Source organism: Oculina patagonica, chromosome 3 (assembly GCF_052425735.1).
Source record: "Oculina patagonica isolate OP01 chromosome 3, crgOcupat, whole genome shotgun sequence".
NCBI classification, from domain to species: Eukaryota; Metazoa; Cnidaria; class Anthozoa; order Scleractinia; family Oculinidae; genus Oculina; species Oculina patagonica.
This window is the reverse complement of record NC_135760.1, coordinates 5,814,734-5,886,822: the sequence shown is the minus strand read 5'-3', so window position 1 is coordinate 5,886,822 and position 72,089 is coordinate 5,814,734. Positions and strand designations below refer to the sequence as shown.

Here is a 72,089-nt window from a genome sequence, read left to right as displayed (position 1 = left end):
AACATATCCCGATCTCAAGGTGTGAACGTGTTTTGCTCAACACGACCTCGTTTCCAATGCTTTTTTTGTCAAAACTCTGCGATTTCGGGGAAAGTATCGCCATTTACTCATTTTCATGGAGTTTTCGTTTCTCACATTGGTTTGAGATTACATTTTTTTGGAAGTGTGCTGTTTGTGGTTGTAATAACTCACATTTTTCGACTAGGCGTGACAAATTGGTTTGTAAGCGTGAGTTGGCGTGAGATCGAAGTTTTCAACTCGCAGGCGTGAGACTCACGCCTTGGGCGTGAGAGTTGGCAGGTATACATTTGTATGTTTACCAGCCATTGTTGTTGAAAATTGGCTCATTGGCCAATCCGAAAATTTAACTCTGTTTCCTTGCGGATATGTAGTCCATCTCCACTTGCAACCCAGAACTCAACAACAATTACAAATATTATTTACAAGGCTAAAAAGTTATACAATTTATAAAGAAACCAAACGCTTTCGACTTGTTGTATCAGGGTTAATTTTTATTAGACCACAAAGTTATATAAGTTGTATTCGGGAAACTCGAATGACAAACTTATCAGTTTTATATTCAGGAAACTCGATTGCGTACTAAGAAAAACAATCTACAACTAGTCCCTATGATAACGGTCAGAAGAGAGCTCAACAACTTGCGTAATTTTATCTTCTCGCTTATTTTTCAATTGTTTTTAAATATCGATGTTGATATAAAAACAGCCAAAGATCGATGTCCGCGGCCGAAGATTTCTAAGACCCCAAAAGATTTCCAAAAGGTGATCGCGATCGGAACGTTTTTAATGTCTGCAACGTTGCAACGAAGGGTTGACTTGATGAACCATACCCATGTCTTATGACAGTTTTGAAAATTGCTGTAAATTTAGCCGTTGATAATTTTCAAACTCTTTCCTAGCCCATGGAATCCAAAAACGCCACAAAAAGGCGCGCTGAGGGACCATGGCCCATGTACCACTTTTTCTTTCCCTTGTACAACACTTTTCAGAACAGAAAAAGTTTTTGATAATCAGCTGATAGAGTGAGAAAAAGTCATGCAAAAAATGCCTCATTGAGCACGATTGGGTGGATTGGGTTAGAGAAACACGCAAGGAAATTAAACGGATCATAAACGAATAAAAAAATGCGCGGATTTATCAAAAGCCCACATGGTAAAAACGTGTAAGATGCTTGCTTGTTCCGTGACTCTTCAAACCATAGGTTGCAAACAATAATGTGCTTTTTTAAGAGCGCATTAAATGGTGTTTAGCTGTCACTCAGTGCGCCATCACGAAACGTAAATTAAACACAAACACACGAACAAAATTCCAAGAACAGAACACACGAACAACATTTCAAGTTTTTCTTAAATTACTATTTCTTAGTCCGCATTATTTTGCTGTAAAAAGATATAAAAGATGTCGAACAAAAGTATAAGACAAAAGTTTTTTATTCACTATTCACTAGAGGAGTCCAAGCGTCTGACAACAAGCACGTCCGTTATTCGAAATGCCACTTGTTAGCCAAATCACCCATGCAGCTGCCCAGCTATTTATTTATCATTTTTAAGTGTTTAAAGCATTAACAAAATTAAATTTTTGATCAGTTATCAACTACTGATAGGCGTTCTTATCAAACCAAAAAATATTCAATAGACCAAGAGACAATAAGGGAGAGAAATTAAGGGCGTTGGAGAAAAAGAGACATTAGTAAAATAAGTTCAATTTGAATCATCTAACTTCTAAAATAATAACTTTCCTTATTTAAAGTCAGCATTAATCACCATTAATCTTAGATTGCTTTTACTAGTTTGTTGTGTAAACTCTCCCAAAATAAAGTGAGTTTGACACTGTCTAACTGGTATTGACGTTCCTCTGTTTTCGCACCTTGTTTATTGACGCCACACAATCCTTTGTTGACTTTGCTTTTAGCGTTTTGTGATAGCTCACCTTTGATTTCGATAAAAGAAAAATGGTTCTACGATCACGCAACCACATTTATCATATTTGTTTCTATCATTATAGCTTTCATGTGTTTGCTGTGTTAAGTATCCTAGTTTGACACTGTTTGAGATGGTATTGACGTTTCACTTAATTTCTCATTCTGTTTCATGGCGCTGTCAAATCTTTTGTTGTCGATTTTGCCTCCTGTAACGTTTTGTGATAACTCAGCAGTCACGATTTTGATTATTGAAAATGGTTCTACCATCAAGCAATCACTTTACTATATTTGCTTTCATCATTTTAGCTTTTTAGTGTTTGCCGTGTTAACTATCTAACTTTATCTTTGTAATGGAAGCGAAATAAAATAGAAGTTCGATGCCGTTTTTCAAGGGAGGTATCTTGGAACATTTCTTCCAGTTTTCAGTCAATTCGGTTGCAACCCGCCGGTAAACGAACTTAAGGAGGCTCGATGTAGTTTTTTTTAGCCGAAGGGTGGTTGTTTTGAAAATTAAAATTATCTAGGAAGCCAATGTTCGATTTTTGCCAAAATACACCATAATGATCAAATATGACCAAATTTTAATTTTTTACTCGTCACTTTGTCACAAAGGTTACCATAGCAACCATTGACGTTTTCTTTTGTTCTCAAACAAGCTTGGTTTTCTCGAAATCTAGACTCACACTTGGTATTCATTTTTCGATATGTTCAAGTACAGTAGATTTACTACCTGTGCTCAAAATTTTAGGAAAATCTGTAAGAGCGTTTTAGAGTAAATCAAGAATGAAGTTTTTGGTATTTTCTTATAATTTCTTACAATCGGCAGTCGATATATTTTAACAAATTAAAGCAAAAAGTCCTTCGCTTTTAGTTAATGGTCTTTGATGGTGTAAGTATTTATATTTCAGTGAGAGAAACTGTGCTCAAATAATACGAAACAATTTTAAGGCGCCTATTTTATATTAAAACGGTGTTTTTCTGAAAATTTCATTCTTGATTTACTTGAAAACGCTCTTACAGATTTTTCTAAAATTTCGTCAACAGTTAGTCAATCTACTAAACTTTAACATATCAAAAAATAAACACCAAGTGTCAGTAATTTTGCGTGTTTCTGTTACTAAAAATCAACTGGAATTCTTTTTTACATTTTTACGGGTTTAAAGCACACTTTTATTCATTTTGAGTACTATGCAGTGATTTTTGGTGGTTTTCTGGCATTTTGGGAAAATTTGGAAATTCAAGATGGCGGATCCAAGATGGCGGCTGTTTTGACATCATGATGTAATTGTCACATGATGTGACGTCACCATCCCACGTGACGTATACCAAAAGAAATTTCGGACGTACAATACATCCTATAAGTTTCATGCCCCCCCCCCCCCCGGTCTGAGAAGGTCCAAAAAAGCCCGGTCTGAATAGGGTTAACAAGTCTCTAAATATCTGTTTTTCAGTGTACGAAGGATGCCGACTGTGATCCTGGAGAATGCTGCTGTTTAAGATTCGGGGGGTGTGTAGCTTTAAGAGTAGAGGGACAGTTATGCAGTCCAAGATCTGTAAGTAATTCCCAGAAAATATCAACAGCTTTTATTACTAGTTTGGTATCCCGTATTTATTCGATAAAGCGCCCTGGGCTCTTATTAAATTTTTGGGCCTTGAGGGTGAGCGCTTATTCGAGGTGGGCGCTTATTAAATTTTCACCATTTTTAGCAAGTATTAAGTTAATTGTGTAACAAAACAATGACTAATAATAAAACGTGAAGACGTACCAAAGCAAAACTTTAAGTGTTCATTGAAAATTTTGGTAAAATACTAAGAAAACTCGGTCTTCAAGGAAGTAGTACTAAGTCAATTTCAATCGCAATTTCAATAATAATCAATACTCCTCTTGTGCACTTCTGGGTTTTTTGAGGAAGGTGGGGGCGCTTATTCGAGGCTTGGCGCTTATTTACTTTTCCTACCTACAGGGTGGGCGCTTATTCGAGGTGGGCGCTTATTCGAGGTTGGGCGCTTAATCGAATAAATACGGTATTTCTAGAAAGGAGTAACTATCCGAAGGATCCGAGAGTTTTAGTACCTCTTGTATTTCCTGCATGTAGCAACCACCCGCGACGGGTGTGAAAATTTTAGCATCCCCTAGGCTTACATAAGAACCCCCACAGGGAGTGTAGCAACTTCTTCTATGGTAACATTTTATGTAGTAAGTCGGTTACAGGGGCGGATCCAGGATTTTTCTTAGGAGGAGGTGCACCACTAACGAATGGTGTAACTGACTTTTCTTTTGCAGAATACCAGTTGTATTAGAAAGCAGCAGGTCATCTCGGAGGGGGGGGGGGCACCCCTTGCACCCTGCCCCTAGATCCGCCCTTGAGTTAGTCCGTCAGACAAACAGACAGACAGACAGACAGACAGACAGACAGACAGACAGCAAGTCAAAGAGACTGAAATAAAAATCACCATATATAAGAATATGCAATTTAAAGATGGTATAACTGTTCGGCAATAAAATAGCACAAAAAGTGTTAAAATATTCTAATGACCGTGACTTTAAAGATGAATTCCAGTCCGTACTGCGTAATCTCGGCTGCAATGTTTATGTGAACCTCACACGAAGGAATGTTTACAAGCGAAACTAAAAATTTCGTGACAAACTTACCTTTTTCTTCATTATTAATGATAGATATCCTTGCAGAACAAATAATAACGAGTAGAAGAACCTTGACGCTATTTCAGACCGACGTTTCAGCTCATCGGGGATTCTTGCACGAAACGAACTGTAATGGCGGACTAAAAAACTTCATGTATGCTGTCACCGAAGTGCAACGTTTCAACGAATTCAAAACAAAAACGAAAACAAACCCCGAGTCTGCGCAGTACGGACTGGAAATCAGCTTTAAAATGCTCAAGTTCGTAAATCACAAATTACCAATAACGCATTCATTCAGACTAAATAAATAAATAAATAAATAAATACCAAGAAACACAAGGCAAAAGTACAGATCTCTCAGTTTAATGCATGCGTATCATCAATCTAAGCAAAAAGAATATCACACACCATTAATATTGTCCTTATCATGTTTATGTTTCTTTTTGAAACAGCGTTGTCGGCGTCGTTGCAAAGATGGCCTTGAGTGTCGTTTCATGAGCCGCCGAGTTTACAAATGCGTTCTCCCTCCAACAACTCCGGCTAAACAATCACCCGCAACGAAAAATGGTTGATCCTCTGTTGATCCGGACAAGAGATTTGTAGTTGTTATATTAGATGATAATCTGTAAGCTGTTAATTAAGCAGTTGTAAACGATAATAAATACATAAATGCTGCAAACTTCGAGTCAATTACTGTATGGTGAAAGAAGTTTTTGTTAAGAAAAGTGACTGAATATAAAGAGATGCACATTTTGCAAGTATAGGTTTTAAAGTCTGCGTTCGAGCCCAGTGCCCCAACAGGCTGGAGCTTATCCTGGTTTTCATAGCATCGCGCGACTAGAAATGTTTCAGCTCCCCATAGATAAGATTGTAGTCCATCGCAGGGTTACCCCTAGCATTAATGTGATTCCTAAAATTGCATTGCGCATCCGTCGATCCTGCGCGTTACTAGCATGTAATTATACATGTAATTAGGGCGCGCACATTTGAGGAATTTTCTATACGGCTTCGCTCGAGAGGGAGAGAGAGAGAGAGAGAGAGGGGAGAGAGCCAGAAGAAAGGGAACTTTTGTAACGTAAAAAGGGAACTTTTGTAACGAAAAAAGGGAACTTTTGTAACGTAGGGAACTTTTGTAACGTGCTTAGGGAACTTTTGTAACGTGTGTAGGGAACTTTTGTAACGATCATCGGGAACTTTTGTAACGATGGGGAACTTTTGTAACGTGAATTAGGGCACTTTGGTAACGACTACAAAAAACCTTATCTACGATGAAAGATAACTGACTTCACAATTGTAACTACTAACAGGGGTTTATAGGTAGTATTATAGCAGAAACAAACACGTTTGACTTCTGTTTTTCACTAACTATTCTTTGTATACTTTTTCGGATTCCATCGTTTGGGAGGGATGATTCCCACGAAGAAAAAGACGCAATTTTATTTCGTTAACACAACCGAAACGTACAAAACTTTATTAATAATTTACATCTTACTTGATCAAAAAAGAGATATAGTATAAACGTAGTAAACAATAACAGTGGTTTGCACTTTGATAATTGAGTTTTTCATTGAATAATACCAAGCACTTTCAGTTACCTGCTATTTCGAAAGAAAAGTTCAAGTGCCTGTTGTCCATGGAATGGTAACAAATTAAACTGAAACGTTAACAAAATTTAAACGTACTAACGCAATTTTGAGCTAAGCTCTTGTAATAACGCTAACAACTACAAACAGTTGTTTCACCCACTTATAAAACCGCTGCCAAAATTTGGCACACATCCCTTTTATGCTATCTTTCATCTGAAATTTTAACTGATTAAATTTTGATGGTAAGAGTTGAAACCAAGAGTCTGGTAACGACGGTGGACCCCCCCGGGGGGAACCCAAAAAAGTTTTATACGGGGAGGCTCCGCCCCAAGCTCTTACCCCTTACCCTTTTATATACCATTTTGACAGAAATTGCACCCCTTTCGTATACCTTTTACTGAAAAAGGTACCCCTTTCATATACCCAAAAGACGTGACATAGCCCTAGAACAGGACGTTTTCTTGTCATTTTTATGAAGCGCTTAATAAATTAAAATAATACAGCCATAAAGTGGGTCTGTTCGAAATATTTTAATTACAGGCCTTTTAAAAAACCTAAATGACGGATTTTCATACCCTTTCATATACCTAAACTTGTGAAATCCCTACCTTTTTATATACCTGAAGCCTGAAAAAGGTACCCCTTTCGGGCGGAGCCTCCCCGTATAGGCCGTTATATGGAGTATCCCCCCCGGGGTGGACCCGCGTAATTACCATAGCCTTCTGCCTATTTGAACTCTTTAGAGCCTTTCCCCGTTACTAAAAACGGCTCCAGCTGAACAATATTTAGCTGGTAAACTGAAAACATCTGAACGACAGAAAAATATAAACGCGTTAAGTAACGAAAAGGTTAACTTGACCTTATGACAAAAAGGCAACTAAATGCAGCCCCTCACCTTAATTTCTTCCCGTCATTAATTTCTAAAACTTCACAGCAAGTTTAGAATGCTTGCTCATAAGGGCAAAAAATCTCAGCAAAGGTCACTGCTCCGAATTTGATTACGTTTTTCACCGAGTAAAAAAAGACGTGAAAACTACAATAAGGGTTTATCAGCGAACAGAACTTATAGCCTTTTCGCATGATCTTTTTCACATAGTTTGCAACAAAGTTTTGCAATGTTTTGAGCCCTACAATGGGACTAGTGAACCCGCGACCAAGTTAAAATCCACTGCAGTTTTGCCCTACTTCAAAGGTCTTTCCGAACAACTTCGCCGCTGCCTTCAACAACAAGGCGTGCGTGCTGTTTTCAAGTCGGAAACCACACTACGATCACACCTAGTACGGCCGAAAGACGCTGTTGATTCCACTAAACAAGATGGCGTTGTTTACATCGGCGAGACGGGAAGACCTATGCAAGACAGGATCAAAGAGCACGACCGGGACATCCGACTTGCCCGTACCCAGACCTCCGCCGTTGCAGAACACACCAACAACACCGGACACTACCCGCTTTGGAATGAGGTAAAGTTTATTGATCGTGACCCACACTGGTACAAACGCAGGGTCAAAGAGGCAATTCACATAAGACTTCACCCTAATAATATCAACAGGGATAATGGAATTGAAATTCCTGAGGCATGGATGCCCACGATCAAGAAACACAACAACAGGAGAACTGTACGACAGCGGACCGCTGAGGGAACAACAGCACACAGAAACAGCGAGGATTGAAATGCACCAATCACAGCTGTAGAAAACCAACCAATCACAGCGCGGCAGCGTGTATAAGTTCACGCACAACCAGTCGACCTTATCGCCTGATGAAGACTAGCAGTGTGCAGTCGAAACGTCGCGTTCTCCATGCACACGTGACTACGTCGTGAGACAAACGAAAAATACTTAATTATTGTACTCTACCACGATGAATAACCACAAGATTTTTTTACGATATATTATAGGCATACTATCTATGCCTGTTCAAGATAAACTCAGAATGCTACAAAATACTCAATGAAGCATCAAACAAAGACACTGCCATGTACCACTGTAACGGGTCAAGATTTGCAAAATACTACCAAGGGTTTAAAAATCAGTTTTCCTTTTTTAGGCTTAATACTTAATATATACATACTATTCTACTAAAAAGATAACGTATTTATTTCATAATTTTTGTATCTTTTCAATGATGAGTACCTGCAATGCCTTACGTTAGCCACGCACCTAAAACTTTAGGGTCTAGGTAGGGTGTGGGTATCAGAGATAACGCCCTCTTTAAAACAGCTATAGCTATGTATGTATATTTTTTTACCAAGTGCAGATCTCTGCCTCACTCAGCAGGAAATGTCATGCTAAATGAAGGAAACTTATAATAAATCGTCATTATGTATATGGATACAATACATGTAGCACCGAATATTAGATCTTGGTAGCTAGGACATCCCAAGGCTTTGTGCGGTAGATCAGCCAACTTAATTGTTTTCTTTTTCCTTGTTTTGCGCCGGGTTTTTCAACTTTATCAGCGGTATGACTTTCAGTGTTTGAAATAACCTTTCTTCTTTACAGTTCTGTGTTTCTATTTCCCAACACAAGCTCTTCTGGAATAATTATTGTGTAGTTGGTTTGTTAGTCCTCTTATATTCTACAGAGTGCTTTTCAGGGCCTCGGTATGCGCAATTGTTAGGTGCGTAGTTTTTAAAATATATCTACGCTGTGTCATGCGTGTTGCAAGGAGCAAGTTGCTTATGTTATAAATTATGTCAAGATGTATTTGCATCACTGATATTTGCCCATGAAGTAACTCAAACTGTCATTTTTTGCGTCCATAGAGACTTAACCACATTACCGCTCAATTACGCGGGTGTTCAAAAACCCATTTCGTGGCCCTAACTCCCTTTCCTTGAAAGGGAAAAATATGAAATTTGGGTCACTTGTTGCTCTCGTGATGGTGTTTAATTTGATTATAATATTGTGTCCTATCTCTCAAAAAAATATGCCGATAATGACATTCGGAACATCTAGCAAATAGGGAGCTTTCGTAACGTTGCCGCTTTTAAGACATAGGTAACTTCAAATCTTTATAAAAAATAAAGGACTGCGCCGTTTCCTTTGATTTTTCTCTGGTATATTGCCTAAGCATAACTTAATATTGTGCTAAAGTTTGAGCAAATTTGGTTGAATAGCTTTTATGAAATAAAGTTTTCAAAGTCACTAAACACGAAATGAGCTTTTTCCGAACCGTGATTCTGTTCATTGGCATGAAGAGTCAAACGGTTACACGGCAGAATTTTTCTGGGCGTCATAACTCACATTTAAATTAATGTGGTAATCGAGAGAATGGTGTGGGACATAAATGGTAAGCCAATAGCTACATTTCGGCCAAGAAATTAGATTAAAAGCTTTTAACAGGATGCTTACCACGAAAAAGGGCACATTTGTAACCTCTAAGCTATATATTAGTATCTTATTCAGTGATGTTGAAGTGGTATATGCTGACCACTTGTATGCATTAAAATTACATGTTAAAGGTTATTTCAGCCTTTGAATGGCTTCGCTGCGTGCAGAATTGTTCGAGCTATCATAAATAGAGAATGGCGTTACAAAAGTGCCTTACTTTTCTTCTAGAGAGAGGGGGAGAGAGAGAGGGAGAGAGAGAAATCGTCATTTTCTTGTAAACGAGCACGGTAACGTGTATATTTTATTACATAGTTTCTGTCTACAAATAATCCTTTTTTAAGTTAAAAAGTTAAAAATAATATTTGGAACTGACAAATGACTAAAAGTGTACACAAAACCGTTAATCAAGGATGCAAATTATTACCTTGAAAACAACGACTGAGAAGGAATGCCTATCAAGGTTTCTTTCAATTTAAATATCACTTTTAAGGGACTGTGTCAGGGCTGAGCTAAGTTAACTTTTGCAAAATACTCGCTATGAAACTGTATGTTTGCAAAGAAATTACCCCTAAGGATATAACTGACAAAACCATAGCTTCATTGTAACCAAATGTGTCTCCTGGGCGTTATAATTTTAAATTACAAGCAAACAAGATTAACTTTGAAAACTGTTCAGCCCAACAGCCCAATGTGTTATTGAAATGTTCCATCACTGTTTTAAGCGGTTATTTTTATATTTCACCGAATTTGATGGCCATTTCTCATGCTTAATTTGGCTAAAATCCGAAAAATAAAAGTTTCTTTAATAAACTTTGCGTCCAGCTACTGCAAAATCTAACGTAAATCGACGAAATAACGGACGTGATTAGTACCAGTACAGGCATAAAGGGGGCAAGATAAGCCCATCATATCTCTTTTCTGAGCAAGGTGACCTATCTTTTGTATTGAACGCGAACTGAAGAATTTTTACCCTCGTGATGACATGCCGCCACCATGTAGATTAAGCCTTATTTTCTCTCCAGATCAAAAACCACCAGTTTAAAACTTGAAACGTACATTTTAAGCCTTTTTGGGGAAAATGGAATAACATAGATTCAGCCTAATGCTCTCTTTAGGTCCAAACGAATGAAATGTCTTCGCCAGTGTTCTGACCATATTGATGAAATACCGCCAGCTTTAGATTAAGCCTTATTTTCCCTCCAGATCTACGAAAAACGGCCAATTTGAAACTTGAAACGTACATTTTAGGCCATTTGGTGAAAAAGATATCACGTAGATTCAGTCTTATGGTCACTCCAGGTCGAAAGGAATCCGAAATGTCCTCGTCAACATGCCGAACGCGCACTGAAGATTTTTGACCTGATCGTGAAAAAATGCCGCCACCGCGGAGAATAAGACTTATTTTTTTCTCCAGTTCCACCAAAAACGGCCCGTTTGAATCTTGAAACGTACATCTTAGGCCTTTTGGGGAAAATGCCATCACGTAGATTCAGAACTGAAGATTTTTTACCCTCGAGATAAAACTGAATGCCGCGACCACGTAGACTAAGCCTTGTTTTCTCTCCAGATCCACCAAAAACGGCCAGTATGAAACTTGAAACGAAAATTTTAGGGCTTTTAGGGGAACGTAGATTCGCCCACATGCCGAACGCGAACTGAAGAATTTTCACCATATTGATGAAATGCCGCTACTATGTAGATTAAGCATTATTTTCTCTCCAGATTCACCAAAAAAGGCCAGTTTGAAACTTGATCTTTTTGGACCTTTGGAGAAAATAGCTAGCTAGCTATAGCTGTCCCCTGGCGCCAAGTTGGCGCATAGGGCCTCCACATGTGCTCTCCATCGATTCCTGTCTTGCGCTGCAGTGCGCACCTCTCTCCAGGACTGCCACCCTGCATTGGACCTCTCCTTTTCTACTGTGCGCCGCCAGGTTGTTTTTGGCCTGCCTCTCTTTCTCTTTCCCTCTGGGGTCCATGTCAGGGCTGTAACACAGTCATTGTCAGGTTGTTGTCTGAGGATGTGTTTTGGGGAAAATGCCATCACCTAAATTCCGCCTAATGCGCACTCCAGGTCCAAACGAATCAAATGTCACATACCAAACACGATTTTTAAATTTTGGATCCTCGTGATGAAGTGACGCCGCCACATAGATTAAGCCTTAATTTCTCTCCAGATACCTACAACGTACGTTTTAGGCCTTTGGGGGTAAACGACATCACGTAGATTCAGCCTAATGCTCACTCCAGCTGGTCTAAACGAATCAAATGTCTTCGCCCACATCCCGAACATGAAAGAAGATTTGTGACCATCTTTATGAAATGCCCCCGCCACGTAGATAAAGCCTAATTTTCTCTCCAGATCCACCAAAAACGGCCACTTTGAAACTTGACACTTACATTTTCGGCCTTTTGAGGAAAATGCTATATCACATAGATTCAGCCTAATGCTCACTTCAGGTCCTAACGAATTAAAAGTCTTCCTCGACATACCGAACGCGAACTGAAATTTTTGACCCTCACGATGAAATGACCCTACCACGTAGAATGAGCCTTATTCTCTCACCAGATCCACCAAACGACGCCAGTTTAATACTTGAAACGTACATTTTGGGCCTTTTGGGGAAAATGCCATCACGTAGATTCAGCGTAATGCTCAGTCCAGGTCAAAACGAATCAAATGTCTTCGCCCACATGCCAAAAGCGATTTGAAGTTTCTTGACGCTCCTGATGAAAAGCCGCCACAACTTAGGTTTGCCTAATTTTCTCTCCAGATCCAACAAAAACTGCCAGTTTGAAACTTGAAACGTGCATTTTGGGCCTTTTGGGGAAAACGAAATCCTCCCTCGATCACTCAAGTATCCTACCTCAAAAACCCGGCTCGAGATCGACGTCCTCGAAGGATTAAGAAGATATATAAAGAGCCCTTCGTTCCTGTCACGGCAACAAATATCCAAATGTTAATAAAAAGTACCTGAATCATCCTTAGCGACATTCTTAGCCTAAAATCGCCGTCTGAGAAAGTTAGCAGTTATAATTTTACTTTTGTTTGTTTTTGTCGCTGTTGTTGCCTCTTTTTTAATGTTTCACAATTCCGCCTTTTAGAAGATTCCGTCATTCCGCGATTTAGGATATTCCGTCATTCCGCGTTTAGAATATTCCGCCATTCCGCCATTAATATTCCGCCGTGCCGTTCCACCGTTCTTCCGTTCGCCATTCCACCGAATAGGGTCACCCCAATTTGGGATAAATTGTTTTGACGTCAACCAATCAGACGCGAGTATTTACGGGAGCAGTATTATTAGAAACCAAAACAAAACAGGCGACCATGACGGAAACAACATGTTCGCATAACTCCATGATTCATACGTGTCGAGAAAATTTGCTTGCAAAATGAAGAAAACATCGTGCACTAAATCTCTAAGCTAAGATTGTTTTATGCCCTAAAACACATCCAGGAACGTCAAGTTCACCTTTTTCCCCGACTAAACGTTCTTGTTCCACAGACATATATGTCAAACTCTCGAAGTCTTCTATCAAGAGTAAGAAGCCTCCACGCCTACCATGAAAAAACTCGTTCGAGAAAGAGGTAGCACTCTCGTCGCAGTCCTTGACTGATGTATGCCTCCATGTCTTCTCTTATAGTTTTACGTCTGATCGTCTGACAGCATAGCATTTCAAACACTGGAAGCCATTTTGTTCCATCTTCAGACTAAATCACAGTTTTCGCTCCTTTATATATATAAAATCGCAGAGCCTTGTGAGCTATGGCGTACGGCCGTAAACAGGATTTTTGATGTTGGTGCGGGGGTATTCTCCCCTTAGAAATTTTGATAAAGTAAATTATTGAAGTCCACATTTCCTGCATTCGGAGAGTTATTTTAACCTTCACTCCCCTATGAGGTGAACCTTTGTGGCGCATGGGGCGGTGCAACCAATGCACCCCCCCCTGCCTACGGCCCTGCAGCAATAGGCCATGGCGGATTTTAATTGACACGCGTTTTACTTTTTACTTTGCTTTTGTTTTAAAAATTATTTGACAAACGCGTTTAATTTTGTTTTCGTTTTAGGACAGAAGAGAGTTTTTATTTTCATTTGCCTTATAGCAATTTTTTAACACCAATTAAGTGGGCGTCCGTGTAAGAACCGACCACTCGATTTTCGGCCCAAAACAGAATTCCTTCAAATTTTCTGTGCAAGACAATTGATCCATATGATAAACAAAAATAGCAATATTTTGGCTTGTAGTGTTATTTGTCTATATTTTTGGCGATGATTGCTGAGAACGGTCAAAAGCCGAAAAATCATCCTGTTTCGAGTCAAATTTAGGCGTCGCGCTCAACGCGCTAAAAAAATACGCTTTAACTCAAATAAAATAAAACTTGTATATTATTTTATTTTATGTCTTGTCTATTAGTTCATGGTTAAACATTTGAAAAATTTGAAAATTATGATTTTTTTTTAAAACACCCAATAAAGAGCCATCGCAAAAATCACGCAAATATGCTGTTGGTTAAAGAGGTTTTTCTCAAAAGTATAACGCGATCTGGAGCTCTGGACACTATCCACGATTACTACTAGGGTTGGTGTACTAGAAACAAGAAAAAAAATTTGGGCACTAAGCTTATCGAATTTTAGGAGTTTTATCAACAAAGCCTATTTTTAACGGTCGTAACGCGCGTCACGCAATTTCTTACTATTGTGTTTCCTATCTTTCCCACATAAAACAGTTGTCCGAGGGAGCTAATATTTTCGAAACTAGCTTTCTGCTCGGAATAAGGCATGGACAATCCTAAATTTATCAAATATCGTCCCAAAAATAAGAATTAAGAAGGATAAATCATGAGCGGCTCCGGTGTGAGTTGTCTTTAGCTTCGAAAAGCGGTTTCCGTGATTCGGTTATCATAAATAGGGAATGAACTACGAAAGAAACCCTTAATAATTTAACATATTTAACACATTTAACAGCTAGAAATTATTATCATTGTATTATTAAAGTGTACGCCAAGAGAAAATGCAACACGAATGAAAATAGGCCAAAGCGAAAAGCGTTTCTCAGAGAATGTTGGTTTCAGTCGGCTTTGATACAAGCGGGAATATCAATGAAAGTTATTTTTAGTAGGTTAATTTCAACCCGTGTGACAAATGCTTGCTGCTAAAACTATTTCTTGTTTTACTTTATATTATTCGTTTTTCAATTTTGTGAATAGGCTACAAACTTTTCCTTTAATATTTTGCACGGTATAAAAAAATTAGTATGGCTGCCTAATCTTGTTAGCCAATCGTGGTTATTCTGGGCAGCCATGCACTTTACTTTATTTTATTTTTATTGTATTGTTTATTTAATTGAATGTATAGGGTGCAAATAGGCCTTTCTCGATTATGCTAGTAAAACTGGCATTTAATGCTACTAGAAATTCTCCAATAAAGCCAAAAAAATGCTAAAATAACTGATTTCTTTAAAAAATGCCACTTGAATTCCAAAGAATGCTTTGTTTTATTTCAGACAAAACGTACAAACTCTTACATTATATGTTCATATCAACAACAAGTGATACTGTAGTGGACTGTAGTGATCGATCAGGCGCGTAGCTGAAGTGTTTGTAAGGGTGTTCGTATTGACAGGAATATTTATTAAGGGGGGTTATTTAATACGAGCGCCGAAGGCGCGAGCCTCTAGGGGGATCTGGGGGCATGTCCCCCCAGAATATTTTGAATCTAGAGGCCCGGAAATGCTATTTTCAGCATTGTGTACGTCAATATTTCAAACTCGATGGAGTGTAAAATAACAGGTATTTTTAGTCATAACAACAATAATTCCGGCGTTTTGTTAACTTGATACATTCATACATACATACCGGCTTAGTACACTAAACGTTTTACAAAAGCTTGATGTGTGCTGCAAAGGTTAAGCCCCTACCCCGGCTCCACCTTCAATGTACTAAAAGCGGCGTCAAATCGTCAATATTCACTAAATACACCATAGTTAGTACTAACTACGAATGCACGTATCACCTGGGTCCCCCGAAATTGTAATCCCCGCATTTTGTTTATTGATACTCCATTTATCAAATCCCGGACGCCTGTTAAGGAAATACTTTTTCAGCAATGGGATTATTTTGACTACATATAATACTAGGGCACTAAGATCCATTCTCCTTACAATTTAATACTTTCCCGATACTTTTAGCGTTTTCGTGCAGGGTAATTTAAAAGCTGCAACTCTCAAAGTTTGTTTTCCATTCCCCCACTATTTGCTAAAAGCTGAAAATCAACAGTTTGTGTTTTCGGTCCTCCATTATTGATCTCCAAAGGGGATTCGTTCGAACCCCTCGAACCCCCCTCCTACGCGCCTGTCGATGTCTTGCTATAGATGATGGAACTAGTCTATCCTGCAAGTTCGTGACCGACGCCATCTTCGCTTATCTTGGCTGAGCAAGAGAAAGAGTTACCCGCTGACCACCCGTACCTTTTTTTTCCGTTGGTGTACACAAACAAGTAACACAACGCACAAACAGTCGACTCGAAACAGACAGAAAACAATCAAATTAAGTAATCAAAATTGTGAAACTTTAGGATTATTTATGATTTTGAGTTCTGAGTGCTGAAATCTGGATCACAGTCATGAATAATGACAGAAAATGCTAGCAATTCTTTTTTAAGAAAAAAACGAAAAAAAATGCTCGTTTTCCCAAAAAATGCCGAAAAAAATGCTAGCATAATCGAGAAAGGCCTAGGTGCAAATAAAGTTGTTGTTGTTGTTGTTACTGCTGAATTTCAAGTTCGCTAAGTGGAGGTGGAGGGGAAATTAAACTTAGGGCCTGTTCACATGGCGGTGGGGGACCCCGGGTAGGTGAAGTACCTCACCTCGGTGAGGTTACCAATCTTTTTATACAATCTCTCTTTTTTCTTGATAGCGTTCGGCATGCGAGGTGGGGTACCCCACCTTGGCGGGTTACCCGGTTAGCCGGGCCCGGTAACCCGCCTAGCTAGGGTGAGTTTTCTCCATGTGAAAGCTTGAGAGTGAGATAACGCGCCTAGCTTGGGTAATTAAATCGAAATTGCGCAAAGCCCGCCAAATAAAATGGCCGCCAACCACTACCAGCGTGGCGAGTTCTTCTGACGACATAAACTCAAACAACTCAAAAACCCTGAAGTTGACAGTGCCCGCGACAAGACATCAAAGCGACGTCTAAACCGAATTAACAGCTACGAAGCGAAAAGTATCTTCGTCGTCAGATCAGAGCTTGAATCGTCCGACCAAATCTGCCAAGAAGACAAACGACAAAACCCAAAAGTCAGGTCGTGGTTTCCGGAACGAGTGGAACTTTTACTTAGGCGTAGATAGATTATTTTTTAGGCGTCTTTTGTCCGCAATCTTTGTTTATGTGCGTACTTTGTGATCACCCTATAGCATTTTAAACCTCACCCCACCACCCCGGGGTTGCTTGTGACGACAAGTTTTTTTCACCACGGGTAAGTGGGGTACCTCACCTACCCGGGGTCCCCCACCGCCATGTGAAAAGTCCGCCAAAAAAATGGAGCTGAATTTTAAACAAATTCATAAAATACCGAGTGATACTGGTCTTATTTCAAACGAAAAGACACTACTAAAGGTTTCCTTACATTTTCGGAAAACAATTTAGGCTCTTACTTCGTGTAGAAGACACAATTCACCTATAACAATAGAGAACAAAAGGACAAAAGAACGAGGAATATAATAAAAACAAAAGGTTTGCGATGCAGTATTCTATTGTGACGTGTTCTGTGCTTCTACACGAAGAAGGAGCCGCAATTTAGGGCAAACAATGGCTTTATGCAAAGGAGTATTTTACATGAAGTTTTCTTGCTTCTCTCGAGAAAGAACTTTCTCAATATGACCGAAAAAATATGAACCTGAAAAGCACGCAAATTATATATTCTAAGGTATAGCAGGCGGGGGAAAACATGAGACGGCAATTGGGGGAACACGCGTCAACGTAGGCAAGATCGGGAAAGTGTGCAACTGGCCGTAACAAGTACGGAAAATCTCAGAAAACCAAAATCTACTTAAACGGACTTTTGGGTGTTTTTAATTTGAAGGACTAATCTATATATACGCTCCCAGTGTCCTAATGCAACAACGACTAAAACACTTTGAAACTTGTTATTCCATGAAAGCGAGAACAACATTACATAAAAATTTTGTACCTTAAACTTTTGTACCAAGTTTGGGGGGAGTGGCGTGCTGTGGCTTAAGGGTTAGTGCGCTGGACTTCTGATTGAGCGATCTGGTTTTGAGTTCTGACCGGAAAACTGCGTTGTGTTCTTAACTTGGGCAAGACACTTTACTCTCCTAGTCCCTCTCTCCACCCAGGCGTACAAATGCTGGGATGGTTGCTTTTTTAGTTGCTACATGCTGCAGTAAATGTGATAGGCTCATTCCTGATAGGCCACTAGTCACGAATGCAGACTACCTACTTGCCATTAAAATATAGTAAGTAATTGACTCAAAGTTGCAAGTTTTATGTATTTATTATCGTTTACAACTGCATATTTAACGGTTAGCAGAATGCTATATAACATTTAACAGCTACATATCTTTCAGCCCGTTTACAGGATCAACCATTTTTCATCAGATTAGCCGGTGCGAGGAAGGCACCTTTCGGAGCGACACTCGAGGTGATCTTGACAACGCTTTTGACAATCCTGTTTGAAAATAAACATAAACATGATAAGGACAATGGTGGGTGAAAGCACTTCTGTTTTGTTTCATGATACAAGCGATCTAGTTTGGCCTTTGATTGATTCCTTTATTTAAATAAAAATAATTAAAAGTAATTTATCTTTATTTAGACCGGTGAAGATTAAAGCTATAAGCTTGTGGGACCGTGTATTCCTGATCGAATTGGAAATTGGAAGTGTTGGTTTTTGTGGAGGGAGGAAAACCGGAGAACCCGGAGAAAAACCCTCGGAGCGAGGACGAGAACCAACAACAAACTCACCGGGCCGGAATCGAACCCAGGTCACATTGGTGGGAGGCGAGCGCTCTCACTACTTCGCCATCCCTGCTCCCCCAGGGATGGCGCATTACTAACGTAAGTTCTGCATGCCAAAGTGGTGACAGTGATCACCAGCCTGAGGCTACCAAAATTAAACACACGTCGAGTGCTTGCTTCTTGCAGGAAATACAAGAGATATTAGAGCAGTTTTCAATTGAGTGCCGTAAAACCAAAACCAAGATAATTTCTCTGGCCAATCACAAAGAATAGAGACAATCCGGTGAGCCAATCAAAACTCGAAGCAAATACATGCCGCAAGCACGAAGCGCGGGAAAACGTACGCGAGCGAGTCACGATTGGATTTGGTTTTAGTTCTGATTGGCTAAGAAAGTGGCGCGAGATTTTTAAACCAATTACTAAGCGTGGTAATGCACAACCAAAGCAAACGCGAATTACTTTCTACACTCAAATGAAAACCGCTCTAAAACTGCCGGATCCTTCGGATGGTCATTTACCCTCTAAAACTACTAAAGGGGCCCCAGACCCTTAATTAAAGCTGTTGATATCTTTCGGAAATTACTTACAGACTTTGGATCGCAACGCCGAAACAGTCCTCTTTTAGAAATACAGAGCGCCAAAGGCCCGCCGACCTTGAAACAGCATTCTCTTTGACCACAGTCAGCATCGGTCTTACACTGAAAATCAAATATTAAGTGTAATACTCCATAATTTTCGAGCTTTTTTAAAAGTTCGCGGACACCGTACCTCACCGATTTCGCTGAAATTTGGCATGCAGTCTTGTCTTAGGGTCCTAACTACCAAATGGATATTAAAAAGTTTCAATTCTTTTTATTTTGGAAAATATCGAGAAGGCCGATTTGAAGCGTCTGTGACGGCCCGCCAACATGGCGGATCGAAGGTGTTCTTGTTAGTTCGACACTGAACCTGCCGTCACAGTTTCTCGATCATACTTGGCATAGTTATAAAGAACTATCTTTCTTCTTTCTATATATCAAAATAGATTTGGCAAATGTTGAGTTTGGATGATCAACGGCTAAGAAGTTCGAAGGTATGTTAACGATGTTTTGAACAGTCTCAAATTTACTACAAAATGAAAGGCTTATAACTCCATTGTTATCTCGATTTAGAACAAGCCATTTACCATGAACAAAGCCTGTTCATTGGTGAATTGATTCCATTAATAAAAAAATTGGGGAAATGTAACCGTTAAGAATAAAAAATTATGGAACCTCTAGTAAATTGGCCATTTCAGCGCCAATTCAGCGGATCAGCTCATTTAACAGCAAATAATCGGGAGAAACATGAAAGGGTTACAGTCGTTTATAATAAGCAGTTTTCAGGTATTCTTTGCATATCTTAAACAAATACATAATCTTTGCCAAAGATATGGCGATTTTTGAGCGTACGATCGTTTCTCCAAATTTTTATGTCGGCAACTTTATTTTATTTGTTGTCAAGATTATACGCTGTTGTTATTCAATATTCGTTTCACAAGAACTTCTGTTGCTCGCATTTCCCAAATCACTGTTTAAGAAATTGCCCATTCCGTAACAGGGTCATTCTTACTTTTTCTTTAAAAATTACTAGGAAAGCATGAATGTCATAGAACGGTTTTATACTAGTAAAAATACCTGTCAGACAAAAATTCAACTGTTTGTGTTATCTGGCTGTTTTCACAAATATGCAAATTTAGGAGTTCTTAAAGACATTTAAAGTGCCTATCTTTAACTATTTCACGCTTAAAGATTCCTCTAAATCTTTTCGCCTACCTTTAGGACAAACGAAGTTTTGTGTCTCCAAGCAGAATGCTCGTTATCAGCAATGAAAGTCGAAGAGATACAGAAGCTCGAGTAAAATTCTAACTGCTGTGAAATGAACATCGTTTGAGCTTGACGTGTATTTATAGATTGCTCATTTAACAGCAAATAATCGGGAGAAACATGAAAGGGTTACAGTCGTTTATAATAAGCAGTTTTCAGGTATTCTTTGCTTATCTTAAACAGATACGTGATCTTTGCCAAAGATATGGCGAATTTTGAGCGTACGATCGTTTCTCCAAATTTTTATGTCGGCAACTTTATTTTATTTGTTGTCGAGATTATACGCTGTTGTTATTCAAGTATTCGTTTCACAAGAACTTCTGTTGCTCGCATTTCCCAAATCACTGTTTAAGAAATTGCCCATTCCGTAACAGGGTCATTCTTACTTTTTCTTTAAAAATTACTAGGAAAGCAAGAATGCCATAGAACGGTTTTATACTAGTGAAAATACCTGTCAGACATAACTTCAACTGTTTGTGTTATCTGGCTGTTTTCACAAATATGCAAATTTAGGAATTCTTAAAGTGCCTATCTTTAACTGTTTCACGCTTAAAGATTCCTCTAAATCTTTTCGCCTACCTTTTGGCCAAACGAAGTTTTGTGTCTCCAGGCAGAATGCTCGTTATCAGCAATGAAAGTCGAAGAGATACAGAAGCTCGAGTAAATGAGTGTCTATGAGTGTCTCGAGTAAATGAGTGTCTATTAAACATTACATTACAATTCTAACTGCTGTGAAATGAACATCGTTTGAGCTTGACGTGTATTTATCGATTGCGCTCGAGCTCCGTTAATTAAGTTTATTCATTTGGCGATCAGATAAAATCAATGAATGATCAGAGTTATTAAAGTCCATTTCTAAGCACGAGAGACACGGAAGTTTGTTTCAGAAGCATTTATGCATAGAAATACCGGTTTATTTTTGAGAGGTAAATCTGCATTTATAATAGCTGGGAGTTTGGGGTGTTTTTTGGTGTTGTTTTTTTTTTTTTTGAGGGGCTCGGGGGGGAGGGGAGGGGGGTGTGGAAGTGGTGCCTTGGTATCCTCTTTTGTTCTTTTACACAGTGGCCTGAATTTGGAACCGTTCGGGGAATGGATTATCAATTACTCTTCGTTATGCCATGTCACCCCTTAATGTGGGAGCGCCGCGCCTCAATTCACGATAAAAAAATTTATGGCCGCCCGGTCCATTTATGTAGTTCTCCTCCAGGTCTCTCAATAGGCAGGTTACGAGCCTAGTGGCCCATCCGGCCGGAGCTCATACCGGTTTCCGCAACGTGAAGCGACAACGAGTATTTTTTACTCCACCCGGATGGGATGCTATTCCATCGCAGGGTTACCTCCCTTCCCGAAAAGCTAAAGATTGACTGGCAATCATTTTTTAACCTGGGTAAGGAAAGGGACTCTGGGAGTTGAGAGGCTTTCCAAAGAACTTAACGCATTGTCCCCCAAAAGCTCTATCCAGGACTGTTTGGTCCAGAGTCCAGCGCAGTGACCATTGTTAGGCCATCACGCTCCCCAACCGTGAAAGAAAGTGCAAAAATCTGCTTGTATAAGCCCTGGGGTTGTACAGTTTGGTACAAAATGTGGGCTTTTAAATGTGTTTATTCATTTGGCGATCAGATAAAAATCAATGAATGATCAGAGTTATTAAAGTCCATTTCTAAGCACGAGAGACACGGAAGTTTGTTTCAGAAGCATTTATGCATAGAAATACCGGTTTATTATTGACTGACGCGGTTTAAAAAATACTCGGCTTCTAGCGGTAAATCTGCATTTATAATAGCTGGGAGTTTTTTTTTTTTGGTGTTGTTGTAGGAAGGCGGGGGGAGGGGGTGGAAGTGGTGCCTCCGAATCCTCTTTAGATCTCTGACACAGTGGTCTGAATGTTGAACAAAAGAGCTCATCTGTTAATAAGCATAATGCGAGCTGATTTTGAAATGAACATGACTTTACGTTTGTGTCATCAGTAATTATCGTGTTCGAAGAAGGCGTGGCTTACTCGCGGCAAGAACAACATGACAGTGAAGCTAACACGTTTTCCTCATTGATTTGAAATGAATTTCGAATCAATTCTTTTTTGGGGAAAGTTAAAAGATACAAATGTTTTTCGTCCAGATTTTTACAAAAAAAAGCAGGTGAGAACTTGGCTGTTTTTGTTATCTCGGACTTTTTTTTATTAAAGTCGAACCTCTCGAGCTCCATGGCCATAAGGACACCTCTCGTGATGCGTCATGACTTACATCACGTATGTCCTTATCGCCGACCTAGCTAGGTGAAGAAAGGGACTACCGTAATTACTCGAATAAGCGCCGCGGCGCTTATTAAATTTTTCACGCCTCCAGTGCGGCGCTTATTCGAGGGCGGCGCTTATTAAAAAGTTTGACGCCACAAAGAATCTAATCCTTTACATTTATTAAAATAGGGTCCCCTGATTGCCAAAAGTCAAAGTCATCGGTGAAAGCTTGGATTTTAGTTTTAACTGTAACATTAGTTTTAGTCGGCCTTTTCTGTTCTTCTCATTGTTAAATAGTTCGCGCTCAGAGTATCAGGAGATTGTAGAAACAGGTTTATTGCGTGTTTTTCTAATTCAATTCATCAAATGGTGCTCGTTTAGGTATGCTTTTCAAAACGTCTTCTGATGTGAAACGAGTTGTACAAGGGAAATAAATTGAAGTGGTAAAAGCTCGGTGGACCCTCGGCGCGCCTTTTTGCGGGGCTTTGGATTGATTTGGTTAAAAAGCTTGATTAGTTGACTCTTCAGTCTTTGCCTCGCTTCACAGACATTAACCCACTTTGAATTGTTAATTTCTAGAACGAAATACTTCTAAAAGGCTTTGCAACTGTTTGGAAATCACGGCATTCCAATCATGATCACCTTTGGGAGGCTTCAGGAGAGTTGAAGTCTTTAAAGATCACTGGCTTTTTATCACTTTCCAGTTGAACACTTGAAGAATAAGCGAATGTCACGAATAGATGAAATTATGCAAGTTCTTGAGCTCTCATTTTACTGTTCATCTTAGGGACTAACTGTAGGTTGTTTTTTTAATCCGCATTCAAGTTTATTTAATATAAAATGTCGACTATTAATTATTTTTTTTAGTTTAAATTGGGTAACAATGAGTGGAGAGGGACAACATATCGGCTTGGAAAAAAAGAGTTACATCTTTTTGTTGGGTAATGAGACAAAATGCGACAATTATGATAGGTTAACATTAATTTGGAGAAATATTGGGATTTATTTCGAGCTACGTAACGGGCGCTCAGTGCTAACGAATGTTCTCAATATGTTTTGAAAAAGCAAATTAGGAAAATGTTTTACAGCAAAAAAATGAAATTATGCAAAAAAAGCGTTTCCTGCGATATTTCCAAGTTTAGCTTTTTCCTGCTTGAAGCTACTTGCTGTCCGCGCCGCTAGAAAAATATCTAACGTTTGGCAACGTGCGGCAAGATCGGGAACGTGTACAAGCGCAGGAACATGAATTTACATTTGGAAAACCAGAAACGATCATGATTTACCTTCAGGTGTATACACTCCAAGAGAAAAGATCAATTAAAAACCATTTTGCAATGAAATTTCCAAGATTGATGCGTGGCGAGAAAAAATGCTCGCAAAATGCATTTCTACTATGAACGATCTTTTTTCAAGACAAAAAACAAAAACTGTTTTTATGTATTTTTTAATTTACATAACTCAGTGCTTATTAGACGGTTAACATAATGTCAGCCAACATAACAACTACAAATGCCAGTGTTCTTTTACAAGTTAATTACTATTATTTTCATCGCGAAAAGTGTCCAGTAGTCGTCGTCCACATAGATCCAAGCTCGTCGATCTGTCTCTTAGGAGACTAACGATCACCGCAACGGTAACTCCCGTACTTTGTTTTTTTACACACCAAAGGCCATTGACAACGTTGAACGCAGCGCTGTTGAAATTGAAAATATATAAACAAAGTAAGGCAATTGTTTATTCCCGTTTGGTTTGAAGAGTAAAGTAAATTGTCAGATCTTTAATTTTCAGATGGTCGCTGTTTGTGGAATATTAAAGAAGGATTCTATAAAGGTTATTGCAATGTTGGGCTGGTGGTAATAATACAGAAGAACCTCGGTAACTCGAACTTTGGAGGGAAACGAAAAACACAGTTTGAGTTATCAAAGTCGATTGAATACTCAATTTGTCATGCTAAGGTATCACGGAAGGAAAATTGACGTTTTCGTTCCAAGTCAAATTATGTGCAAACAATCAATGGTAACCCCAATAAAGTATATATCTTATGAAAGCTTATTAAATAAAGATTGAAATTTTGAATTTAGTTTTGATCATTTAGACCATAAAAAGCAACGTCAGCATTTTGTTTGCAATTATGATGTTGCACAACTTTCGGTTTATTTGAGAACACATTTACATGGAGCCAAAACTTTTATGTGGAATTTGATCTACATATATTGGTCTAAAAAATGGTTTTTCAGGTTTTTCTTTTCTTGCTCCATTATTTTTTATGAACTGGTCTTAAACTTTAAAATGGCGTTTCTAGGGCTTCTATAGGATTAAAAATTCATAAACATCATAACTGCAAACAAAATGCTGACATTGCTTATTATAGTCTATATGATGTAAACAAAATCCACAATTACAATCTTTATTCAATAAGCTTTCAGAAAATATATACTTTATTGGGATTACCATTGATGGTTCGCACACAATTAAAATCCATTTACACGACAATCTTGAAGAGCTGATAGGATAATCCAATGGGCATCCGTGGCGAGTTGCAAGAACCAGAATTCGAGTTGTCTGGGTAAATTTTGATTAAGGGAATCGAAAATTAGTTCGAGTTAGCGGGAATTCGAGTTATTTCGAGTTCGAGTCAACCGAGTAAAAATGACTAAAAAGTGGGGTCAAATCCACGGGAAATTGGACCAAGTTCTAGTTAGCTTGGGTGTTCGCGTAACCGAGTTAGAGTTACCGGGGTTCTACTGTTGCTTAAGTTTGGAGAAATACTTAGATTACTTACAGAACGTGGATGACAGGTTTGCCCCCATGCTTTTTTAGTCCGGCAAAAGTTGCTCGTGTCACAGCATTGTCGGAACCAACAGTCACCATCCCAAGTACACTGGAACACAAATGATAAGAAGAACCGTTTAAGGCTTCATTATTTTGAAACGTTACTCGAGATATCTCAGACGTTTTTGAAAATCTAAAAAAACATTAACGGGTCTTTTTTTCAATATTTTGCCATATGGCAAAATGTGTATCTTTTACTAAAAGCCAAATATCGTAAGATTACGATAATAAACTCCAACTCCATTGAAATTCCCTCATTCAACACCCCCCCCCCCCCCAAAAAAAAAGCCCCACTAAATCTCAGACACAAGAAAGCCCTGCCTAATACAGGCATATAGGTTGTATTCAGTTATAGCTCTTAAAGGAAGAGAAAACTTTTCCGGTTATAGGCCCTTGTTGTAGAGCTTGTCATGTCAGAATGCTCAGAGCGACTAAAGGACTTGTTTTAGGTTTCATGTCGTTGTGTAAAGAGAGTTTCACTGCGTACGTGATATTCTTACTACGTGCACGAAACATTTTAGCCACAGTATGATCAGTATCCTGTCCAAACAGAATACCAAACAGTTTTGAAACGCAAATTTATATCTGAAAGTAAGTCGCTCTATGTCTAAGCCCCCCACGAAAATAAGCCCACCTGAAAGGTGACCATTTACTGTGATGTTACAAGCTCTTAAAAATTTATAACTGCTGATACACTGTAATGCGAATTTGTGTCCAATTTTTCAGCTAGAACAGCGCACCAGATTAATATATAATCAAAAACTGCTATAAGTTAATGACGTCTGAGAGAGTAAAAATGTGAAACCTAAACTTTGAAATGTGCTATGTGAATGATATTCTCATAAATATTTCGTTTATTGTCGTCTTTACTCGCCGCAGTTCATGCATACTCATTAATAAATACATATATAATGATTTCATGGGTACTGCACGACCTTAAGAGAATTGTTAATGGGGTTCCTTTTGAGAGACATTCGATATAACGTCCGTGGTATATCTTCGGTAGTTTTCCGGAAATCTATGAATTATCTTATCGGTGGTCTTAAAAGAAAGTATATTTATTACCTTTCACTCGAAAATAAAGCTCATTTTCTTAACATTCTAGCCACCAAAAGATAAACTGATCTAGATAATCGTGGCATTTTAGTAAAGTCGTCAACAATCGAAAGTGTATCGTCAGTCAGACAATTAACTGCTCTATAGGTTTTTTTATTAAAAAGCTGGTTTTTAACATTGAAATGTTCGGCTGTACCTTGTTTTAAGTCTTATAACACAACTGTGAGTGTCGCGGTAGTAAATTCAAGTAAAGCCTCGAAAAGCTTGAAGAGATATCACAAAACGGTATGGACATATATAGCCCTATCCTTTCAGCTAATTGCCTTTTTATAGTTGATTGTTTCAAAGAGAAATCTCTTACCCTTTTAGGACGGCGTTTCTCGTTTCCTTGCTCCTCCTCAAAAACTTTCTTTTCCGAAAACGATTCGACCACGAAGGCGAACGCCAGGCAAAGCACCAAAAACAGCGCGAATTTCATGTTGCTCTCTTTACTACACGAATACTGACTGTGGATTACGAGATCGTGGAAGATTTTTTGTTGTATCACAATTAAAGCTGAGCTAACATAAAACGCTAAAACAAAGTCAACAAAAGATTCGGTGGCGCCAGAAAACAAGGTGGAAAACAAAGGAGCGTGGATTCCAACTCAAACAGTGTCAAACTAGCATACTTAGCACAGCAAACTGTAAAGCTATAATGATGAAAACAAATATAATTAAAGTGATTGCGTGATCGTAGAACCATTTTTCTTCAATCAAAATCAAAGGGGAGCTATCACAAAATGCTAAACCAAAATCAACAAAATATCGAGTTGCGCCGATAAACAAGGTGAGACAACAGAGGAACGTCAATACCCAGTTATTAGACAGTGTCAAACTCACTTAATTTTGGGATAGTTAACACAGCAAACTAGTTAAAACTATAATGATGCAAGCAAATATAATTAAAGCAGTCTAAGATTAATGTTGATTAATGTTGACTTTAGATAAAGAGAATCATTATTAAAATAATAAAGAAGCTATCTACTTCAAATCGATTCAGAGCTTATTTTATTAATTTCCTTTTTCTCCAACGCCCTCAATTTCTCTTCCTAATTGTCTCTTGGTCAATCAAATATTTTTTGGTTTGATAAGAACACCTTTCAGTTGTTGATTATCAACCAAACATTTTGTTAATGCATTCAAACACTTTAATATGTAAAATAAATAGCTGGGGCAGCTGGGCGATTTGGCTAACACGCGGTTAAAACGAACGGACGTGCTTGGTGTCAGACGCTTGGACTCCTCTGTACTAAATAGTCAGATTAAAATACTGTTATTGTTTATGTTTTTGTTGAATACCGAAATCTTTAATATCTCTCTACAGCAAAAGGATGCGGCCTAAAAAATAGTAAATATTGGGACAATTTTGTTCGTGTGTTTGTGTTTAAGTAAGTATGGCGATGGCATACTTAGATAAACATCTTAAATTAGAAGCACATTATTGTTTCCAATCTTTGTTTGGTTTATCAAGTCACGAATCAAAGAAGCCACTTGCACGTTTCAAGTCCTAAAGAGAAAATAAATGATTAAAAAAATAACTCCTTGCGACTTTTCGTTCTTTAAGTTCGTTTCTGATAGTAAATGAATGGCTTGCACAAAGAGACCCTTTGTACAACGAAACTCACTCATTAGACCATTTGATTCGTTTCTTATTTAGATTTGTACCTTTGTTTTACTTGGCATTTGTATAAACGCGGAATATGTTTCCTATCCCTGATGAAACCGTGGATCAGCGAAAGCTTGGATTTATGAACTGATACCATATTTATTCGATTAAGCGCCAACCTCAAATAAGCACCCACCCTGTAAGTAGGAAAAGTTAATATTAGGGGCCTTTTATTACTGTACATATATGGAAAATTAAATGATCCTAGTGAAAGGATCATCCTAGTACTAGGATCATCCGAGCGCATATGTTTTCAGCTTTCAGTTTACATGTGAATGATTGCATTTGGCCCCAACGCTAGGATGATCCTAGTGCTAGGATCATCCTATCTGAGATGAGGGATGATCCTAGCACTAGGATCATCCTAGCGTTGGGGCCAAATGCAATCATTCACATGTAAACTGAAAGCTGAAAACACATGGCGCTCGGATGATCCCAGTACTAGGATGATCCTTTCACTAGGATCATTTTATTTTACATGAAAGGAGGATGATCCTAGTGCTAGGATCCTCAGACTTTCAATAAAGTCCTTCGTCTTTATTGTGAGGCGCCGGGTGACAATGAAATTGAAATTGACTAAGTACTACTAAGAGACTTCCCGAAGACCGAGTTTAGTTGTATTTTAAAGAAACTTTCACTGAACAGTTAAAATTCTGCTTTGCTACATCTTCGCGTGGTCCTTCAGCGCGCCTCTTGGAGGCAGTTTCAAAATTATCACAGGCTAAATAAATTAAAGTACCGTAAATGATCGATCAAGTGCCGCGGCTCTTCAGTATTTAACTTGTTAAAGGTTCAGCGCTTATTCGAGAGCGGCGCTTAATCGAGAGTGGCGCTTATTTCAACTAGCTCCGGTAAAACACTGAGGGAAACATAGAGAGAATTAAATAACGCACGCACTAGGTATGCACTATTTAATATAAAACCATTTCGAATGGAATAAAAGAGGTAACATGAACACAGTTTCTCAGTGTCTTTGTGAAAGTATTGCAGTTCAAATACAAGAGGTAATTAACATAAACACAGTTTACAGTCTCTCTGCAAATAAACAAATCAGCGCCGCGACGCTTATTCGAGAGATTTTGTCGACCTGACGCCATTTTGTGTGTGGTTTGATGGGCCGCGCATAACAAGAAAAGCAAAACTCGCACTTTGGAAGCATTTTCTACGCTTCACTGGGGCACTCGGAACTAAATAGACAACGATCTCTTAGTTCCTTGCCCCCTGGTGGGGGATAGGGCCGGAAATGGACAACGATAGGAAAGAGAAATTACCGGAGATTACGGTACTGGAAATTCTGTAGCGATTTGACCAATTTCACGGAAGATATTTCGCTTCGAGTGAGATGCTGTCGAAAATAGTTTCCAGCCTTGGGAATATTTAATAAAGTACACGTGTTCAAAATTTCGCCGAGCAATAACTCGTCCAAATCGCTTCAAATTGGCTCGAGGAGCTGGCAAACAAGAAAGAACACGAAACTGCAACAGTGTAAGTCAATGTTATTCATAAAATGTTCGAATTTTTGTATCGTAAAAGAAAGCTGTTTCATCCCCATACAAATCCTTATAAATTGAGTCTTAGAGTACTGTGGCTCTTATCGTTAGCTTGGGCTGCCTGTGGTAGTATTAAATATAAAAAACCGTTGTCTTGCGTTTTTGTTCAAGGTCGATATTTTTATTTTTCTACAGCAAAAGAAGGAGGACTAAGAAGTAGTAATTTAGATACCTCGAAATGTTAGGGAAAGTTGGGTGCGTGTGTTTGTGTTTGACTAATTAACGTGGTGATGGCATACTTAACTCGACACCTTTGAAAGCACATTATTGACTTTATTGTTCCCCCAGTTTTTGTTTGGCTTTAGTCACGGAACGAAGAAGTATTTTGCCCGTTTTAAACCCTTTTTCATTTGTTGTGTTCGTTATATATTAAATGGTTTTCACATAATCACACGGCCCAGTAAATCAACGTTTTTTTTATTTTTGTACCTTATCGTTTTTATACATTTACAGACATTCCGTATTCAGTCTTACGCTTTTCACACAATTTAAATTTACATTTGTATAAGGGCAACGGGGAATATTTTTACTATCCCTCAGGCTGGTGAAGCCGTGGATCGGCGAAAGCTTGGATTTTAGCTTTAATTTTAACAGGAGTTTAAGGCGATCTTACCTTTACTTCTCATTGTTAAATAGTTCGCGCCTAGAGTTTCAGGAAGGAGGGCGATCATTTAGCGTGAGAGCAACTAGACTTTGGAACACTCTTCCCAATTTCTTAAAGAAAAGTGAGAGTCTACATTGTTTTAAAAATGGCCTAATTGATTTTTACGCATCTAGCCTTAAGGACATTCATCATTTTACAGTTTTTTAATTCTTAATCCCTATTTTTAGAAATTTCTGTATTTTAATTCAAATTTTAAATTGTATATATTATGTAGTTGTAATTTGTAATCCGAGTATATATTATGTAGTTGTAATTTGTAATCCGAGGGCCGCTTGTTTGTCAGTAGTTTTTACTGTTTGCCGTTACCCTCTTTTAATAAAGTTGATTGATTGATTGAGTTACAGGTTTATTGGGTGCTTGTCTAACTCAATTCTCCAATTGTGCTCGTTTAGGAATGCTTTTCAAACCGTCTTCTGTTGTAAAAAGTGATTTACAGGGAAAAGAAAAAGTGGTACAAGGGAAACGGTCCCTTTTAGCGCGCCTTTTTGCCGGGCTTTGAATTCGTTTGGTTAGGACGCTGTTTGAAAAATTCTATCAGGCTAAATTAATTCAAGTATAATTATTTCAAAGCTTAGTTTGCTGTAGTGACTTTTCATTGCCTCGCTCCAGGCATTAACCCACTTTCAATTGTGAATTTTTCGTTCGAAATTGAATTCTTCCAAAAAGCGTTGCAATTGTTTGGAAATAATCCAATCATGATCATCTTTGAGAGGCTTCAGGAAAATATTTTGAAGAAAAAACTGACATTATGCGAAAAAGCGTTTCCCACGACATTTCCAAGTTTGACTTTCTTTTTGCTTGAAGCTACTTGCGTGAATTAAAATCCGCGCCGCCGGAAAAAATTAAACGGAAGACAACATAACAGAAAGAACATCTAACGTCTAGCAACGCGGCACGATCGGGAACGTGTACAAGCGCAGGAATATAAATTTACATTTGGAAAATTAAACCAGAAACGATCATAATTTACGTTCAGGTGTATACACTCCAAAAGATAAGATCAATTAAAGAACATGATTTTGCAAATGAAATTTCCAAGATTGATGCGTGGCGAGAAAAAATCCTTGCAAAATATACTTCTATTTATGCGCGATCGTTTTTCAAGACAAAGAAACTGTTTTTATTTTTTATCATACAGCATTTTATTCGTAGTTCCAAGATTTATGTATTTTTTAATTTACATAACTTCTTATTAAACGGTTTACATAATGTCAGCCAACATAGCAACTACAAACGCCAGTGTTCTTTTACAAGTTACTGTTATTTTTTCATCGCGAGGAGTGTCCAGAAATCGTCGTCCATATAGACCTTAGCTTGTCGATCTGTCTCTTTGAAGATTTACCATCGAGCGCAACGGTAAATCCAGTGCGTTTTTCGACACACCAATCCATGTTGACAACGTTGAACGCAGTGCTGTTTTGAAATTTGAAATATATAAACACGGTAATAGTTGTTTGAAAAAGTATCATGGTCATTCCCGTTTGGTTTTGTGAAACGTACAGGTTTGTGACTAAAGGACTTTATACCTTGTTACGTTTGCTTTGTTTTGTTTTCCTTTTTGAATTTTTGTGAAGAAAATATCACATCACCCGGGAACTGGTTACATTACTTTCGGACTAGTACTGATCAGTTTTTAAATTTGTCAATAAATAGCTGGGTTAAATAATTGCCTTCATGGGCTACTTGGAAAATCCTTTTGATATGCGATCAATCACTTGCCGGTCAAAGTAGCCACATGCAGAATGCTACCCCAGAAGAAGTTTTCATTAATTTTGATATTGCACGCGAGATATTTTTCATACAAAAGGGTAACAAAGACTGTCGAATCTTTCAGATGGTCGCTGTTTGTGGGATATTTTATAAGAGAGTCTCAATGGGGTGGTGGCTTTTACGGTTAACGGTTAAAATGGCTTTTTTACGGCTACGGTTAATTTACTTCCATACGGTAACGAAGTTAAAAGTAATTCATTGTAGTAAATCCATTTTTGAAACATATTTTAGGTCTCGGGGCCTCGGGACGATGAGTGAACTAGTTTGGTTATTTATAAACTGACGATTTTTAACAAACGGCTACGGTAAAATTGTCATTACGCCTAACGGCTAAATTTTGGCCGTTTTACGGCTAACGAGTAACCCCATTGAGACTCTCTTATAAGAATTATAAAGTTATTGCAGTTTTGGGGCTGGTGATGACAACTTTGGCCGAAAAATTACTTAGATTACTTACAGAGTGTGGATGGCAGGTGTGGCCCCATGCTTTTTTTGTGTGACACTTGCCATGCCAGTCGCAGCATTGTCCGAATGCACAGTCGCGATCATACCTACACTGGAACACAAACAATAAGAAGAACCGTTAAGGCTTCTTTTTAAAATGTTACTCGGGATATCTTCAGACGTTTTTTGAAATTTACAATACACTAACGGGTCTATCTTTTCAATTTTTTGCCACATAATAAAATGTGTATCGTTAACTAAAAGCCAAATAAAATAACGTAAGATAACGAAAATAAAACCCTCCCGAATGCCCCCCCCCCCCTTCCCCCACAAAAAAAAAAATAAAAAAAAAATATAATATATATATATATATATATATATATAATAATAATGTCCCTTAAATCTCAGACGCAAAAAAAAAACTATGCCGAATATAGGCCTAAAGGTTATTATACAGTTATAGCTCTTAAAGGAAGAGAAAGCTTTTCCGGTTATAGGCCCCTATTGTAGATGTAGCCTTGTATTAGTATTCTACGTTTGTCGAGATTGATCAGAGCGGCTGTAGGACTTATTTTGGGGTTCATATCATTATGTTTAGAGATTTTAACTACGTGATATTCTTACGTGCACGAAACATTTCAGTCACAGAATAAAAACAAAAATTGGTGAAAAGCAAATTTATATCTGAAAGTAAGTCGCTCCGTATACAAGCCCTCCACTAAAATAAGTCCAACTAAAAGGGACGTTGAGCAAGTATAAGCCTAGAACTGATTTTCGAAGTTTTATGGTATATGCGGAAGGCTAATATTATAAGTATATATTCTTAAGTATGTTTACACATTTTTGCTTCCTAGGGGAAATGCTTACCCTTCTATGGTGGCCACCATGATGGTGCCCTTGTGGGTCATTTACTCCTTCGTCTTCCAAAATTTTTTCACCTTCAAACGATGCAACCACGAGGAAGGTGAACGCCAGGCAAAGCCCCAAAAACAGCGCGAATTTCATGTTGCTTTTTCTGCTGCACGGATTCACTGCGAGATCGAGGAAGTTTTTTTTTGTTGTTGTATCAAAATTAATGCTGAGCTATCCCTAAACGTTAAAGCAAAGTCAACAAAAGATTTGGTGGCGCCAAAAAACAAGGTGGAAAAACAGAGAAGTGTCATCATCGACATTATCATCTCATCATCTCAACAAGGGCACTTAACATAGCAAACATATTAGAGCAGATAGCAAGGAAAGTCAGAAAATTAACACGAGCAATCAAAAATTAACTTTGACACTATTAACCTTAAGATGAAGAGGTTTGCACGTTTTTTTTTTTTCTGCCTTTTTGTCTTAATAACATTTTATGATTTAGAAAAATAACCTTTGTCATGAACAAATAAACGAAATCATTAGACAACAGTATTTTGATCTGGTTTTTCACTTAGTCCAAGCGTGTGAAACCAAGCACGTATTTAGCTAAAGGATAAGTTCAAAACGCTACTCAAGATCCTTAGCCAATGAAAATCTTGGAAATTGCCATCTGCTTTACTAGCTTGTTTTTATTTTGAAAGAGTTTAATACCAAAATTATTGTGATTTGTATTTCCCGAGCTCAAAGGGACGTAAATCTCATTTTCAAGCCTCTCTTTTGCCAAAATCCCTGTCCCAGTCCAATTTTTGTTCATTTATTATTTCGGTGACCCAAATCTTATTTTCCCAGTGAAAATGTACTCCAATCCCTTATCCCTTCAGGTCTCTTACAAGCCATTGATATTCACATATTTAATGACAAATAACAAGATTTTGTGATAACCAAGTTCAAAGTTAGCATTCGCTCACTGAATTTTTTTTTTTTTGGCCTAGCAGAAATTTATAATCGCTTTTCCACAACTCTGGAAAATGAGCTGCCATTTTTACAGAATTAAAGTGGACATATTTATGCAAAAGCATAATAATATTTGCAGTGAAATCATTGTCGGACGCATAAGCAGATAATAATTTGTGGGCAGCTATTTGCAGTTCAGACATTTTCTTTTCTAGACCCTCCGTTTCTTTTTGTCACGTGTAACGTGTTCCCCGAAACATCGTTCCTAGGGCTTTTCCCTTGGTAATAGGTTGGAGGGGTCTAGAAACACTGTAACTACGACATCTGGTAGCGAATGCCCATTGAATGCTCATCCGCGCGTGTTCAGTAAAATGGAAGGGAAAAGGCTGTGGCTGACCGAGACGAAAAGAGCGCGAATTAATTAAAGAGTTTCGAGATTTCTGTTTGGCGTTTGAAAGAGCTGTACAACAATCGTTACAACAATTGTCGGAGAACATCGAGAATAAAATAAAGAGAACAGGAAGCCTTCCTGCAGGAAAGCAGCCATCGCTCTAGATTTCATTCAGTGTTATGGCAGTATCATCTTCAAACTTGCCCGCTACGTCTTTAACTGCTTTACCAAACACAACGTCTGCATGGATGAAAATGATCGGTATTACTCTATTGCAAGCGATTCACTTTAATTCAGTGGCAATTTGGAAACTAATTTTGTCGGCGTAGCAGCCATATTTTCATTTGAAGGAAAAGCGCGCAAATCTTCTGCCCAGAGGCGTATAATTTGTTTTAATACCTTATTATGCATGCATTTTTTATCAGCCAATCAAAAAATTTACATTTTTCACCGTTACCAGGACAACTTCGTAATGTCATTTTTTTAAAAAAAAACGTGTGGCCCTGGAGACGAGAATGCAGATCAGGTAGTGGGCTCTCGGCAGAATGGATGCTCTCTGGGTAGAATGCATCAAATGATAAAGCGCTTTGATCAACTGAAAAAAGGTCCGGTTTTGTCGGTGATTAATGTCTATACCTTCAATAGCTTTTTCCACCAAAAATGCGGTCTTAGAAATGTAACTCATTTTTTGCCTGGTATCCGTTAACTTTGTGTTGTTCAAGGTATAATGCTAATATACTTATTATTTTATTTTTAACACATCATAGCACATTGTTTACATTCTGGTATGCTTGCATGCGCCTGAAAATTGGGGAGAGGGAGACTTATTATAAGGGCGTGGTTTCCGAAAAGCGTATTTGATTTTCTGGGTTGCCAACCTTATTATCGGAAATTCACGATATGTTCTTTACGTTTTTGTGAAACCAGATTTAAAGTGACGCTGGAAGATTTTCAACATGCGACTTGCGCGGGAAATATGTCATGCGCTTCAAGCGTGGGAAAATGCGTCAACGTGTGGCAAGAGCGGGAAATGTGCGTCACGATCAAGAAAGCATCCAACTGGCCGTGGATTGTATGGGAAAGTTAATTTGTATTCAGTGTAAAATCAAAGACGATTATTACATACTTTCAAACGTACGCGTATACGCTCCAAAACCGACTACCGCATTTTACAACTGATCTTTCAAGATTGATGCGTGGCGAGAAAATTGCCGTTGAAAAATGTGTATTTCTTTATACAGCTAATTCAAAAAAGGTTGTCGTTCAGTCCAGAGCTACTGCACGCGCGGAATACTAATAAGATGTCGACGTGACAAACGCGAATTTCAAGTTGCACATTTTTTTCTCTTCGGACATGTGGAAACAATGTACTTTTAGCCACGCTGAATTTAAGAAGAATTTTTAAAACTCAAAGATATGCGACAGTAAAAGTAAAGCTTTAGAGACAGGCCTCCTGAGAGGAAAAACAAAGTCTTCACGTGCTTACTCCTCTAGGCCAGTATGCAAAATTTCAGTGGATACCCAGACTATCGTTCGGTCTTGTCGCGTGTGCTTTTTTCCGAGAAACTTTCTCGAATTAGCTGTAAACAGCCAATTCTGGGCAAAACTATTTCCACAGTACAGCAGTATTTTTTTAGGTGCAATGTGCGTTTTTATTATTTTTTTCTTCTACTACTTTTTCGTCACTTAACAAGTTATGAACCAGCATAACAACTACAACTTCTGCTTCCATTGCAGAACTACCCAGCTTTCATTGCGAGAACTGTTTAGAAGTCACCAGAGCCTGGTTCTTCGGGACGCTGGCACTTGTGGTAACTGAGAAAACCGCTTCCTGTTTTGCGACACTCTAGGTGATCTTGGCAACTGAAGTAGCAGCTCTGTTTGAAATTGAAAATATATAAAAATATCAGGAAAATATTTCAGGGTGATTTCAATTCATATGGGTTTGCAAGTACGAGATTCAGATCCAACATGAACCTTCACTGATGAGCGAGTTTTAGAACAGTTTAAGCACCCTGTTAAAACATAAGAGAAAGCTGTGCGACAGAAGATTGATTCATATCAGACTTAAGTCCAGTATGATGCAGCATTTGAAAACCAATGTGGAACAGTTCAACATGCGTTATAAGGGACCGCCGCCTGGTTAGCTCAATTGGTAGAGCGCCGGACTGCTGTGCGGGAGGTCGTGGGTTCGAACCCCAGACCGGACCAACACTCAGGGTCTTAAAATAACTGAGGAGAATGTGCTGCCTTTGTAATTACATCTGCAAATGGTTAGACATTCTAGTCTTCTCGGAAAATCTTTAGTCTTGTAACAGGGGACGTTAAAGAACCCACACACTATTCGCAAAGAGTAGGACACGAAGCTCCCGGTGTTGTGGTCTGGTGTGTAAAGCGGATTTGAACGTACGGAAAATGCGCTATATAAATGCATTATCATTATCATTATCATTAAAGTACAGGGGGAGGGAGCGGTGGGCTATGTTTTTTTTTAAGTGCTGGTTTTCAGTGGCCCACCCCAAATTATTTGACAGAGTTGGGGCAGCACACCCCTGGATTGGCACAAAAAAATCTAGTGGCACCCCCCCCCCCCCCCCCAACCAAACAGAATCATAATGTGTATAGGTACATAGTGAACATTGGCTTACCAATTTAGTCAGAATCTCCAAAAAATCTCGAAAGATCGAAAGTTTGAAACATGTCGCTGTCAGAATCCGTGAAATGCTAGCGGAGTAAAATTAACCTTTAACAGTTCTTCGCACTTATTAACAGTCTAGTTTTTGTTGCTTATAAATTGTTTGCAATGTAAAGACAGGTGACTATCGCCATTGATTCCTAGCACAAAAGAAGTTTACTTAACATGAAAGAAAAGCAGTTTTTAATGCGATATTTCGGAACGAATGAATAGCTAGAATAAAAGTTTCTTTGATATATAAAATTCATTATATTTATGAATAGATCGTTTAATTAGTCTATTTAAGAACTGCGGCAGATGTTTTTTTAATTCGTTCCAAGAGTAAACAGTTATTGTACAGACAATTTGTATTTTTTTAAAAAAAGTACAATGTATCTTGTATTTTTTATAATACAATGCATCTTGTATTTTCATTAAAAAAACAAGTGATATTTCACAGACCGAATCATCGCTCTAATTCTACATTAAATCCGAAAACGTTTTTCCCTTAAAGGAGTCACGGAAAATTCGCGGATTTGTGGTCTAAACTATTTCAACATTAGTGGTACAAAAAACCTTATCTTTGAACGTCTTAAGGAAGATATAACCTTAATTTCAGCTATAACGGCTATAAATATATATTTTGGCTATTCAAAAATCTGTTAATCGGTGACAATACCCCTTTAAGCTCCAACAAATGTTACTTCGTAGCTTTAGGCCCGGTTCAGACGCCGATCTTTTCATGAGCCGAACCTAATTCCTTGAATTAAGTACATGAAAAAATTCGGCGTCTGAATCAAATTGGACCGGCTATTTCAATTTGGAACGGCTCACCCGTTCTTCCCGCCTGGCTTGGCCGAGAATTTCGCCTGTGGAACGCCTTTGGAACGGCTTTGATTCAGACGCCGTACTTTTCATCTGCCGATCCTAATTCATAAATCATTATAATGTATTTTGAAATTTTTGATTGGTTTTATTGGATCTGTATTAGGAACGGCCTCGGAAAGGCCAAAAAGTACGGCGTCTGAATCAAGAGGCGCACTTTTGTCAATTTGGGTCGGTCCAAATTCGAATTGAGTTCGGCTCATGAAAAGTACGGCGTCTGAACCGGGCCTTACAAAGACCATCTAAGATCAACGGTGTATTCTGTATTCATTCTAGCTGCATGTCTCTATGTGCAATTTTTCGGCAACACAAGCTCCGTGCACAAAGAATATTATAGTCTTGTGTCCAAATTTTCAGGACAGCATGCGCACCTTCTTTAAATTGGGCATATCAGATAGATGATGTCTTGGCTGGCCCTTCTTCCCCTAAAAGGGTTGGTGCACCGCCAGTCAGCCTGTTGTGACCAATTCTAATTTCCTTATTAAAACAAGATTGGGGTGATTGTTCCCCATGTGATAGGTTGCTATGGTTGCTATGTTGCATGGTCACTCCTTGGTCGGTCGTCACTACTGGATACCAAAACTATTGCATCTTTGAGGTAGTCTCTACTTGCGATACCAAAACTGTTAAGTTTTGCAGATTTTCTTCGCTTACGATACCAAAACTATTGCATCTTTAAGGTAGTCTCTACTTGCGATACCAAAACTGCTAAGTTTTGCAGATTTTCTTCACTTACGATACCAAAACTATTGCATCTTTAAGGTAGTCTCTTCATACGATACCAAAACTGTTAAGTTTTGCAGATTTTCTTCACTTAAGATACCAAAACTATTGCATCTTTGAGGGAGTCTCTACTTGCAATATCAAAACTGTTATGTCTTTCAGGTTGTCTTCACTTACGATACCAAAACTATTGCAGTTTTAGGTGATACCTTCTAACGATTCAAAAACCAGGTGCTATTTGCAGGAATTACTTGCGAGGTACGAGACTCGGCTAATGAACATAATGGTTGCATTTGTCAAATTGTTTGTCGCCACTCATGAGAATTACTGACAGTAAAAACCCGCGTATAAGAACCTAAAATTTAAGAACCTATTAGGCTAAAATTTTCACTTTAATCCCCCTTTTCATAAGAACCTATTTAGCCTAAAGTTTTCAATAGGTTCTTATTTTACAAAAATAAAGGCACAGATGAAATGTAACACAGCATTTTATGAGCACTGTAGCATGAAAGACATAAATGCTAGTACTTTGGAAAGATAGATTTACTGTATGGTCATCATCTAAACTGTATTCTGGATAATTATTCAATACCGCAATATATTCTATATCAGATATGCCCTGTAGTAGTTATCTGTGCTGATCGCTAGTGCCCCTATCAAATTAAGAACATAAGTAGCCTAAAATCCCACTAAATGCCATTTCTATAAGGACCTATTTAGGCTATAGGTTCCTATACGCGGGTTTTACTGTACTACAGGGTAGCTACACTAAGTTAACTTTCGATTAGTCCCTTCTCGTTTATTTTCGACTGGTGAGAACACTCGGGAATTTTACTTACAGAATTTGGATGACAGAATGACCCCTCTCCTTTTTTAGCCTTACATCTGTGGTAAAGCCAGTTCTTGTAACAGCACTCTCCGGGATCACAGTCGTTATCGGTGTGGCACTGTAAAATAGACAACAATGGCCTTAGTTTTGAGAGAATTTTTAAGAGGAGTGGGGGGAGGGGGTTATGCATTAATTTGTATGAAATTTTAAGAGGTTTAAAGCAGGAAATTAATAAAGAAAAAATTGAAACAGTCGCATGCACTTTAGGTTTTCAGGCGACTGTCTAGTGTCCGTCGACCAATTTTTAACTACAAATTTCTTATTTTAAAATCACATTGAATCTCTAATTTTTCTCATTTCTCTAATTGTACATATCTTTTGAGAAAAACTATCATTTCCCAACATATCCCTAAATCGCCTAAACATTTTCAAAACAATGCAAACGAGGTATTTCCGTTAAACCCATGTTAAGAAGTGAAAAAAAAAAATGACCGTCACGTAAAACCCCGCTTTAAGAAATGATTTTAAGGCTGCCATCTTCGGAATGTCTCCGAACATTTTTCAAAAATCTTCAGAAGGTCAAAATACAGAGATCAACGTTTTGGTGTGGAAGATCTGTAGACACGCATCATAAAGTATGCATGTGTCTTCAAAAAAAACGTATTAGGGTGCATGGGTTAGCTATCCTGCGAAGCCTAAAGAACAATAAATGATCAAATATCGGGATATTTCTGGAGGTAATGAAACTAAACGTGAATTGTGCATGTTGCAATTTGTTGTATTTACATGATTTAAGTCAACTATATCACGCGACAAGCCATCGAAAGGTATATCGTCACAAACATAGTTTTATTACGTTTTGATAAAAAGCTGTTTTCTACATGTATGTTTGGTAATAAACAGTTTCAAGTTTCGTAAAATAAGACTGTCGTTATCGGGCAGCTAAATTTTAGCATAGCTTGACTCATACCAAAATGGCATCGAAAAGCCGATTATTTAAACCTACAAGGCAAAATGAGTTCTGAACATACGTTTGCTTACGAATTCAAAATAAAAAAAAAATCTTTCACCGAATAGTATAGTTTGCTTTTTCATAATTGTTTTTTTTAACAGAAAACGCTTACCTTTTTAAATAAATGGCGTTTGTCCATTTCATCTTCGTCTTCCAAAAATTCGTCCTCTTCAAACGATTGAGCCACGAAGGCCAACGCCAGACAAATCCCCAAAAACAGCGCGAATTTCATGTTGCTTTCAATGCTGCACAAATTCACTGTGGGTTGCTCGGTCGCGGAAGCTTTTTTCTTCAATCAGAGTTAAAGCTGAGCTATCACAAAAAACGCAAATGCAGATTAAAATAAACAAAATATTCAATGGCGCCGAAAAAGCAAGTTGAAAATATGATGAAGTGTCAAAATCATCTCAAACAGTGTCAAACATACCTTTATATTGAGATATCTAACACAAAACCCGTAAAAGCTATTATTATGACAGCAAATATAATATTGGCAATCTTAGATTAAGTTTGGCTTGACGGGAATTGATATAAAGCGAATCGAATCTTTAAATTGATTTAAAGAGGTTGAAAGTTTAAACAGAACTTTGTTGTATGGTATTCTTTCCTTTGTCTCTTGCGGATTGTCATGGTTTGTCAATAGCCGGCCTTTTATCAGTTACCCAACAAAACGACCAACACAACCAAGTTTTTTGTTAATGCTTTTAAACTCTTCAATGAAAAAATAAACAGTTAAGCAGCTGGGAGATTCCCTTAATTTTGATTGGCTAACGATCTCGAGCAGTATTTTAAAGGTGACCGACGTTCTTGATTTTACAAGCCCCGAGTCTGAAACCTCTCTAAGTACATTACTGGTTTCTTATCTTTCGTTTCGGTTTATGTTCAATAGGCCTCATGTTTGATATCTTTCTACTCGAAAAAAAATTCGGCTTAAGAGAAAGCAATTTCACATCTCTATTTGTCTGCAAAATAATACTTTTGATATTTCATTCAATTTCACGCGTTGGCAGTTGTGTCAACATCAAAAAATATCCGCTATTAAACAATGTAAATTTTGTGTACACATTTATCGAACTTTCTTTTTAAACCATAGTGATCTCGTTTTCTCATTTTAGTATTAGTAAAAAGATATGTTTTGTCTGTAATAATATAGATGCAACTAGTAAAAGCCTTTATCCATCGCATTCTAGTAAACATTGAGCAAATTAAATCGATCAGTTCCATGATAAAATTAGAACACAGACTCTTCGCAGCTGTTAGTCACGTGATTGTGTCAATCAAATGTAAATGGGACTGGTCAAAAAAATTATTATTGGTGCAAAGAAATATGCCGCTAATGAAATTTCAAGGGCAAGAAAAGCAGAGAAAGAAGAGTCTAGTTAGTCTTTCTTGTAGTCAGGGTCGGCCAGGGGGGAAGTAGTATTACCAATATACCTAAAAAAAATATATATACCCAGTATACCCAAATTTCCCCCCCTTAAATCATGCAAATGCCAAGCTTTTGAAATGCACAGTATACCTTATATTTTACCCATAAAAATACTTTATACCAATAGAATACTGTATACCCAATTTAAAATCATCCTGTATACTGCATACCTAAATGCCCTGACCATGCAACCCTGGGTAGTGTTTCCAGTAAACGAGCGCGGCCACAACAATACCCCATAGCCCTGAAAAGCCCATGAATTATATGTAAAGATTTTAAATCAAATAGTTCAATGAACAGTTTTTACCTACAACAGAGACGTCAACCATTCAACGATATAATACATGGTAGCGCGGAGATATAAAATTTATCTTCCAGTGTTCAAATCGATAGCTCACGAGTGAGCGCATTTCATATATCCAAGCAACCATGTATTATTCTGTTTATTATATAAACCTACTAATTACGATGTTTTTGACGATTTTCCGAAGATTTCCGAGCATTCTCCGAAAATTTCCGAAGATTTTCAAAATGTTGTCTGAAGATCGTACGAATGATTCCGAACATTTCCCGAAAATTTCCGAAGTATTCCAAAGATTACCGAAGATTGCCGAGGTAGATCCGAAGATGTTTCGACCTAATATCGATAAAACTTGGCTTATTGAGCGTTGAAACACGGCAAACGCTGCGAGCTGATTGGTCAAAAATGATATCACACATGTGTGGATATCATTTTTATCCACACATGTGTGATACCATTTTTCTTGATTTGCTACCACTCGCTATACCACTGCAGTTTATATAATAAATAGTTTGTGAGGGAATGTGCCGCTGGGATTCTGAAACCCTTACCCTATACCAGACCATGTTCGGTTGATTTTCCAACCTTATACCAGACTACACACTGAAAATCCCTACACTATTCTAGACCAAAACTCTCTGATTTCTATACCCTAAACTGCTCGAAAACCATACCCTTTGCAGCGGAACATAGCTCATATGTAACTCACATATGGGAGTGCCCCCACCCCCCACCCCGGGAGGTATATCTATGCTTAACACTGACTTTTTGGTAGTCAGGTTTGTTACTAAGCTAAAGCAACACCACTGAGGTTCGGAACTCTCAGACAATAGAACAAGAGCCATCACAAATACAGACTCTTTTAAAAAAAATAGTCGCTTATGTAAATAGTGATTATTAAAATTTTAATTAATTATTTTAAAATGTTGTAATTACTTTGATGGATTTTGACTCAAACGACCACATCAGCTATAACGACATAGAAAGGCATAAATTCATTCTCCAAAGTGTGAATAGACGTCATCAGTAACACTGTAACACTTACCGACGTGTTCAACGTTTTAGGTCGCCACTGCCATATATATATCCGTCCGTAGCCAAACCACCTTTCGGCAATTTTCATGACTAGTACAGTAGCAATATGCCAGGCCACTATAAGTGGATTTCCAATTCTTACCAATACCTTCACTGCATTCTTAAGTAGCACTAAATTATGGTGAGACTGTCCCTTTAAGGCCTGGCCAAACGGAGACGCAAACTTGCGTCTACTTGCATCTCCGTCTGGTCAGAGCTTTAAAGGAACACTGCCGCATTTTTTCATTAAAAGAACCTTTATAATACGGACCCTGTCTTACACGGACAACGGACTCTACATCTCGCCCCAGAAAGCAAATTCATATAAAATTAACCTCCTAATTACAAACACTCTAATGATCAGGTGATGATAGATTATTTGTGTGATATCAGTATTTTTTTTCTGTTTGTAGATACAAGCTGTATGCGCCTAGGGGCTATTCAGCGTTGAACTGTGGATACCGGACACCGTCTACTTCACTACAATATGGCAAATCATTCTGTTTACCGTTACAAAAGCAACAACGCTTTATTCACTTTATCTTTAACTGGCGACTTCAACGTTCAAATCAAAAATACCATTTAAAAATACCATGAAACCAAAGAGAAGAAAAAGGAGAGTGTTTCCTCTCTCTTGAAATGTCTCTCCTGCTAACAAGAACGAAGAACATGTAGGACGCGGAGCCTACGGATTATCGTCCTTATGTTAGAAGACTAGAACATTATTGCGAAGGCAGCACGTACCCCTCGATCAGTTAGGGGCCAACCATTTTACTCTTGAGGGTGGGGATGGGTGATTTTGAAAAAAAAAAAGGGAAAAATGCACAGGACAGTGGTCCAAAAAAAATCATACGTGTACAGTGGGCTGGAAAAAAACTTCTGGCAAGATGTTCCCTGGGTTGACACATTCAACTTTTATTATCAGCAAACTGTTAAAAGATTTTAGCATCTGGACTTAGGTAAGAGGGATTCATAGCACAATAATGTGTCCCCTAGTTGGCTTTTATGTCTGCGGTTACCGATCTTGGCACATTTTTGTCTTAAATTCAAGTTCACGCCTGTTGTTGTGACTTGAAGAACAATGTTTTGCGCTAAATCGATCGAGGATGCCAGAATACAGGTAGCTGCTGGAACATGAAGTAAACTTTAGTAGAAGTATCTATTCGATACAAATATGCAAAGTTAAAGCCCTTTATTCTATTAACAAAATTATTTCAAATGTAGACAACTTGTGACTTTGCTACAAGACTAAGAAACAGCCTCCAATGGTAAATTGTCATTCTTTTGTACAATGTAGTCTGGTAGACACAAGCGAAGATATTTATTAGCACACTAAATATCTATTCTATCTCATAAAATCACTCCGTCGTGATACAAAACAATTTCGGACGTTAAAATTACGGCAATTAATTTTCGAACACTTTTTGTCTCATTTTAGAAAAAACTTTCTGATACTTTGGTGAAACATGGCTAAAGTAAATTTACGCCTACAAAAGACGAATGAGAATGAAAAAAACATACGTGAAAATGACAGTTTTACTGCACCCTCAAAGTTTTACATAAATACCGATGAGAAAATAACACACATACTATCAAACCGTTACGTGTTCTTTCAAGCCATGTCTCTATTAGAGTTCGCTCCATAAAGGAAACTCAAAGCCTTGGCATGGATTTCAAAGTGGTTTAATGATCTGCTACAAGATCTTCAAAATGATCATATGGTTCTAGTTCCTCAGTTACAGCTTCCACTATTTCTAGTACTATTTGTGTACTTAAAACAGTTACGCGGTACTGTAGATATTTCGGACGCTTAACATTTTAGACGCTTAAAAATTTCAGACGGTTTTACTTTCGGACACTCTTATTGTCCGAAATTTAAATCGTACAAAATTTTTCGCAAATAATGTAGGCCCTTAGTTAAATAACTCCCAAACATGGCTCCCAATTACTTTTAGGGAAAATCAAGAAGTCTGGGGCACCCCTCCTCTAGGGGGCTAGCCTTTCAGATTACATTACCGCTTGAATGTTTTAAAATTAGTGTCATACAGCAAGTTTATTAGAGTCAGTTTTACTGGTTTTGTAAATTCAGTGTAAATTCACTGTACTCACGTGTAGTATTAAAACCAGAGAAAGTTTAATTCTTCGTGTCATATGTTCTACATTCTGTCATTAAATCAGCAGTTATCTAGAAATTTTACTTTCTGCGGAAGGGGCCGGGGTGGGGGAGTGGGAAGCATTCAGTTTGAAAAAAAATCCTGCAAGCGCACGTGTGCAAGAAAAAAAATTACTGCACAAGACCATCGTTCCAAAAAAAATTCACACATGTACAGTGGGTTGAAAAAAAATTCACGCCCACACCAAATCAACCATCCCCCTCCCTCCTCCCCCCCCCCCCCCCCCCCCTCCCCTTTAAAAGTAAAATGGTTGGCCCCTTATTTTAAGACACTGAGTGTTGTTCCGGTCTGGGAGTCGAACCCGATACCTCCCGCATGGCAGTCCGGCGCTCTATCAACTGATCTAACCGGTCAGCGAACAGGCTACCCAGTGGGTCAAAGAGCGAAAAAACAGGGCGAGCGAAATAAGACGAGCGTTTTTATCCTGCCTTGCCTTCTCCCAAACCTCCACCAGCGAGCCAGTTCACAAGCTCTAGCAACGAAAGACGTCATAATGAACTAGAAACAATAAAACTCATTGACAGAATTTTAGTTTATTAAATATCAGCACGAATTAAAAGGTTTTACAGCACAGTCAGCACACTATTTCGTTTCGTATACCCTACTGGATTATTACTGGAAATAATACATCATCTCAATGAAATGAACGTTTAGACGTTTTCAATTACATTACATAAATTGTCAAACCATTTTTCTTGGCAGCACGATGAGATTACATCCGAATTGTCAAACTGTCACCATTACACCAATCGTCACTATTCATATCATACTCCCAAACTGCTACTGTATCTTACTAAAATAATTTCAATTTAAAAGCTTTGTTCACGTTATTGATCTGATTTATCACCAAATGCGATTATTTGTTTTCTTGTTTTCCTGTTTTATTTTAGTGATGCTTTGCATGCTTGACTTTAAAAGATTTTCTCGATTTCTTTTTTGGTGCATCTTCTTCTTTTGTTTTGCATTCCGCAATATTGAGAGTCTCCCCTTTTGGTGGGGAGATAGACGATATTATATCCCTATATTCGCAAAACCATTCGTACCTCTCGTGATAGTAACCTATATCAAGAAGCTCGGCAAATCTTTCACTGCCGTACTCGGGCCTTGGTAGCATCTTGAATACGACTTCTTTGCCTGTGTTGTCCTTGAAATGGAATTGAACCTTGCCATGTCTTGTCTTGTCTTTGTCGTTGCTGTCGCTGTGAAACACGTACTCGAGTAACGGATTACCGTATTTCTTAACTACTCTAAAGCCGTTCTCTCCATTCCACAAGATTTGCACGTCTCCGAGCTTCATGCCGTCTTGTAGCATGATAGCGACGATATTTTCACCACCCCGGTCGAAGATGACATCCTTCGAATCGTCAAGGATGACAGAGTAGGCATCATTTTTTGGACCAGAGTACAGCCGGTTGGCACCAGTCCCCATCTGTGCCATAAGCTCGATGTCGTCATCCAAGTTCACCACATAATCGTCCAATGCACCTCCAATGACCTCATGCCTGGCATTTACATTCTCATTGTCGTCTTTCAGGAGCAGAAGATTGAAGCAGTGTTTGCTAAGCTCGAATCTCTCAATGTCTTCGAAATAAATGTGTTGGGCATCTTCGACCATTAAAGCGCGACGTGGATAAGCACTAGAAATCACTTCACCGCGGTGTCCGTAAAACAGATCATCAACTACATCTGAAATTTTACTTATGTAATCGTCAATGGTCTTTCCTTCATTGAGCAGCACTATTCTCTGGTCAGGTGATCGTCTGGACGTATCTGGCTTGTAGTTTGTCATGCTAAGTACATCGTGAGACGTGTAACTTCCTTTGATGACATCTTTCTCTTCACCATCAATAAGCCTGGCATCACTGTCGTACACTATTCTTTTTGGCTTTTGCTCATCTCTTGTCTGGTGCATATATTGGCGCATGGAGAACGCCACAGTGCCAGCTGATTTTCTTATGATAGCGAGGTCTGCTCCAGGTCCAACCAGAATATCATCATTACCTCTTCCTTCTACCAAAAAGATGTTATCTCCACCAGCATCGGTCACTTCGTCGTTGTCAACAGAAATAATGTCCTTACCATCCCCTCCTTTGATGGTGTCTCTCTCAGGGCCACCACCAGTAAGATAGTTTACGCCTTCCAGGTGAGCATTGAAGGTGTCAATGGTATCACTTCCCGCACCTCCATCTATCTTAACTATTCCTTTTTCACTAGCCAATTTCATTTTAAAGTGATCGTCTCCTCCCATCCCGAAAGCTTCAGTGTTTTCTTCCAATATTACTTTGTCCGTCAAGTCGTCATTTCCCAGAAAGATCAGCCCGTTATCTCCGCGTTCGACAACGCTGGGACAAAATGTGAAACCTTGAGCAGCATCAGCACGACACTCATATGGTTTGGCAAATTTTTCATTGTACGAAGCAAGGAACACAATCTTGTTTTCCAGCTCAGCTGTGATTTCAAAGTCACGTTTTAAGGTTTGTGAGTTGGACCAACCTTCAGCTTCATACTCTTCACTTTCTGCGTCATCAGAAAAAACGGCAGGATAGGCGAAAAGGAATTGCTTTGGTTTGATGTCCTGGATAATTTTCTTCATACTTTCCTTGAGTTTATCGGCAAACTCTTTTCTTTTTTGATTCAAATGGGCATATTCCAAATATTGTAACATTGCTTCATACTGTCTGATTTCCCTTGATCCGGTTTTAAAATCCTTAATTGCTTTAGCCACGATAACAAAAGCCGCAGGAGTTGTTTGTGTCATCAGTAAGTAATAAGCGTGGAATATGTCTCCCTTGGCATACGCGTCGAATATCTCCACCATAGATGCAAAATCCGGAGATGGGACGAGAGGCGCTAGAAATATTTTGACATAATCTTTTGGCTCTAGGTCCTCTTGATTTACCAGTCCTGATGCAACTCCGGTAGCATACGATGCGATGTACAGGACAGCGGCTACGGCAGACCCAATAGGTCCAAGAGCGGGTAACGCTTTGGCACTGGTTGCCAATATTTGAGAGACACCCATCGCTATATCGCCAGCCATTGCAGTAACAGAACTACTCAGAGCAAGAATGTTAGCATCCGTCACTTCTTGATTTACTGCTATTGAATTAACCACGGTGTTGTACCCATTTATCGCAAAGTCAAGTCCATTGGCAGCGGCGGCCGAAAAGCTTCTGAATTTAAGAGAGCCGGCGCCCCATTTTGCTTTTAACTTATCCATTATTCCAACTTTTACAAGAGCGTCTGTCATTAATTGACCCAAGTGACCACCAGTCTGGGTTGAAAGCCAGGTCTGTGCCTCCCTAAGTTTATCCATCAAAGAAGAATCGGCAGTGACTATTCCAGATTTCAGTTTTTCTTTTAAAAGCCAGGCAACATTGCGAAAAAAGTTCAGTCTTTGAACACAGTTGTGTAACTTGTCGTTATCTGGATTGGGACGACCATCAAAGCCAGCTGCGGTGTCCTCACGGATTACCTTGAGATTTCTAATTCCTTCGAAAAACGTAATGGTTGCATCCAGCGTGGCAAGCGAACCAACAACTGCAAAATTTTTATCGTCGAATGTAAACTGCTTTTGGTGATTAGGGGAACTAGGTTTCACTTCATCTAAATATTTTGGCAAGTTAAGTTGGTAAGTCATCTCGGTTTGCCGTATAAGGAGTTCAATGGCAGCATTGTCTTTCATTACGTAACCAGGAAGAATGTATTCACTTGGAACTTCTTCTTGGTCTCCTCCGCTATTTTCATTCTCGCTGGCAAAAATGGCACTTGAATACACCACAAGAAAACCGATCGCTGCGACCAACTGCAGCCTGTTCATGATCGTTCAGTCACTCAGCGATCGACAGTGAAGCTTGAAACAGGAAGAAATGAATGGCATAGATCGTTTTCAGTGAGGTAATATTTGGTAATTTACAATGAGGTAAAGTTTTTGAGCTGAGGTAATATATGTGTCAAACGAAATTGAAAACCGATCTGACTTGCGAATGAACAGCCGCGAAAAAGCAAACGATTTATGTCATTTCCAGCTGTTCTGAGACCTGAAATAACAGGTGAACGCATTCGAGAACTAACCCTTGAAGCTGGTGTCCGAACAATCGAGCCTGCGCGAAATGGAGCACTTGACGTAGTCCGTACAAAAAGAAAACAGATATTCGTTACCGTTATTTAAATTGTAGGTTAGAAAAGGAAACGAACCTTTTTCGCTAGTTATGTTGCAAAAGATATCCCACCAACCGATTTTATACCAAGCAGACACACAATACAGTCATGTAGATTTTTTTTAAAAATGTGGAATTTTCGAACTTGGATGTTTTGTTCCGCCAGGCGACACCATAGGTAGGTTTCTGTTATCGAAAATATCTCAGGACAAATCTGGCAGCCACAACAGGACAAAAAGGCAGAGGTTGGCGAATCATGAGACGTGGTCAAAGGACGAAAACAGCGATTATCGGGATCACTAACCAAGACAAAAAAGTAGAAAACACCACTCATTCGCCATAAAGCCACTTGGATGAACCATGTTAAATACGACAAACGTAAAGCAGGTTCATATAAGAAGGTAGCACTTTTTCTTCGCTAAACACTTTACGACATGAGTAGTATTTATATCTGTATTGGAAAGGTGTCCAGAGTAGTCTTCATCAGAGACTATGTAACACGATGAAATAATTTCTTCTACTTCATTTCCTGTGTTTTCAAAATACAGAAAAACATTATTAAGGGAAAATGATTATGACAAAATTCACATGGACGAAAAAAGACAGGTAACTGTAGCCGAATGGCGGATCTTACAACATATGAAGAATTTTCTATTTTTAACCAAATTTATTTGAATAATTTCTTTTCATATTTCCATGTCTTTATATTTCATTGAACTGTATCCTAACAGCGAATTTCCTCTCTTATAGATGGCCACCTTTCTAAATAACCTAGAGAAGGTCACTGTTGTACTTTAGTTTAACTATCTAAAACGGATAACGGAAAAAGGACCCTTTGAAACAGTCAGAGGACACTTAGAAAGTGATTTTGTTTGTTTTAAGATGGAGGACGAAAGATATTTCAGACAGACATTAGATGTCAACTGACAGCAAACACAATGTGGTTAATAATTTAGACAGCTCTTCATGGCATTCTGTTGGTAGCTTTACAAGTTCACTGTGTTTAAAATAAATCTGTCCCGCCCGATGTGGCTTTTTAGATACCGCGTTAGAGACTGCCCCGTTGATTGTTTCAAAGGATGCAGGTATTCTTAATGTAAATTGTGTCGTTATTTATCTTTCATAAAAAATTATATTTAGACTTAAACTTTCATAGCTTTGAGGAAGACAACTCTGTTGTGTTCCGATTTCAGTGTTTTCTCATCGTTTCCTTTAGGCAAACTCTTTTAATTCAATCTCGATCAAACAGACTAAACAAGTTTCGAAGAATATAGACAGCAAGAGAAATTGGACGGAAGCAAAACGTTACTCCAAAGAAGATGCTTTTTATTATTATTATAAAAAGTAAAACGTTTGTCTGTATCCTGACAAACAGAGACACCACCTGCTTCCACGAGAAGGTGGAACGACCTTGTATCTTTGGTCCTGACATGTATCTATTGCTTTACAATTGTCGTTTCCGAATCTTTACATGTTGTTTACATTTACTGAATTTGGCAGTCAGGAGGGAATGGTAAAGATTTTATTGATTTCACATTCCGGTGTAATGATAACAGTACCGAGTAAAGGGAAGTCCATCACTTAACCAGGAATAATTCATTTATTTAGAGTTCTTCCTGTTTAGCTTCACTATTTACATTCTTGCTGGCAAAAGGCCGCTGAAATACAGTAAAAGAATCTGCTGTAGCTTTCTGTAAACTTCCAGCTGTTCTGAGAACTGAAATAACAGGTGAACGTATTGGAAAGCTAACCCTTCAAGCTGGTGTCCGAGTAACTGAACCGGCGCGTAACCGTGAACATTTGAAGTCCGTATAGAAAGAAAACAAATAATCGTTACTTTAATTGCAGGCTAGATAAGGAGACGTTCCTTTTAAACTAATTTTGTGACAAAAGGTATTCGACCGAACGATGCAATACCAAGAAGAAAAGCAATGCAGTCATGTGAATTTCGATGTTTTGTTTCGCCTGACGACACCGTAGCTAGGTTTCTGTTATGGAAAAAATATCTCTTCAGGAAAAATCTGGCGGCCACAACAGGACAATTTAAAAGGAAAAAGTTGGAAAATCATGAGATATGGTCGAAAGATGAAAACAGCGACTTCCAAGATCACTACCCATAACAAAAACAAGTTGAAAACACCACTCATTCCACAAAAAGCCACAACAATATACAAAGTTCGGTTGAAAGTCTTTTGACTTGCATGAACCATGGTAAATACGGTAAAACGTAGAGCAGAATCCTGACGAGTTTCATATAAGGAGGACGTACTCTTTCTACGCTTTAATCACGTTCGGACATAAGCACTATATAAATTAATATCTGTCTTGGAAAAGTGACCACTGAAGTCCGGAAGATAATAGTTGTCATCAAAGACTATGTATAAGGATAACATTTTTTTTTGACTTTATTTTCTGTTTTCCAAAATAAATAAAACGTTATTTTAAGAGAAAATGATTATTAATAAATTTGCTTGGAGATAGAACTCTAGTCCAATGTAATATTTAAACACACAAGTACCTTTTAAAACTAAATTTCTTTTAATAATTTGTTTTCATATTATAGCTTTAATTTTAATTCAGTCAACTGTTTCTTAACAGCGAATCTCTCCTCATACACTGATTTATCATAGAGTAGGTTACTGTTGTACTTTAGTTTAACTATCTAAAACGAACAGGAGAGAACAGGAGCGCTTTCCTTTTGTATGGAAAAACCGGTTGTTTCGGTGGGAAATCAAATGCAAAGGGCCTTTCCACTAGAATTTTTTTTCGGAAACAAAGCAATACCCTCAGAGGGATTCCTCTTATTCCGTTTTGACAGAAAACTTACAGTTCCATTTGTTCGACAAGCAGACCGTTCGTCCGCAGAGCAAGGTCAGCAATTGAACCTATAAGAACGCTAAAATTTACCTGTTTAATCGATTTAAATTTATTCAAAATTCATGTCGAGTGTAGATAAAGGTCGTTGCTTCTCTTAGAGCGAGGTTTTTTTCCGTTGAACTTTTTTTAAGTCTTTATGAAGAAGGAGGATAATATGGGAAAGTTTCACCTATGATCGTCATGTTTTTTGGACCCAGGCTATTCGTAGTTTCATCAAAACGGGAATTTCCAAAAGGAACAACTTCCTTCCGTTCCGTTTACGTGATGGGAAGATTTGCACTGTTTCATTTGTCGAAAAGTTCTCACCGAAAACTCTATGCTCATTGTTGGCGCCCAGGGAATCCATCACTTAACCAGGAATAATTTATTCATTTAGAGTTCTTCCTTTTTTGCTTTACTATTTACATTCTTGCTGGCAAAACGCTGCTAAAATACAGTAAAAGAATCTGCTGTAGCTGTCTGTGAACTTCCAGCTGTTCTGAGACCTGAAATAACAGGCGAACGTATTGGAAAGCTAACCCTTCAAGCTGGTGTCCGAATAACTGAACCGGCGCGAAACGAAACATTTGAAGTCCGTATAGAAAGAAAACAAATAATTGTTATTTAAATTGCAGGCTACATAAGGAGACGTTCCTTTTAAACTAATTATGTGACAAAAGGTATTCGACCGAACGATGCAATACCAAGAAGAAAAGCAATGCAGTCATGTGAATTTCAATGTTTTGTTTCGCCTGACGACACCGTAGCTAGGTTTCTGTTATGGAAAATATATCTCTTCAGGACAAATCTGGCGACCACAAGAGGACAATTTAAGGGAAAAAGTTGGAGAATCATGAGATCTGGTCGAAAGATGAAAACAGCGATTTCCAAGATCATTACCCATAACAAAAACAAGTTGAAAACACCACTCATTCCACAAAAAGCCACAACAATATACAATGTTCGGTTGAAGTCTTTTGACTTGCATGAACCATGGTAAATACGGGAAACGTAGGGCAGAATCCTGACGAGTTTCATATACGGAGGACGTACTCTTTCTACGCTTTAATCACGTTCGGACATGAGCACTATATATATATATATTAATAAATTATCTGTATTGGAAAAGTGACCATTGAAGTCCGGAAGATAATAGTTGTCATCAAAGATTATGTATAAGGATAATATTATTTTTTTTACTTTATTTTCTGTTTTTCAAAATAAATAAAACGTTATTTTAAGAGAAAATGATTATTAATAAATTTGCTTGGAGATAGAACTCTAGTCCAATGTAATATTTAAACACACAAGTACCTTTTAAAACTAAATTTCTTTTAATATTTTGTTTTCATATTATCGCTTTAATTTTAATTCAGTCAACTGTTTCTTAACAGCAAATTTCTCCTCATTCACTGATTTATCATAGAGTAGGTTACTGTTGTACTTTAGTTACTATCTAAAACGAACAGAAGAGAAAAGGAGCGCTTTCCTTTTGTACGGAAAAACCGGTTGTTTCGGTGGGAAATCAAATGCAAAGGGCCTTTCCACTAGAATTGTTTTCGGAAACAAAGCAATACCTTCAGAGGTATTCCTCTTTTTCCGTTTTCCCGGTATGACCGAAAACTTACAGTTCCATTTGCTCGACAAGCAGACCGTTCGTTCGCAGAGCAAGGTCAACGACTGAACCTATAAGAACGCTAAAATTTACCTGTTTAAGAAGGACTTTAAATAAAAACCGCGCTTGCACTGGCAGAAAATTAAAAAATCAAATTCCTTCAATTTTTTGCTCATTAATAGCTTTTAGGTAGATAAGAAACCTGATGTATTTTGTTCCCCCCAGAAGTCTTCTAATTTCGAGAAAAAAAACAAAGCCAGTTTTCGTGATCGGAGCCTTAAAATGACACAATTTCTTACCCGAAATTCGCTATCGTTAACTCTCGTCGCGTTCACAAACAAAGCCACATTGAAAACTTTGGATGCTTTCTCTCACCAGAGAAACTCTTTTCCATTCGCTAAAATATAATTTCAGGGCTTAAGCAAAACTCTTCGAACTGAAATAATTAAAAAGGTGGGGAATACTTTTCACGATACTAGAAAGTCGAATTAAACGGCAGCTTTCAACGGAATTATTTAATATGTAGTATAACTCCAAATTTTCTCAATTGTCGTTTAAACACACGTGTAAATGTTTATCTAAGACATACCTGAGAATTGGCTTGGGTTGTTGAAGGCAGCATATTTGCCAATGCATCGTAGTCCCACAAAATGTTGTGATATCGATCAAAATAGCCTAACTTACAGCTAAACATTTCTTGGCTCCAAAATACAACAAAGCAACTATTAAGCGCGAAATTCCTTTTGCATCTTCATCCTTAGCAATTTTCCTTTATCGTGGTCCTTTTCTCTTGACGAAAGTGTGTACAGAACTCCAGAACGATCGATTTGCTTCCTCAAACTGCGATGGCGGTGCTGGAGAATTGTTTTGCGTTATTTTAACTCCGTGACATTCTCGACCCTAGAGCTCTTTCTGCGCAGACTCACTTACGTCACAATATCGTGTTTCATGTAACGTGTATTATGTCACGTAAGTCACAAATCTAATCTTGTGGCAAAATGGCGAAGAGGTTTTGCGATCAAAATGGACCTTAATTGACCTAGGTTGGCTTTTTTATCTCACTCTTTCGTTGAAAAGGGAATTTTGCAATGGAACATTCGGCAAGAAGAAGGAAAGACGAGCATTTGGGGTTAAAACATTCATTATCGTGGCGTTTGGCAATTAGAAGTATTTACACAGTTTACGGTCATGCTGTGAAAATTTGCCGAAGTTTGATGCCCTCTAAGTGAGAATCTTTCCAATAACCCAAGCCAATTCTCAGGTATGTTTAATAAGAATATCTGTATGCATGTTTGAGCGAGAATTGAAAAAAATTAATGTTATACCACATGCTAAATACTGCTGTTGAAAATTACTATTTCATTCAAATTTTTGTTATCGTAAAAAGCATTCCTCGTCAGTTCATATTTTTCAGTTGGAAGAGTTGCGCCAAAGCCCTGAAATTATATTCTAGCGAAAGAAAAAGAGTTTTTATGTTCATAGGAAGTGACCAAATTTCTCTGCGCGGTTTTGTAAGCGAACGCGAGGAGTGTTCATAATAGCTAATTTCGGGTTTAAAAGTTAGGAAATTTGTGACTTCGACCACCGAAATCGATTTTCTTTGTTTTCTTAAAATTAGAAGACCTCTAGGGGAAACAAACTACATCAGGTTTCTTATCTACCTTAAAGCTAATAATGAGCAAAAAACGAAGAAAAATCGATTTTCCAATTTTTGCCAGGAAATCAAATTCTTGCTCGGCCGTTCGTAAAAGTCACTCTTAAATCATCATTTTGTTTCGCTGATACTCGGCATATTATATCAAAACGGCCGTTGGGCCCTCCAAGTAAAACAACCCAGCAAAAATCCATCAAAAACCACGATAGGGCGAACTGCGTTGGCCAGTAGTACATCGACGTACTTCATACATAACTCAGAAATGAGTTGTTCCGCCGTAAAATGTCGCCTTTATGAATCCAGCAATACGCATCTATGATCATCTATAGGTGCTACTAGGCTCGCGAAAGATTTGATATGGATTTTCTACGATATTTTTTTCAGCATTGGAATATCTTCGCAAAGCGAGAAGATGTTTACAGATCGGCGATCAGACGATAATAAGTGCAATTGAAAAATTTCTTCCGGCATGCTTTGCGAGTCGTGTCCAACACCGCCTGATTGCTGATTGTATTTGATAAGTTCTAGCGAACTAGGACAAAAAACAACTGCAAAATCACATTTCAAAGTATGACACTACCGCGCGCCACATCATATATGATTACCCTATGGAGCCACCATAAGGCTCGGAAAGCAAAAATTTTTCTTCATTTTACTCAATAATGGATAGTTTTAGCGTTTGGTTGGTTAAAATGGCATTTTGAAATTTCTGTTCATTTGACCTTTAAATTGTCCTGTTGTGGCCGCCAGATTTGGCCTGAAGAGATATATTTTCCATAACAGAAACCTAGCTACGGTGTCGTCAGGTACAACAGTAACCTACTTTATGATAATTCAGTGTATGAGGAGAGATTTGCTGTTAAGAAACAGTTGACTGAATTATAATTAAAGTGATAATATGAAAACAAATTATTAAAAGAAATTTAGTTTTAAAAGGTACTTGTGTGTTTAAATATTACATTGGACTAGAGTTCTATCTCCAAGCAAATTTATTAATAATAATTTTCTCTTAAAATAACGTTTTATTTATTTTGAAAAACAGAAAATAAAGTTAAAAAAAATGTTAATATTATCCTTATACATAGTCTTTGATGACAACTATTATCTTCCGGACTTAAGTGGTCACCAATACAGATATTAATATATAAAGTGCTCATGTCCTAACGTGTTTTAAGCGTAGAAAGAGTATGTCCTCCTTATATGAAACTCCTCTGGATTCTGTTCTACGCTTCCCGTATTTACCATGGTTCATGCAAGTCAAAAGACTTTCAACCGAACATTGTATATTGTTGTGGCTTTTTGTGGAATGAGTGGTGTTTTCAACTTGTTTTTGTTATGGGTAGTGATCTTGGAAATCGCTGTTTTCACCTTTCGACCATATCTCATGATTTTCCAACTTTTTCCTTTTAAATTGTCCTGTTGTGGCCGCCAGATTTGTCCTGAAGAGATATATTTCCATAACAGAAACCTAGCTACGGTGTCGTCAGGCGAAACAAAACATCGAAATTCACATGACTGCATTGCTTTTCTTCTTGGTATTGCATCCTTATGTCGAATACCTTTAGTCACATAATTAGTTTAAAAGGAACGTCTCCTTATCTAGCCTGCAATTTAAATAAAGTTCACAGAAAGCTACAGCAGATTCTTTTACTGTATTATAGCAGCGTTTTGCCAGCAAGTATGGAAATAGTGAAGCAAAAAAGGAAGAACTCTAAATGAATAAATTATTCCTGGTTAATTGATAGATTCCCTGGGCGCCATCAATGTGCATAGAATTTTTGGTGAGAATTTTCGACAAATGAAACAGTGCAAATCTTCCCATCACGTAAACGGAACGGAAAGGAGCTGTTCCTTCTGAAAATTCCCGTTTTGATAGAACTGCGAATAGCCTGGGTCTAAAAAAACCATGGCGATCAAAGGTGAAACTTTCCCATATTATCCTCCTTCTTCATAAAGACTTGAAAAAAGTTCAACGGAAAAAACCTCGCTCTAAGAGAAGCAACGACCTTTATCTACACTCGACATGAATTTTGAATAAATTTGAATCGATTAAACAGGTAGATTTTAGCGTTCTTATAGGTTCAGTCGTTGACCTTGCTCTGCCAACGAACGGTCTGCTTGTCGAGCAAATGTCACTTTTCCAATACAGATATTAATATAGTGCTCATGTCCTAACGTGATTAAAGCGTAGAAAGAGTACGTCCTCCTTATATGAAACTCGTCAGGATTCTGCTCTACGTTTCCCGTATTTACCATGGTTCATGCAAGTCAAAAGACTTTCAACCGAACATTGTATATTGTTGTGGCTTTTTGGGGAATGAGTGGTGTTTTCAACTTGTTTTTGTTATGGGTAGTGACCTTGGAAATCGCTGTTTTCATCTTTCCACCATATCTCATGATTTTCCAACTTTTCCCTTTTAAATTGTCCTCTTGTTACCGCCAGATTTGTCCTGAAGAGATATATTCCATAACAGAAACCTAGCTACGGTGTCGTCAGGCGAAACAAAACATCGAAATTCACATGACTGCATTGCTTTTCTTCTTGGTATTGCATCGTTCGGTCGAATACCTTTTGTCACATAATTAGTTTAAAAGGAACGTCTCCTTATCTAGCCTGCAATTTAAATAACGATTATTTGTTTTCATTCTATACGGACTTCAAATGTTCACGGTTACGTGCCGGTTCAGTTATTCGGACACCAGCTTGAAGGGTTAGCTTTCCAATACGTTCACCTGTTATTTCAGGTCTCAGAACAGCTGGAAGTTCACAGAAAGCTACAGCAGATTCTTTTACTGTATTTTAGCAGCGTTTTGCCAGCAAGAATGTAAATAGTGAAGCAAAAAAGGAAAGACTCTAAATGAATAAATTATTCCTGGTTAAGTGATGGATTGCCTGGGCGCCATCAATGTGCATCTGAGAGTTTTCGGTGAGAACTTTTCGACAAATGAAGAAACGCAAATCTTCCCATCACGTAAACGGAACGGAAAGGAGCTGTTCCTTCTGAAAACTCCCTTTTTGATGAAACTGCGAATAGCCTGGGTTAAAAAAAAAAACATGGCGATCGTTGGTGAAACTTATTATATTCCTTCTTCATAAAGGCTTGAAAAAAGTTCAACGGAAAAAACCTCGCTCTAAGAGAACCAATTTGAATAAATTTGAATCGATTAAACAGGTAAATTTTAGCGTTCTTATAGGTTCAGTCGTTGACCTTGCTCTGCGAACGAACGGTCTGGTTGTAGCAAATGGCACAGTAAATTCTTCGTTCAAATCGAGAAAACAGAAAAAGAGGAATACCTCTGAAGGTATTTTTTTCCGAAAAAATTCCAGTGGAAAGGCCCTTTCCATCTGATTTCTCACAGAAACAACCGGTTTTTCCATACAAAAGGAAAGCGTTCTCTAACTCGGTGCTGATCTCATTAATACACTGGCATGGAATGTGAAATCAATAAAATCGTTACCATTTCTTGCCGACTTCCAAATTCAGTCAATGCAAATAACATGTATAGATTCGGAAACGACAATTGTAAACTAAATCAATAGATGTATGTCCTTCCGTCCAATTTCTCTTGCTGTCTATATTCTTCGAAACTTGTTTAGTCTGTTTGATCGCGATGGAAAGGTCGATTTCCACACCAACCTAGTCTTAATTGCCTTCTTTGCCTAAAGGAGACTATGAGAAAACACTGAAATCGGGCCACTGAAAAGAGTTTTCTTCCTCAAAGCTATAAAAGTTTAAGTCTCTATATATTTTTTTATGAAAGATAAATTACAACGCAATTTACAGATTTGTCCTCAGCAGACCGTTTGAAGAGATATTTTCGATAGCAGAAACCTACCGACGGTGTCGCCAGGCGGAACAAAACTTCCATGTTCGCAACTTTCACACTTTTTTGAAATCCACGTGACTGTATTGCTTGTCTGCTTGGTATTAACGGTAACGAATATTTGTTTTCCTCCTGTTCAGACTACGTGTAACAACTGTTCGATTTCGCGCCGGCTCGACTGTTCGGACACCAGCTTCAAGGGTTAGTTCTCGAATGCGTTCACCTGTTATTTCAGGTCTCAGAACCAGGGGGTGGCACTCTGTTTATATTTGTTCAGCTGATTTTACAACCCTACACAATCTAGACACCGAAAATCCCTACCCTATCCCAGACGTACTTTTTTAGAACTGAATCATTATTAGTGTTTTTATTGGAAAATCATCGATCTTTCAACAACGTTGCCGCGATGATTTTATTTACGTTTAGGAAAGGCTCTTTCTCTTCCGAGTTTCTATTTCTATTCGGAACTTAATTCTTTATACCACCGATCACTTTCCCGGCAAATGACACCCTACTCTAAACCAAAACTCTCTGATTTATATACACTATCTCAGACTAAAATGCTTGAAAACCAAGCCCTTCACGGCGGCACATACCTATATAGCCATATATGGGTGTGCCCCCTCCCCGTGTCTCAGAACAGCTAGAAGATGACAAAAATCTTTTGTTTTATCTCAGCTGGTGATCGCAGGTCTCATCGGTTTTCAATTTTGTTTGACACATATTACCTCAGCTGAAAAACTACTTTACCTCATTGTAAATTACCAAATATTACCTCACTGAAAACGATCTATTCGATTCGATTCCTCTTGTTTCAAACTTCACTGTCGATTGCTGAGTTCCTGAACGATCATGAATAAGCTGCAGTTGGTCGCAGCGATTGTTTTCATTATGGTGTATTCCAGCACCGTTTTAGCCAGCGAGAATGGAAATAGCGAAGCAGAACAGGAAGAAGTTCCAAGTGAATACATTTTTCTTGGTAACGTAATGGACGACGTTTCTGCCATTGAACTTCTTCATCGGCAAACCGAGATGATCTACCAACTTAACGTGCCAAAATACCTAGATGAAATAAAAGCTACTTCCCCTAATCTCCAAAAGCAGTTTGACGATAAAGATTTTGCAGTTGTTGGTTCACTTGCGACACTGGATGCCGCCATAACATTTGGCGAAGGAATAAAAAATCTCAAGGTAATACGTGACGACACGGCAGCTGGATTTGAAGGTCGTCCCAATCCTGAGAACGGCAAGTTACACAACCGTGTTCAAAGACTGAACTTTTTGCGCAATGTTGTCTGGCTTTTAAAGGAAAAACTGAAATCTGGAGTGGTCACTGCCGATTCTTCTTTGATGGATAAGCTTAGGGAGGCACAGACGTGGCTTTCAACCCAGACTGGAGGGCACTTGGGTCAAGGAATGACAGCTGTTCTTGAAAAAGTTGGAATAATGGACAAGTTAAAAGCAAAATGGGGCGCCGGCTCTCTTAAATTCAGAAGCTTTTCGGCCGCCGCTGCCAACGGACTTGACTTCGTGATAAATGGGTATAACACTGTGGTTAATTCAATAGCAGTAAATCAAGAAGTGACGGATGCTAACATCCTTGCTCTAAGTAGTTCTGTAACTGCAATGGCTGGCGATATAGCGATGGGTGTCTCTCAAATATTGGCAACCAGTGCCAAAGTAGCAAGCGTTGCTGGACCTATTGGGAATGCCGTAGCTGCTACCCTGTATATCGCATCGTATGCTACCGGAGTTGCATCAGGAATGGTAGGTCAGGAGGACCTAGAGCCAAAGGATTATGTCAAAATATTTCTAGCGCCTCTCATCCCATCTCCGGATTTTGCATCTATGGTGGAGATATTCGACGCGCACGCCAAGGGAGACATATTCCACGCTTACTACATACTGATGACGCAAACAACGCCTGCAGCTTTCTATATCGTGGCTAAAGCAATTAAGGATGTGGAAACTGGATCGAATGAGCTGACAAAGTATACAGCATTTGTAGAGTTTTTAAGACTGGCCCATTTGATTGAAAAACGGGATGAGTTTTCCGACAAACTCAAGGAAAGTATGAAGACAATCATCCAGGACATCAAACCAAAGAAATTCCTTTTCGCTTATCCTGCCGTGTTTTCTGATGACGCAGAAAGTGGAGAGTATAAAGCTACAGGTTGGTCTAACTCACAAACCTTAAAACGTGACTTTGAAATCACAGCTGAGCTGGAAAACAAGGTTGTATTCTTTGCTACGTACAATGAAAAATTTGCCAAACCATATGAGTGTCGTGATGCTGCTGCTCAAGGTTATACATTTTGTCCCAGCGTTGTCGAACGCGGAGATAACGGGCTGATCTTTCTGGGAAATAACGACTTGAAGGACAAGGTAATATTGGAAGTAAACACTGAAGCTTACGGGATGGGAGGAGACGATTGCTTTGAAATGAAGGCGTCAAGTAAAGGAATAGTTAAGATAGACGGAGGAGCGGGAAGTGATACCATTAACACATACAATTCTCACTGGGAAAGCAAAAGCTATCTTTCTGGTGGTGGCCCTGAGAGAGACACCATCCAAGGAGGGTTTGGCAAGGACATTATTTCTGTTGACAACGACGAAGTGACCGATGGTGGTGGAGATAACATCTTTCTGGTAGAAGGAAGTGGTAATGATGATATCCAGGTTGGACCTGGAGCAGACCTCGCTATCATCAGGAAATCAGCTGGCACTGTGGCGTTCTCCATGCACGACGAGACACTAGATCTGCAAAAGCCAAAAAGAATAGCGTACGACAGCGATGCCAGGCTGACTCATGGCCGTGAAAACAATGCAGAGAAAGATGTCATCAAAGGAAGTAACACGCATCACGATGTTCTTAGCATGACAAACTACAAGCCAGATATAAGGTCCTCACGATCATCTCACCCGGAAATAGTGCTCCTCAATGAAGGAACGACCATTGACGAATACCTACGTCAAATTTTAGATATATACCGTGACAACGGTGAAGTATTTTCTAGTGCTTCTCCCTTGCGCTCTTTAAGGATCCATGATGCCCAACACATTTTTTACGAAGATATTGAGAGATTCGAGCTGAGCAAACATTGCTTCAATTTCCTGCTGCTAAAAAACGATGTGCATACAAGTATCACGCATGAAGTCATTGGAGGTGCATTGGACGATTTTGTGGTCAACTTGGTAGACGACATCGCGCTGATGGCGCAGATGGGAACTGGTGCCAACCGGCTGTACTCTGGTTCAGAAAATGACGCCTACTCTGTCATCCTTGATGATTCGAGCGATATAATCTACGACCGGGGTGGTGAAAATATCGTCGCAATCACGCTAGAAGACGGCATGAAGCTCCAAGACGTGGAAATCATGCGGTGGAGTGATAACCGTTACAAAATATGTAAGAAAGGCGGTTCTCCGTTCAGTCCGTTACTCGAGTACGTGTTTCACAGCCCCAACAACGAGCAAGACAAGGTTCAGTTCCTTTTCAAGGACAACACAGGTAAAGAAGTCGTGTTCAAGATGCTACCAAGGCCCATGTATATCATTGATAGATTTCTCGACCGCCAAGATATCGCTGAGTATCATAAAGGGTACGAATTTCTTTGCAAATATAGGGATATAATATTGTTTCTCTCCTCAGCAAAAGGGGAGACTCTCAATATTGCGGAATGCAAGCACAAAGATCATGCTCCAAAAAAGAACTCGAGAAAATCTTTTAAAGCCAAGCATGCAAAGCATCACTAAAATAAAACAGGAAAACGAGAAAACAAATATTCGAATTTGGTGATATATCAGATCAATAATGCAAGGAATGCAAGCACAAAGATCATGCTCTAAAAAAGAAATCGAGAAAATGGAAATGTAAGTTTTGAGCAAATGGAACTGTAAGTTTTCTGTCATACCGGGAAAACGGAAAAAGAGGAATACCTCTAAAGGTATTGCTTTGTTTCCGAAAACAATTCTAGTGGAAAGGCCCTTTAGTGTCACTAAAATAAAACAAAAAAACGAGAAAACAAATAATCGAATTTGGTGATATATCAGATCAATAACGTCAACAAAGGTTTTAAATTAAAATTATTCTTAGTAAGATACAGTAGCAGTTTTGGACTAGAATATGAACAGTCAATGCAATCATTGAATAACCATTTTCATGTAAGCGTGCTGCCAAGTTAAATGGTTTGATGGTTTGATAATTGATGTAATGTAATTGAAAAGGTATAAATGTTCATTTCCTTGAGATGATGTATTGTTTCCCATCACTCTAGAATCTAGTAGGGTAGTAATGGAACAGTGTTCTGACTGTGCTGTAAAACCTTTAAATTCTTGATTATACTTAATAAACTGAAATTCTGTCAATGAGCTTTATTGCTTCTAATTCATTACGACCCTATAGCTTGTGAACAGGCTCGCTGGTCGAGGATCGGGCGAAGGGAAAGCAGGATAAAAACGCTCGGCTTGCCTCGCTCGCCGATTTTCTTTCTTCTGTTCGACTCCAAAACCGGACCAACACTCGGTGTCTAAGAATAACTAGGAGAACATCTGCAAATGGTTAGATCACTTCTAGTCTTCTAAGATAAGGGCGATAAACCGTAGGCCCCGTCTCCTGCATCTTCAGTGTTATGGTCAGCAGGGGACGTTAAGGAACCCACACAGTTATCGTAAAGAGTAAAGCACGAAGTTTCCAGTGTTGTGGCATGGTCTTTACCTAACTGCCTCCTTCACAGGCTTTTCCAAGGCCGATTGAGCGTGGATTCTGATAGAGAGTCGCGAGTGGGAGGATCCCAACGATCGCGAGCGACTGGGGAGGAGGCAGTTTACCTAATGCACTGTCTAGGTTAAGGGGGAAGGGAGACATTATCCGATTGAAGCTACTCTAAAAGTTTTATTCGTCCAAGCAAATCTCCATGAAATCCGAAATTTAGTCCCATTGCTCTATTTCGAACATGAAATCCAATGATTTGAAAAGACGACTTAAAAATTACACACCCCTGCCGTTCTCTACAAATTGGGTTTCACGGGCCGTCAGTTGAAACTCTTCGGCTATAACGACTACCTTGAAATAAGATAAACTGGCCGTTGAGGAGAGAAGGCCTTTCAGACGCAAGTAACTTGCGTCTTCTTGCGTCTCCGTTTTGCCAGGCCTTAAAGGGACAGTGTCACCATAATTTGGTGCTACTTAAGAATGCAATGAAGGTTTTGGTAAGAATTGGAAATCCACTTATAGTGGCCTGGCATATTGCTAAAACGTACTGATTACGTCTATTCACACTTTGAAGAATGAATTTATGCCTTTCTATGTCGTTCAAAGGTTACTTTGTTGATCACTGAGTGCATCCTTGTAATTCCATCATAGTTTAAGAACGGCCGACTGTAAGGGCCGAGATCTTTCCGTCAAGATCTTTCCGTCATTTGGCGAATTGCTCATATTTTGCCCAAAGATACCCTTTGGTAAGACATTTGTAAAAATCATTTTTAAAAGTTCCAGCGATTTTTTTATACTTTTTTCCATAATAATAATAATAAAAAGCATCTTCCTCGGAGTGACGAATTTCTCTTGCTGTCACAATTCTTGGAAACTTAATTAGTTTGTTTAATCGGGATTAAATTTTAAGGTCGACTTGCACACCAACCTTCAGTTCTTGCCTAAGAGAAAACATTGTAATTGGGACATTAAACAGAGTTGTCTTCCTCAAAGCTTTTAACGTTAAAAGGGACTGTGTCACGGCAGAGTTAAGTTTATTTCATCAAATTTTGCCAAATATTTGCTGTGAAACTTAATGTTTGCAACGAATTTAATTCTATGGACCTAAATGACAAAGCCATATATAGCTTTATTGCAACCAAATGTGTGTCCCGGGCGTTATAACTTAAAGTTTCAAACAATCGAGACTATCTTTGAAAACTGTCCAGCCCAAAAATATTTAAAAAAACGAAATCGCAATACATTTCAATCTTCGTCCGACTTTTGGCCGTGCATACTTTGATATTTGTTGTGTTATTGAATTGTTCCTTCACCGTTTTAAGAGTTTATTTTTATATTTCACCAAATTTGATGGTCATTTCTTACATGACCAAATTTACCTGTGGCACAGTTCCTTTAAGTTTAAATATTATTTTTTATGAAATATCAATTACGACACAGAAGACATACGACATAGAAAACCTTTTGAAAAAATCAACGGGGTAGTCTCTTACGTGTTATCTAAAAAATCACATCGGACATATTTATTTTAAAAGACAGTGAAGTTATAAAGCTGATAACAAAATGTCACGAAGAGCTGTCTAAACTATTAAAGGAAACCTCCACTGTTTTTCCAAATATCGCTTAAAATGTTCCAAAATGTGCCTATAATAGATCCTATTATTAATAAAATGACTTACCTAGTTATCTGATTTTTTTAATCAATTTTCAAAGTAGAAGCTTTTAGCCTCTTCGAAATTCCCGCGGCCGCCATCTTTAATAGCGCGCAATAGACTGTGGGCATTAATGACGTTTCGTGGTTGCTCGCTTCAGTCTCTGTTCCCGGCTCTGTTGTACCACAGGTAATCAATTCATATCCATGCAACTCTCATAGTACGCTTTGGTGATCTGTGGTTGTACGAATTCGAGATAATTTGGTAAACATGTCGCAAGTTTTGCCATGTATTACCTTAACCTACAGTACTCTTTTATTCTCAAACACTACTCTTCTTTCTGGTGAATTTCAAAAATATCGGGTCACAAATAAAGAAACATTTTGAAAGAATCGATGGCTATTATTTATACAGGCGAGCAAAACAAAGATCAACACTTCAGTTATACTTATCAAATTTATTTCACTTTTTAAAGTATAAAATTGCTAAACGAAACGTAAGGCTCTTTTATAAAATAAAAACGCAGAGCATAGATGACCTTTTTGCATCACAGTGTAACTTTATCTTTCGACAAAAATGGCAGCTCTTTAAAAACACACTGATGCCTTCGCAATCTTTATTTTGAAAAACAGAAAATAAAGTAGAAAAATTATACCTTATGCATAGTATTTGATGACGACTTTTAAGCGTAAAAAGAGTGCGTCCTCCTTACATGAAACCCGTCAGGATTCTGCTTTACGTTTACCACGATTCATGCAAGTCAAAAGACTTTCAACCGAACTTTGCTGTGGCTTTTTAGGGAATGGGTGGCATGTTCAACTTGTTTTGTCTTGGGTAGCGATCTTGGAAATCGCTGTTTTCGTCTTTCGACCATATCTCATGATTTTCCAACTTTTTCCTTTTTAATTGCCCTGTTGTGGCCGCCAGATTTGTCCTGAAGAGATATATTTCCGTAACAGAAATGTTGACAACGTACAACTCTTGAGAACACAACTCAAACGCAACACTTTATTCACAGCCGACTCGACAACCAACACACGGCCATGTTGGCTTTCTACACACTCTCTGGCGATACCGCTGACCCCTTACATTACTGGACAGAAGACCCCTGTCAACATCCTCCGTTTTTTTTTTTTTTTTTTTTTAACAAAAATATTAACGTGTTAATACGTTTTTGTATCATAAAGTCAACAGGTAACAAAACAATATAAACAAGCAGTGTCAAACAATAGTAAACACTGAGTACAAAAATCATTGCGCTCTGTAGTCTCTTGACTCAAAGGTCCAGTCTCTTGGGTGGTCTAATTGTTCGGCCATAACGGGACGTTTGTACTGGACTCTCCATTGGTGACTCTGAACTGGGATTGGGCTCTGGGTTTTCTGCAGAATTTTCTCCAGTTAATCTGTCACCATCAACTGCCTCTGGTTGTTCTGGGGTTTGCAGGTTACATGGAACCGAAGGCTCGGCAGGCCTTAGGTGGGTTCTGTTTCGTCTAACTAACCCGTCTGGCGTTTTGACGACATATGAACGTGGGGTAACTTCCTCTAAGACTTCACCACAACCCCAACGCTCCCCATGGTGACGGTCATTTGGTCTGGTGTACAAAAGTTGTCCAGGTAAGAGAGAAGGCAACTCTCTGCTTGCAGTTTTGTCATAGTGGGCTTTAGCGTTAGCTCGCCTGCCCAGATGTTCATCACGTACCAAAGCTACTGGTGGGACGGATTGGCTCAACAATGGCTCAGATATTGGCAAAGTGGACTTTGTTCATCGACAGAGAAACCTCTGTGCGGGGGAGTAGGTCATACCCTGGGGTGGAGTGTTCCTATGATCCAGGAGGCCAGTGAGAAGATCAGACTTTTTTAACATCTTTTTCGCTTCCTTGACCGCAGATTCAGCTTTACCAGTGGCTCTAGCATAATAGGGAGACCGGGTGATCAACTGGAAATCATATACCTTGGCAAAGTTCTCAAACTCTTGAGATGTATACTGTGGCCCATTGTCTGACAGAAATTTTTCTGGTACACCGTAGCGGGCAAAGTGTGCCTTAGTAACTGAGATAACATGAGAAGCAGTGATGTCTTCATTTAATAGATCCACTTCGAACCAGTCACTATAGTGATCTACTGTCACCGCATACCAACGCCCTCCATGCTTGAACAAGTCCTGCGAAATGAACTTCCATGGACCATGCGGAATTTCGTGTGACAACATGGGTTCTTTGGGAAGGGCTGAACTGTAGCTAGCACACAATGAACAATTTGCACTCTCTTGGAGAATTGAAGTCTGCATCCCAGGCCAGTACATGACTTCTCGAGCACGGCGAATCATACTTTCACCACCCTGGTGGCCTTGGTGGAGTTTTTTCAGCATTGTAGACTGTAGCTTCAGGGGAATGATGATCTTGTGCGACTTGTACAAGACACCATTGTACAATGCCAACTCGTCCCGCAACGGATAGTAATTTCGAAGTGCCGTGGGGACCTGTGATTTGTCAGAAGGCCATCCATGTGCAACAAACTCTGATAGATCTGACAGGGTGGAATCCGCTTTTGTTTCCACTTTAACTTCCTCTAGTGTGCTATGATGCAAATCACGGGAGTCTAGTTCCAGGGCCTCAAGTTCGACCCGAAACATCTCTTGGGCATCCTCCACGTGGCAGTGAAACACCTCTTCTTGTGGTCCTGAAGCTGAAGGAAGGTTCAAGGCTGCTCTTGACAACGTATCAGCCAAGTACATGTATTTGCCTTTCTTATAAACTACTGTAAACTTGAAAGGTTGAAGCTGAAGCATCATGCGCTGGAGGTGCCTGGGGGCTTTACTCAATGGTTTCTTAAATATTGTCTCCAACGGCTGGTGGTCAGAATGTACTATAACATCTTGTTTGCCATAAAGATACTGATAAAACTTTGTACACGCTACTTTGATGGCCAAACATTCCTTTTCAATAGGCGCATAGTTGACTTCAGTTGCTGACAGAGTAGAGCTTGTAAAAGCCACAGGCTGCCCATCCTGTAGTAGGGCTCCACCAAGCCCTGTATCACTGGCATCAACTTGTAACACACAAGGCTTTTTCACATCAAAAAATTTCAATGTTGTGGCTTTTGCAATTGCACTTTTTGCTACCTTGAAGGCTGTGTCATGTTGGGAGGCCCATGACCAGACTGCATCCACGTGTGTCAGCTCAGCAAGTGGCTTCACAATTTTGGCAAGATTTGGTGTGAAGCGAGACAAATAGTTGCACATTCCAAGGAACCGCTGAACCCCTTTTACATCTTGAGGTGGGGTCATGTCCTTTATTGCCCGGACTCGATCCGGATGCGGAGTTATCCCATCGCTGCTAAGGAGATGGCCCATCCATGTGACTTGCTTTACTTTGAATTGGAATTTCTTCGGGTTCAACTTGAGATTCACCTCGCGGCACCGCAACATTAAGTTCCACAAATTAATGTCATGGTCCTTCTCTGCCTCCTCAAGACTATCTCCCCTTCCAAAAACTAAGATATCATCAGCTTTGTTTACAACACCACTTAATCCTTCCAGAACTTCATGCTGCCTTCGCTGGTACTCCTCCGGCCCTAGACTAACACCAAACGGCATACGCAGCCACCGATACCGACCGATTGGAGTGTGCATGGTTGTCAAGAGTGAGGAACTTTCGTCTAGCTCAATGTTCGTGAACCCCTTGTACACATCCACACAGGAAAAAATTTTAGCATTGTTCAACTTTGGCAATAACTCATCAACTGTAGGGATGGGATATTTTGGGACTTCGATGGCCTTATTAATTGTCTGGCTGGGGTCAATACACACCCGTAGGCTTCCATCGGGTTTCTCTCTGTAAACACTGTTAGAGATCCATGCAGTTGGTTCAGTGACTTTTTTAAGGATACCTTGCTTTTCAAGGTCACGTACTGCGTCAGCTGCTTTTGCTTCTTTTACCACTGGGCACCGATGGGGATGAGCTTGGACTGGAGCCACATTAGGGTTCATGCGGATGTGTAGGGGTGGACCTAAAGTTCCCAACCCTGTATGGACATCTTTGAATGTCTCTAACACAATGGCCTTGGTCAATTTTCCCCAAGGAACAGGCACACGGGACACACCCGCATCACTAGTCGTACTCACGGTTGGCTTGACTTGAGCTCCACTGGCTGCAGTACTGTGAACTGCACTAATCTCTGCACCCACAACTTTCACTGGAGACATAGCGTCAGGTGAATCAGCTTGGTTAAGCTCCTCTGTGGGGCTGCCATTCAGTGAGGTTGGCCTGACCTCTTTATCAGACACTCCACTGTCCTCCTCTTTTCCTGGCTGATGTCCTGATTCAAGTTGGCACACTTCTAAACTTTTGTCAGTCTCTTTGTGATTAGTCTGATGCAAAGGTGGAGAGTTTCCCCTGATCTCGATCAGGCCAAGCCTAATGCAATCCGATCCGCTCAAAAGGGGCGGTTGCGAACCCATGGCATCTTTACTTAACAGCTGAAATTGAAGAGTGTGAAACTTTCCTTGAGTCTCGCAGACTAACTGGATTTGCCCCACTGGCTTAATTACACCTCCACCATAGGTATGCAGGATGGCAGAAGAAGGTTTAATTAGGCTACCTATGTCACAGTCTGGTGGACACATGCTCGAGAGGTCATCCACTGCAAGTGTGTTTGTTGTTGAGGCTGTATCTAATTGCAAAGTTTTCCAAACAAAACAGTTTCCAGTTGCCGATAATTTGATTGCTGCGAAGAATTTTTTCCCTTTCTGCACTGATACAGTTCTCACTGAGTGGATGTCCACAGTAAACAAATGATGGGTTTCATGTTCACCAGCTGACACTGACTCCTCCATTGCATTCACATATTGAGGGTTGCTAATACATTTTCGGGCCACATGCCCCACTTTGCCACACTTTCTACAAACATACTTAAGAAGAATTGCACGACACTTCTCTTTTGGGTGACTGGGTATTGCTCCACAGTAGTGACAATCAGACTGCTTTGGGGAGAACCCTTTACTATGACTTCCACTTGGAGGCTGATGACTTTTTGACTTTGAGGGGGGCCCTTTTGCTGTCCAGTTGACCTGCTCCTGATCTCCACGGACTTGCCTCATAAGACGTCGAGCATCAGTTGAGGATTCATAATTCTTAGCTATTTCAACCACAGCACGAAACTCAACAATGTTACCTTCCTTGTCACGATGACCATTGGTGATCAGCTTTCCTTGTAAGTTTTCGTCTACCAAACCAGCAATGAAACGGTCACGGCATGCCTGATCTTCAAAGTCTCCGTATTCACAATATTTAGCTCGTTCAACCGCTCGGCACTCCCAGGCACTGATGGATTCTCTTTCAGACTGAAGCATGCGACCCATCTTCGTTCGCTCCGCTTTCACACTCACACTGCCTCCAAACCGCTTAATGAGGGCTTTAATAACTTTCACAGGGTCGTTTTGATCCTTAGCAGACAGTCCCAGCGTTTTGTTGTTGGGATTAATCAGTCTCTTAACTTCATCTTTGAAGGCAATGTTGCTCGTAATGTCGACATACAATGGCTCGGTTTCTTCCACTGTTTCTTGCCATCCTCGCTTTGATCGTCGTATTTACACTCGGCTTTCGCCTCAAACCATCCCATAACTGTACAATAATCCACATAATCTAAAACGAAACAGTCCAAGGCCTTTCTTTCATCTAGTCCTTCTTGCCATTGAGGAACAGGAAACCCTGCCGGTGCTGCCGCCATGAG

At 38.9% G+C, this 72,089-nt stretch overlaps 1 protein-coding gene and 2 long non-coding RNA genes across 3 annotated transcripts; all 3 read right to left on the bottom strand.

The window, feature by feature from the left end:
- Positions 1-24,019: 24,019 nt before the first annotated feature.
- Positions 24,020-26,945, bottom strand: LOC144645232 (uncharacterized). The gene is made up of 3 exons (XR_013569231.1): positions 26,806-26,945; positions 25,339-25,437; positions 24,020-24,249 (listed from the first exon to the last, which is right to left on the bottom strand). It is a non-coding gene; the product is annotated as an uncharacterized LOC144645232 (long non-coding RNA).
- Positions 26,946-31,477: 4,532 nt separating this feature from the next.
- LOC144645234 (uncharacterized) lies at positions 31,478-33,650 on the bottom strand. Its single transcript, XR_013569233.1, has 3 exons — positions 33,447-33,650; positions 32,593-32,691; positions 31,478-31,778 (listed from the first exon to the last, which is right to left on the bottom strand). It is a non-coding gene; the product is annotated as an uncharacterized LOC144645234 (long non-coding RNA).
- A 2,757-nt stretch (positions 33,651-36,407) lies between these two features.
- On the bottom strand, positions 36,408-41,186 carry LOC144645227 (uncharacterized). Its single transcript, XM_078504726.1, has 3 exons — positions 41,015-41,186; positions 39,901-40,008; positions 36,408-36,656 (listed from the first exon to the last, which is right to left on the bottom strand). The coding sequence occupies exons 1-3, from the start codon at positions 41,132-41,134 to the stop codon at positions 36,546-36,548; spliced, it is 339 nt and encodes a 112-aa protein (XP_078360852.1). The 5' UTR covers positions 41,135-41,186; the 3' UTR covers positions 36,408-36,545.
- Positions 41,187-72,089: the final 30,903 nt, after the last annotated feature.

Coding starts and splice junctions, on each gene's coding strand:
- LOC144645227 (XM_078504726.1), bottom strand. CDS start 41,134: ATGAAATTCGCGCTGTTTTTGGGGATTTGTCTGGCGTTGGCCTTCGTG. Junction 40,009..41,014: donor AACGCCATTTATTTAAAAAG/GTAAGCGTTTTC, acceptor TCTATTTTACAG/TGCCACACCGATAACGACTG. Junction 36,657..39,900: donor CATTCTGTCATCCAAATTCT/GTAAGTAAAATT, acceptor AATTTCAAACAG/AGCTGCTACTTCAGTTGCCA.